The sequence below is a fragment of the Vigna unguiculata genome, chromosome 7 (genome assembly GCF_004118075.2).
Source record: "Vigna unguiculata cultivar IT97K-499-35 chromosome 7, ASM411807v1, whole genome shotgun sequence".
Taxonomy (NCBI): Eukaryota; Viridiplantae; Streptophyta; class Magnoliopsida; order Fabales; family Fabaceae; genus Vigna; species Vigna unguiculata.
The window spans coordinates 36224842-36296930 of record NC_040285.1 but is presented as its reverse complement, the minus strand read 5'-3'; the positions used below and the strand labels follow the sequence as shown (position 1 = coordinate 36296930).

Below are 72089 nucleotides of genomic sequence, written 5' to 3'. Positions count from 1 at the left end.
TGGATCGACCTGTCTTAATTATGGGTCTAGGCTTGTTTGTCTTGTCCATTGGTCTAAACTGGTCCATCTCTTCTATCACCATGACCATGACTGAGCCTTTTTTGGCTGTTTGTCCAAACTGTTTCGGCTCGTCTCGATTATTGATCTAGGACAACCCATTTCAACTTTTGGCCTAGTGTAACGTGGGTCTTACACCTAGTCGGTCAGCCTTGGTCTTTTGTCCAGCTTGGTCTGATTCTTTAGTATCAACCTTTGGTCCGAGTCAATTTGAAACGACTTGACTCTATTTTTGACTCAAGCTCAAATATTATTTCTAAGAATTAATTACAATATTTTAATGAGTCAAATATACATTAACCCTAATCATAATCGACTTGAAAGAAGACTTTAGGACCGAATTGCTTTTCGACTTCTTATTTGGAAACTCAAAAGGAACTTAACAAGCACCGACTAGGCTGACCCATGTGTCATTTGCCACAATATTGTACTCCACATTTAATGTTTTTACACCAATAATTCACATCTCATCCAACCATTTACACATCTAATATAGAAACTATACTTCAACATGTAATCCCATCTCACACCGATATATTTTGCATATTTTAACTAATTCTCAATTGATTTAGGCATCATAATTAATTTTCTTTAGTTGAATGTAACGTGCTTACTATCCAAATTGTTTCTCTTTCTACTTTGAGAAATCCAACTAAGTTTTTTTAGAAAGTTTTAAATATCAAATAATGTATCAACAACATCTCTCTTTTACAAACATTAATAAAGAATAATAAAAGAGGGTAAATCCTTAATTAACAAGGAGGGAGAGAGACTCTTATGACCTTGACATAAGATTCACATTGCTAATTCTCCATATATATGTGAACATCACAATACTAATATTACCATATAATCTTAGATAAAATAAAGACCTATAATTATTTACATATATTTTTTCTTTATTTTTATAAAAATTATGTTTTCGAAATCTCATATCTTACACATTATTTTCTAAAACTATTTTATTTAGACCTTACATATTACTTTTTCAAACAATTTATCATGGGATAATTATATTGAGACAAATGGTTATGTTTTGAATGAACATAATCCAACCATAATCAATTCAATGACCCGTAAATTAGAACGTGTCCCCCTTAAGTTGGGTTGGTCATAAAAACACTTTCAAATGAAAGTAGGGGGAAGGGTAAAAAATAAGGAGTCATGAGATGCGCGAGGGAATAAAAGGGTAGGGCACAAACCTTACCAATACTTTTTTTTTTTCTGGCTTTCTACACTGGTGTGTGAAGAAATTCCTGTCCCATAATACCTTTGCTGATTTTTGTGTAAATTCCTTGCAACCAAACACATTCTTTCACACACCTTTTCATTTATTTCCTTTTTTTTTTTAGAAAAAAAAAGAAGGCAAAAAGCTTATTCTTCCGTTTCTTTCATTTTTATTAGCAATTCACTTGTTAAAACATCATAATTTATTGTTAATTGAATTTCATAAAATCTTTGTTTCAGATGCATTCAGGCGTGACTTGGTATCTTTCAATATCCTTTTGAAGAATGAAATAATGTATGTATCTGGAAAACTATTGTCATAATTTCCAGTTATATTTTTCAGTTATTATTTGTTTGCATTATGATAATAGCCAAGCATGTGGCAACATATATATGTACACAAGACTTTTTGAATGGAAAAGGTTGTGGTCTTCTTGGATGCTGGAATTGACGGTGATGCTGACCTCAAACTACTCTGTTCATATAACTTTTTTTTCCTTTAACGTTTTTTCCGTTTCACGTTGATACCTTCCATACTCAACAAGAAAAGAAGGTACATCAAACATAGATAGATATTGGTAAGCTCCGTTTTGTCCAAAAAAAAAAAAAAATCGCTCTATTTTTTCTTTTGTTATATTTATGGGTATGTATACATATTTACGATTACTTTTTTATTTTATTTTTAAAATTTGAATTAAATTGTTTTAAAAAAGTTTTTAAATATAAATAAAAAAATGATTTCAAAATACAACTCAGATAAAACTACACATTAAAGTAAGTAAATTTATCTTTCTAAAAATTAAATTTAAATAAATTATACCAATGTATAAATTTTAAAAAATTACTCTTTTAAAAAATAAATTCTATATTATATGTCTAAATAAAAAATATATGAAAATTTAAAATTAAATTCAAAATTGTTCTTCGATCATTAATATTTCTCTGTATAACAATTTTATTTGTGTTATTTGATTTGTTTAGAAAATATTAAAATGAAATTTAGTAACAATAATTAACAATAATGACCATAATTTAAAATCAATTTATAATATATAAGTGATGCAAATCTAAATTCATTCTCAACATATTATTAGAATTAGAATTATAGACCAGAATTTTCTTGGTAAAGTTTGATATTTTATTGGATTTATTGTTTTACCACTGTCGAACCATAAAATCATAGAAGAATTTGTGAAGTTCTAACTTATTATTAGGAAACCTACTTCAAAAACCAAATATTTACCATACAAAAATTACATTTAGAATGGAGAATATAAAATTTAAGATATTAAGAAAAAAAGAAGTAAAACTTACTATCAAAATTTTGGTCATAGAGATTTGATCTATTTGTTTCTATTTTCTATGTTAAAATTGAAGAATAAATCAAGCTTTTCTAAAAAAAATTGATGTCTTTAATAACACAGATTTGATGGACTAAAATTGTTAAAAACTCTTATTTAATAATTCAGTATACTAAAATAATATCTTAGGATTTAGAGTTTAGATTCTGTTTTAGCTCACCAAAAACGATTTTTAATTGGCTAAAACCATGAGTACAACAAAACAAGGTTTATACAACAAAAAATACAAATTGAATCTATCTTCAAAATAATTGAGAGATTTGAAAACAGTTTTACAAGAGGTCTGCAAAAGAGATAAACTCATGTGCATTTAATATAAGCCTCTCAGCTGTTATGTCCAAGGTGAACATTTTTATTGTTAGAAGTTTGTCAAATATCACGCTTTAAATAAAGAAATGTTTTTTCGAAAATAGTCTTCACATTTAATATAAAAGATTTTTCAAGTTTAAAAATGTTTATAATAATGACTTTTAAAGGTCATAGTAGTGTGATTTTTAATTAATTAACTATGTAATCTATTTACATTGACAATACATAACATGATATTTAATAAACATACAATTCATTTAACAAACGTAAATTATATTTTTGACATAATTTTTTTAATAAACATATAACATTTTAGAAATGATAAATTTTATTGCTTTCGTTTTTATATTTCCATATTATAATTTTATTTGAAATTTATTAAATTTCTCATTTTTTAAAAGGGAGATAAAATTAACTTTGATATAATTAAAAGTGAAAGTTGAATTTTAGTTGACACTAAAAAAGTGTTGATTGTCGTTAGGTAAAGACAAAACTGATCGATTGTTACTAAGATATATTAAAATATAATTTTATTAATAAGGAAATTATAAAAGTATCTTCCACTTAAATACCTATTAAAGTTATGTTTAGATTGATTTTCTTCTTATGTGCATATAAATATTTGTAGGGCAATCTTCAGCATATCTAATGGCGTCAGTGGACCTTGTATGATAACTAGTGTCGTTACCTCACAAATTAGTTTATTGCCAACATATTTTACTAAAATACTGCTTTCAACAATCAAACAAAATGATATTATTGTCACTATACACACACACACACATATATATATATATATATATATATATATATATATATATATATATATATATATATATATATATATATATATATATATATAAAATTCCTGTACTATTAACTTTCTGCAATTTTATTTTGATATTAATTATCTTAAGTAATATTTTTTTTGATGTTTGGTATTTAACTTAGACTGGTGTTCACTTAAGTAGATATATACGAGGAAAAGGGAGTAAATGAGTTTGAGTGGATTTAGGAGTGAATTGTGTGTTAACTTTTTTAAGGTATTTAGAAGTCATAGTAAGTAGATTTAGAAGTAAAATTTGTGAGATTTTCTGAGTGATTTGAGTGATGTCACAAATTAAAAAAGAATATTTTAATAGAAATAATAGATAGATTACCATATTACTCTTTCTATAATAAGTAATATAAATTAGTATTTGTATAAATTATAATTATTTTGATATTTTTTACTATTAAAATTGAAAAAATAAATTATGAAAATTAATAAAAGAATATTTTTTTATAATATATTTTAATAATGTTTCGAAACAATGGGAATCGAATCTGCATAAAAATGGGATCAAATCCCTCTCCAATTTACACACATGGATCGATTCTAACAAATATGGGATTGGATCCCTTCTAATGATAACATACCCTATGGATTATCAACTTTGCAATACACACTACTCTTCAAACATTCCCTTTTGGATTCCGTAATCTTTTGTACTACCCATACTAAGTAAAGCGAGGAATATAAAGAAAAGGTAAATGTTATAATTTAGTAAATGCAAGATGTTTCTCTTCAAATATGTTCAACCAAGAGGGATGAAAATTTGGATCTCTCCCCCAAATTCATCGCAACACATCAACAATAATATGTAGAAACGAACATAAGTGTCACTCGCTCTCCCAATTGCGTTTATAGTAAATATGTATAAACGAACAAAGTCTTAAGGAAGACCAATATTTTTAATCTTTTAGTATTTATCTTTAATCGACAACCTCAATTGTTGGTCTCTGGTGAAAACATGTATAGAAATATTTTGATGTTTAAGTTAGTATTGTATGAATGATTTGTCTTAAACATGATAATCTCTCTTTAAAAAAACTTATTTCCTTTACCTTGAGTATTTTTCTATTTATAGCATTTCTTTTATCCTTGGGATAATTAAGAAATACCCCATAATAGTTTAATCACAATTTACACTTCCTTTGTGTATAATCCCTAATTAGTTATATTAAACATTGATTGATTTTTCGGTCAGGTGATGTGGGTTGAGAGTGCAAGAGTAGTACATGTTTTCCAGTTATCAAGTGACCCTATAGAATACTGTTTTCCAGCAACGCCAAATACTAAGGTACTGAATGGTTATGTAAATTTTATTTTATGCCAAATCGTCAGAAACTGACTAGTCATATAGTACAATTATAATAAAATTGTAAATTTTGAACAACAAAATTACATTGTTTTAATTTATTAATTATTTTTTTATATATCAGTAATTGAAATTTTAAATTAAGTCAAATTTGTTAAATTTGGTTAGATATATAATATGTTTTTTATTGTCTTAGTGTACATTATGTTAATCAGTAATATGTTACGATTGACCTTGACCTGGTGCTTAGAAGGGGTTAATGGTAATAGGCCTGTTATTTTATCAATGGTAGGTAGGTTTAGTAAATGTATCAATATTCAACCTAAAAATAATCTTGCGTGCGAATTGTATTCATAGCAACTACCATGATACCCGTGCCTACGCACGCGTCTATATTTTATATTTTTTTATTTTGTATTTGTATATGACTATTTGTGTTATATTATAAAATTGATATAATAATTAATATACAAAAGAATAATAATATTATAAAGTTAAAATTTGTTGTTGTGAATTTTGGTCCCGTATAAAATAAATACTAAAATTGTTAATAAGACTACTAATACTAATAATAAAAGATATTGTTATCACACATTGACTCTCAATTAATTGTTTGGTACAATATACATGTTTTATGATTAGAGTTGTTAGTTATATGTTATATTAAAATAAAAAAAAATATATATATATATATATATATGTACTTATAATTGTTAAAATAAAATATAGGTATATTGTGAACTTTGGTCTTGTGCAAAATATTGTACACACATGAATAATCAACCTAAAAAAATAGAGAAATACAAATATATTTTGAGATGATATGGTCCCTATTAAAAAAAAGTTAGAGAAACTTGAAATTGATGTTAAAAGTTTTAAACAAAAATACATGCAGATGTTGTTATCAACATTGACATTGAATGTATAATAAAAGTTAAACATAATATAACAAATATGAAAGTATTATAGTAATTAATTTTGTTTTTAATATTCAACAAATAATTAATTTTGTTTTTAGAATTTTCTTCACAATATATATATATATATATATATATATATATATATATATATATATATATATATATATATATAAAGGTTACTTAGAAATTTAGAACTTTAAAAAAACAATTTTAAGGATATATGTATATAAACAATAATTAATACTTTAGAGAATATATAAAAGGTAAAAGTTACTTTTATTACAATTATAAAATTATAAAATATAGTTTTAATTTGAAAGAAAACTTATCACCTTTTTTTTTGCAAACTATTCAAAATAATTAGTAATCTGGTCTTTTGTGATTCAGATTTATTTTTGAAAAACTTATATAAAACATTCTAAAATAAAATTATAAATGTCTTTTTTATGTAAAGCAAAAGTGATTTTTAATGAAAAAGAAATAACTAAAACAAACCGAACACTTAATTTTGCTGACGAGCAATAACTTACAAAATTCATTTACATTTAAGCATATGAGCAAAGTTGTTTTTACTATCGAAATCTAAAATTTATGAAGTTTTATGTATTTGTTTCATGGCAATTTATGGCAATTTCTAATATTCCTTGCTGCCATCTTTATCTTATTCTTATGTCCTTGCAAGTATTCTGTTTTTTCTATAAATGTAATCACAAAAACCACGGCTAAAAGAATCACTTAAGGAAATTATATCTTCCTTGCTCAATATTCTAATGTCTTCTACCTTTTAGAGAAACAACATGAAAATTTTTAGCATTGTCAAATTAAATCATATTAGTGGTTTATACTAAATAATTCTCAAATCTACAATTCAATTTCTTCAACAATAGAAAAAGAGAAGAGGGACAAGAATATAAATGAAAGTTATAGTTTTCTCTCGTCCAATTCTTGAAATGTATATCATTTCTTTAACTAATTCATTCATTTTGTCCATATCATTGGTAGCCTGAGAAAATAGTAAGGCAAAATAGGGAGAGAAGTTATGGAAGGCTTCCAAACTGTTCAGAAAAAAATTATGATTAAACAACACTATATTTTTATTAATAGACAACACTATATTGGAAATAAATTAATAAAAATGATAAAAGTCCACCTTTGGAACTCTTTGTGATTTCATCTAAGATCTTCTCCTCATCAAACAATAACTTTTGCAGTTTTGGAATATTGTTCTCAAGTTTTGGTATCAAATAAGTGGATTCCTCACCCTCTTTCATAAGGGCTTCAATTTTGGATGAATCCTAACATACAAAGTAGAAACAAAAGAATTAGATGTCTCGTTGCAATGAACTATGACTTGCTTCTCTACCTTTTCTAGTTTTTCCTCTAGCTTTTTGATCTTCCGGTAGTTAACATGAAAATTGATTCAATTACAAAACTCATAAAATCTTTCCGTTAGTTAACAATATGATATCTACATAAATTACTCTAATTTTAGTTGCAGTTAAGGAAAAAAGTTGTAGTAATTTTAGCTGATAACTCATCTCAAAAAGTGAAGCCAAGGTTAAACAATGTTTGTCCTTCATTGAAAGACACAAAGTTCCTCACATTCTCCAACAAAAAAAAATACTTGGCTAGAAATAATCAGCAAATGATAAGAAACGTCAGTATCATCTCACACTGGACTTTACTCCATCTGCTCTAACTAAACCTATTCATCCCAAAGAAACCCTGGAGCAAAAGCAACACATTATTGAAATATTACCCAATAATATATTCATCAACAAAATAAATAAAAAAGCCAACAGTTACGGAGACCTGCATGGAGGACCCCATCAATGAAATCAACTTGTCTAAGCATTGGTAAACTATTTCTTTCCTTTTCATCAAGCTTTGCAACCAATTTTGTAGCCTCAATAAGGATCAAGCTTTTATAAGATAACAATAAGGATCAATTAATAATTGAAGCATTAATTTAAAAGGATTAAGTTAAACTATCTAAATGGATCAGGCCTTCAACATATGCACGAGGAAGTTGCTTACTATGTAGACCCACATGTGGATGTTGTCATCCTTTGGACTCCATGCATATCCTATATGTGCAGGTGTTTATTTGAATTGTTGCAACATTTCACTTGAAATCATCAACAACATTTCACAACAAAAAAAGAACCTTACAAAAATTCCCATCAACAAAAAGAAAATTTACTTCGACATCCCCTCTGTTAATAGCGACTACAAAAGTTCAGAAAAAGAAAAAATGAGAAGCATTTGAAGCATAAAAAAAAGACTAAAAATCAAATTTTTTTAATCCTCTTTTGCAAACTACCTTAAATCCTTGCCTCCAATCCTTGTTTCTCCAAACCTAAAAAATTCAAAATAAAAAGTTCTCAAAAAAATTAACGCAAAATTGCATTAAAGATTTAACCTTTCTTCAACTTTCTTTAAAAGGGAATAAAACCATGACATGAGGAACTCGTAAAACATAATATTGATTAAAATTTAGAAAACAACCAATAACATGTTTGGAGCCAACACCTGTTCTTGTCTTCGTCCTCGATATCACAATTTTCCTTGATATGTAGAACTTCTAAAAAAAAACCCAATGAACCATGAAATAAAATCAAATAAAGAAACAAAACCTATAAAACCTAAAAATAAAATCAAGCTTACCAGGAAGAACAAAACCTATATGTGGAGGTGTTTATTTGAATTGCTGCAACATTTCACTTGAAATCACCACCAAGATTTTACCAAAAAAAAAAATCACCTTACAAAAATTCTCATCAACAGAAACAAAATATTTACTTCAACAATCCCCTTTGTCAACAATGACTACAAAAGTTTAGAAAAAGGAAAAGATGAGAAGCATTTGAAGCATACAAATAAAAAAAAAAGACTAAAAATTGAATCTTTTTTAATTCCCTTTTACAAACCACCTTAAATCCTTACCTCCAAGTCTTTTTTCTCCAAACCTGCAAAATTCAAAACCAAAAGTTCGCAAAAAATTAACACAAAAATTTTAACGGTTGAATCTGGGAAAAAAAAACAAAAGTTCTAAAAAAATAACTCAAAAATTTCAATAGTTGAATCTGGAAAAAAACAAAAGTTGAATCTCGGAACCAAAAAATGGAGGAGCAGGGAGTTTAGGAGGGAGGAGACAACGAAAGATTTAAATTCCTCGTAAGCCAGAATCCCAAAAGATGGATCTGTAACTGAGTGGGAAGAGTTAAAAGGGTCAAAAGAGAAGAATGACAAAAAACCTCGTTTTTTTTCTTGGAACCGAAAAAATGGAGGAGGAGCAGAAAGAGTTTTTTAGGAGGGAGGAGGAGCAGAAAGGGTGTTTATGAGGGAGAGAGGACGAAAGGGTGTGTAGGAGGGAGAGAAGACGAAAGAACTTTGAAATTTGTAAAATTAAAAACCTAAAAGTTAAAAAAGATGAGCGGGAAGGGAAGCGCAAAGGTTAAAAAAGTTAAAAGACAAGAATGACAAAAAAACTAAAAAATTGGACAAATGTCATAAAATTAGATATGGATATAAGGGTAACTTTCAGAGGTATTTGTTTTCATATATTTTAGATAGTTAAGTTTATATAAAAAAAAAAAACAGCATGTCACCCTCACCAAGCACTATCTTATCCCATTTCTTAGTGTGTGTTAAATTAAAAAAAAAAAAACAGTTACATTTTTTTTCAAATTTTATTTTCAAATTTTTAAATTAATAGTGTCTGAATTTTTAAAATACGAAAAATTTAGTTATTTTCATATTTAAATTTTATATTCAATTTAAATTTCTGTAAATCGAAAACTAACTTATAAATTTAAAAGCATAGGAACTAAGTTCAACAAAAATACAGAATAAGAAGATGCTTTTTAGAATATTTTACACAAAAAAAAATATAAGATTTAATTTACGTGTGGATGTAATATTAACATGGGCAAATTTAATTTTTATTTTATGTTTTTTTTTTTAATTTACAGTTTCAGCTTTATGTTTTTCGTCGTTTTAGTTTGATTTTCAATATCAAACATTATTTCGATTATTCATTTCTGCACAGGCGAACGTAAATTTAGCATATCCATTTAAAATAAAATTTAAACATTTAATGAATTAAAATATATTTATATAAAACTAAAGGGTAGAATTATAAAAAAAATCAGGAAACCAAAATCACTATAAGAACTAAAATCCGAAAATTAAAATTTGGAGTATAAATTAGTGATAAAACAGGGAATTTGGGAAGGAAGTTGTTTATGGCATAGTTGGCTTGGCATGGTGGAATCAGATGCCTTGATTATGAATTGGTCAAGAGACAATGATGAAAACTCCATGTGGGCCCAACTGCCAAGAAGGCTTCTTTATATTTTCATTCTCTTCCTCTTCATTTTATTCCAAACACCACCTCAATAACCTAACTCTGATCAATACCACAGTTTCCTCATAGCTTCAACCAAACCAGTGCCAATTCCTCATAGCCGGCAAAACTGAGGTCACATGTGTGCCTGTGTCTATGCGTAATGTATGGATCTAAGCTTTCATCTCTTTTTTTCTTTTTTCTTTTCTCTTTACAATAGAGTCAAGTGTTCATTATTAATGCAATAGTAGCATAATTTATATTATTACTATACCAATATTATTAATTTATTTTACTAAATTGTTATTATTACTGTCAGAATAGTGGTATAATTTATATTTATATTGTGCAGTTTTTGGTGTGGAGAAAGATTGTGTGTTTGAGAGTTGAGAGAGAGAGCAAGAAGAATAATGGAGGTTAAGGAGATGGAGGAGATAAGCAAGAGGGTAAAAGGGAGAGTGGTTTTGATGAAGAAGGGTTTGTTGGATTTCCATGACATCAAAGCCAACGTTCTTGATCGAGTTCACGAGTTACTGGGCAAGGGTGTCTCTATTCAGCTCGTCAGTGCTACTTCTCCTGACCCAGGTCATCTTTGCAATAAAACTCTTCTAACACAATGCTTGCACACAAAAAAGTTTCATTCTTTAATCACCACAAGTACAAGAGTACACACACAAGAAAGCAAAGGGTCTGAGTGAACTCAACCCATTCGCATACGAGTCAACTGCAAAAAGAAACACCAAGAAGTTTTCAAGATTTTTGCTTCTTGTATAATTTGACACTATTTTTTCTCTGTGTTTTGTGTTGTGTAGCTAAGGGGCTGCAAGGGAAGCAGGGGAAGGTGGCATATTTAGAGAAGTGGGTTTCCACCATTTCTTGTCTGACATCAGCATCTGACGCAGAATTTTGGGTTACATTCGATTGGGATCATGAGAAGATGGGTGTTCCTGGAGCTTTCATAATCAGAAACCATCACAAGAGTCAGTTCTACCTTAAGACAGTGACCATCGAAGGCATTCCTGGACATGATCCTGTTAATTTTGTCTGTAATTCGTGGGTCTACCCTGCTCATCGTTATACCCATGATCGTGTCTTCTTTTCCAATAAGGTAACCTCGTTCCATTCCACCACTTCTTCCTTCTTCAATATCACTACAATAGAAAAAGCATCGTTTGTTTCTGTTTGATAGAGACCAGGGAGGAAAAGAAGAGGAACAAATAATTGATGGGTTGATTGGTTTAAGAAAACGTATATTTTATTAAAAATAAAATTATAAATATATAAACTTATTTTCTTTATTTTTATATTTTTCTTTATTTCCTCATGGACTCACCTTTTACATTGTGAAAAGCATTTACACTGTGATGCATGCATGCATGTTTTACCCAAAAACTTATTTTCCACGTTTATTTTATGCGAAGTTTTATCAACAATGATTTCGATGAATATTTAATAATGTTAATTGGAAATTTAAATTTTATCTAAAATATTAAAAATTATTAAAAAAAAATATCAGAAACCATTCACGTGTTAAAAAAATATTACGATAACCATATCCCCATTAAACATCTCTTTTGTCAATACCGTCAAGAGAAACTTACTCTTGACGTGATTGAAAAATATTCTCCGAGGTTGGTTGTTAGGAATAGGAACACAAATCCAGGAATAGAATGTAGTCCATGATACTTTATTCATGTTTTATACTGTTTCCCCTTTATAAGGTTCAAATTAAAATTTTGATCTTCTTTATAAAATGATTCTTGCATTAATATTTTTCAAGATATTTTTTATTTTTAGTTATTTAATTTACACTTAATCTTAATCATTAAACTATTTGTGAATCTGATTCAGTTTTATTTAAAGAGTATTCTGATGATTTTATTTTGACTCTTTGTACGTATAGTTAGTAAAAACTAAAATAATGAAATATTAAGGATAACAGATATTTAAATAATTATTTTTAGATTAAAAATTCTGAAGAAATATTTTTATATTTACAGTAAAAATAATTTGAAATCTTCCAACTTTATTTCAAACATTTGCTAAATTAACTCATTTTTAAAATTTGTATTTATTTGCTTAAATAGATTTTATATTAATTTGGGTTTTCAACGGACCATTCTCTTATCTAACATTTATTAATAGTGGTATAAGCATAAAAAGTCAAAATATTCAATAAAAATTCCTTAGTTCAAATGATGTTTTTAAGTTTAATATATTCCTTCAATATTTTTATTCAAAGTATGACAAATCTAAACACTTTTTACATAAAAATTAAAATATATTTGTCCAATTTCGTAATCCATTTAGGCTAAACTTTGTAATTTTTTATTTATCTGTCGATTGCCAATTAAAATTGTTTGCATGTGTTTGGAATTTTTTTTTAAATAAAATTGATTTTATTTAATTTAAAAGTGGATTTATTAAAAACCAAATTTTATGTTTGCAATTTATTATTTGAAAATAGAATTATGTACGTAATAGTAAATATACTATTTAATAAGGATAAAATAATTCAACTAGATAATAAATTATGTACGTATTCAATAAATATACTATTTAATAAGGATAAAATAGTTCAACTAGATAATAAAAAACAAATGCTATTTTTCAATATTCCCAACCCAATTTTCTTCCTTAACAATAAAATGCTATTGTAAACATCCCCAACCCACTCTCATTGACTATTTTCAAAATCGGCCAGGTACAAGTTATGAAATGATTAAAACAAGGAAAATTACCTCTTGACAAAAAAACTTTTGACAAATTTAACAAAGTTTCTAAAAATAGAATTAAAACAGATTAAATTTTTATTTTTTAATTAAAATAAAATAATAAAATAATGTTTTTTTACCTGAATAGGAAACTTTGTCAAAAAAATTTGTTAACTTATCATAACTCTTAAAACAAATAAAATAATTCTGAATGTTACATCACGAGAGAGAGCCTTTTGTTGGATTTCTTTCTGTAATCAAAACCTGTGAGCAACAAAAACGTTCCTTCTACGGTTGGAGTTAGAAACCTCTGCAATCCAACAAAACATTAGCAGTTACACATCACGAAGGAAGAGAAATGAAATAATATCACTACAATAAAAAAGAGAAAAAGATGAAAAAAATAATGAAACGTAAAATAAGAAAGTACAGTTAGACAAAAAACAAGGAAGCACGGACACTGTTGGCAGACATGATTGGAGCTTGAACGTGACCATTGTTGTCGGTGGTTTACAGGAGTAATCGAATGTTTTAAATCGCAGTTTACATCTTAACATAACTCTTTCGTGTAACATAATTTTGATGATATTATATATGTCTGAACACTAAATCATGAAGGTATTGGAAAGTTGAAACATTGATTCTGGTATTGTGATTCAGGTTTATCTTCCATGTGAAACACCTGGGCCACTGCGTAAGTTGAGAGAACAAGAACTAGAAGTCCTTCGAGGAAAAGGTGTGGGAAAGCTTAATGAGTGGGACAGAGTATATGACTATGCATGCTACAATGATTTGGGAACTCCAGATGACGGTCCTCACTATGAACGCCCAGTTCTTGGAGGATCAAAGTTTCCATATCCACGCAGAGGGAGGACTGGTCGTCCACATACCAAAACAGGTTACCGACAAAACAATAGACTGACTTATATTAAACTGCCATATGATTATAATCAATTTTACTTCTATTCATGAATGTGTCAATTTTACAGACCCCAAAACCGAGTCAAGATTGCATCTGCTAAATCTAAACGTTTATGTGCCGAGGGATGAACAATTTGGCCACGTCAAGTTTTCAGATTTTCTAGCCTACGCACTGAAATCAGTTGCCCAGGTTTTGCTTCCAGAGATTAAATCTTTGTGTGACAAAACTATTAATGAGTTTGACACTTTTGAAGATGTATTTAGTATTTACGAGGGAAGTATCAAGATGCCAAGTGGACCTATTGCGTGTAAACTTCGAGAACTCGTTCCTTACGAGATAGTGAGAGAACTTATCAGGAATGATGGCGAGAGATTCCTTAAATTCCCTGTGCCCGATGTGATCAAAGGTATACTTTTACTTCACTTGGTCTGGATGGACTCATCTGTATGATGTTATCCACATTAATGTTTGTGTAATTGCAGCAAGCAAAACTGCATGGAGGACGGATGATGAATTTGGAAGGGAAATGCTTGCAGGGGTTAACCCTGTCATTATTCGTCGTCTCCAAGTACTATTTACAACAATTGCAGTTTCATTAAGAATTGTTTTTCGATAAAATTTAAAGTTTCGTCTTAGTAAACTTTGCAACAAAAAAAAAATGTTATTAAGGCCGGAATAAATTGCTGTGTGAAACTTCAATTCTAAATGCCTCGTGCAGGAATTTCCCCCAGCCAGCAAGTTAGATCCCAAACTCTATGGAGATCAAACTAGCTCCATCAGGGAAGCACACATAGAAAATAGTTTGGACGGTCTCACAATAGATGAGGTACTAATTGTGTATCACTTTTTTATGCCAACCCTTTTGAACTATGATGTGTTTAAATTATATGTAAAAACAACCAAACATCTTTATTTTGCAGGCAATTCAAAAAATGAGGTTATTTATATTAGATCATCACGATGCATTGATGCCATACATAAGTCGAATAAACTCTACCAACACAAAGACCTATGCCTCTAGAACGCTATTGTTTCTACAAGATGATGGTACACTAAAGCCACTGGCTATAGAGTTAAGTTTACCTCATCCACAGGGGGAACAATACGGAGCTGTGAGCAAAGTTTTTACTCCGGCACAAGAAGGAGTATCGGCTTCGGTGTGGCAGTTGGCAAAAGCTTATGCAGCCGTCAACGATTCAGGATATCATCAATTGGTTAGCCACTGGTATGACATCTCAAAAGAAATCTCAATAGTAACCAAAGTGTTTCAAACTTAACTCTGTTTCTTATTGGGCAGGTTATGCACTCATGCAGTAATTGAACCATTCATAATAGCCACACATAGACAACTAAGCATTCTTCATCCAATACACAAGCTCTTGAAGCCACATTTCAGGGACACAATGCATATAAATGCCTTGGCTCGACACACACTCATCAATGCCGGAGGGGTGCTTGAGAAAACAGTTTTCCCTGGTAAATTTGCCTTGGAAATGTCGGCCATTATATACAAAAGTTGGGTGTTCACCGACCAGGCACTTCCTGCTGATCTTCTCAAGAGGTTAGTGGAGTTAGAAAATGACTTCATGGAGTATTCATTTTAGTCTAATTTGTTAAGATAATGTTGGTAACAAATTATTGAGTGTATTAACATCTGTTAAGATTTATCTCCACAAGAACATTGGTAGCATACTAAATTTGTGTTTGACTAAATTTCAGGGGAATGGCAGTTCCTGATTCAAGTTGTCGCCATGGACTTAGGCTTGTGATAGAGGATTATCCGTTTGCCGTGGATGGGCTAGAAATTTGGGATGCAATTGAAACTTGGGTGACTGAGTATTGTAACGTCTATTACACATCTAATGAGATGGTTGAGGGTGACTACGAACTACAGAATTGGTGGAAAGAAATACGTAATGAGGGTCATGGAGACTTAAAAGATAGGAAGTGGTGGTCAGAGATGATGACCAAAGAGGAGTTGATTCAATCGTGCGCCATCATCATATGGTTGGCTTCTGCTTTCCATGCAGCTGTGAATTTTGGACAATACCCTTTTGCTGGCTACCTCCCCAACCGTCCAACAGTGAGTCGTAGGTTCATGCCGGAGCCAGGAACACCGGAGTACGAGGAGCTGAAGTCAGACCCTGACTTGGCATTCCTCAAAACAATCACTGCCCAGTTCCAAACCCTCCTTGGTGTCTCACTCATTGAAGTTCTGTCCAGACACTCTAGTGAAGAGGTTTACCTTGGACAATGTGAAAACCCTGAATGGACTTCAGATGCTGAAGCATTGGCAGCATTCGAGAGGTTCAGACAGAAGTTGTTGGAAATCGAAAACAATATCATGGAAAGGAACAAGAACAAGAAATTGAAGAACAGAAACGGGCCGGTGAAGATGCCTTACACGCTTCTCTATCCCAACACCTCAGATTATTCGAAGGAGGGTGGACTCACTGGGAAGGGAATCCCCAACAGTATATCCATCTAATACACCTTCTCATTTAATTCTCTTTCAAGCCATGTGTAAACAATTTGCATAGCTTATCGTGATTGCTTTTTATGTCAAGACTAGAATGTGTATAACTTATAATATTGTTTGTATTCAAATTATAAACGTTTTATATGCTTTGAAAGGTTCGGGCTTATTGTGTAACACCTTTGGAACTTGTTCCATGTGGAAAAACACATCGGAGCGTCACAAAATTTCTTAACTTGATGTAGTTTAGTTTAATAAATTCTATAAATAAATTATAAAATTTTATTGATATAATGATCACAACTTTAAACAATAACTTAAACAACAACTCTACTCAATATGCAAATTTCATCTTACAAATTGATTGATTGATTTTGTAACTGATTAATTTTGTAGAATTGAATTAAATTTAAAATAATTTTATAAGCTAATTTGGTGTGCTCTAAAATAAAAATGCTCTATTGGATTAATCAAATTGTTATCCAACCGGGAGACATCTGATCATCAATGCCACTCTTTTATTTTTTATTTTTTTGTTCTTTTTGTGTTTTTTTGTGCTGTTAACGCACATGACAACAGCCATGGCAAAAGGACAAAATTATTAACTTTTTTTTCACTTAGTTACATTTATGGGCGCTAATGAGGAAAATTTTGCTAAGAAATAAATTTTAGTGTTTGACAAAATTAGGTACAATTCAAGTTATTTTTTCTTGTTTAGAAATTTTTTTTTTGTGTGTGTGAAAGCCTGGTTAGTTTTTCTGTTACAATGGAATGCATAATTTAGCTCGAAGGAGTTATCGTGCACTATTTACAATCTTAAGTTTGAAAATGTAACCATCATAAAATTTATTATTAATAGTTACAATGAATTTGAGTATCATTCAATATTGACCTAACTTTAGTACAAAATTTATATTCATTCAATTTCTAAACTTGTACCTTAAACCTGTCCCTTTTAAATAGATGAAAATACTGGAGACTGAAAGGTATCCTTGTAAGAGAAGTTAGAAGTTAAATATAGTTTAATTTAAGAAGTTATTTTGAACTTAAAAGTACACAGAAAAAGCAAAGTCTTGGTGTTTTAATTACTAGAATAGTAGAGATTTGGGGTTTGGACACTCCTAGGCACCCTACCTAATAGAATTGAGTTAGAGGTGAGGTGAGGTGTAGCAGTATCTATAAGGTATAGCTTATCCAAATTAGAGTGCCAAACTTGCATAATATTGTGGTACCGAGGTCCCTATTTGTTGATACGTGGAGAAATAAGAATAAAAGGGTTAAAAGTGTTTTGGGTGAGATAGGAGAAAAAAGGACCACTAGGTGAAACATAGATAAATATACTTAAGTACCCTACTTTTTTTTTTTTTTTTTTGCATAAGTTTCTCATTTACTAAACTTAGCTGAGTAAATTAGCACGGCTATACATCGTACAAATCCCACGTTTTTCTTACATTTAAAAAGTAGGAATATCAGGATAAAATGGTGTGTATTTGGTTCTTAAAAAAAATTGAGTTTTACTCAAACAAACCTGATAATGGGAATTTTGAGTGTGATTCATTGAAAAAACACAATACCACTAAAATATTTAAAATATAATTTCAATCCAACAAATGATTGATATCATTTCCAGTTGATCAAAATTTTAAGATAACTAGTATGAGATACGCACAGGTCCTCTTTTTTGCTATTGTGTGATATTGTCAATTTTGTTTTTTGTAACATATAGTATAGATCAAATAGAATTATCTAATAATTATAATAATATTTAAACATTATTCGGTTTATTACGTATTTAGGCTGATCATATTTGATAATTACTATTATATGTTTTTTTTTTCCTTTTTAAATCAGTATGCTGGGAATGAATCTGAACCGTTTAATATTGTCACAGGTAATATTTTTTTTTTCTTTATCTTTTTGAAATGATTACGTTGGGCATCAATCTGAAACGTTTAATATTGGCGGCAAGGCAAATTTTTTATTTGTCTTTTCGATATCTTTGGAAAGAGATTTGGTTTTGTGCATCAGACGTTTTGCTTTTCCATAGTTGGAGTTGAAAATGTTCGTTCGTTTCATATGCATTTGCTGTAACCGGAAAGAAAAAACTTAGATTCTACATGGCATCCGGATCCAACGACAACAAAATGTCACTGAGTAAGCAGTTTAGCTTCAACAATTTTTTCCAGAGTTCAGTCATGTTCATGGATCCTTCCCATGTTAGTTAATGCGATTTCGACACTGTAACTCTGTTGTTGTTCTGAAATATCATGACTTTTTAAGAATTTGCTCATTTCGGGTGTAAAAATATTTGTCGTTGTTAGGGAGATGTTTTGTTTTGATTAAAAGTTAAGCCTTTTGGATGTTTGATTGTCTAGGACTTTTTACTTTTTGAAGAAGGTTTCTTTTTGGAATGGGGACACAGTATTTGTTAATGGAAACCAACTATTTCTCGAATCTTAGGGAAAACATACTAAACATTGAATTCGAAAAAAGTCTTATAGCCGAGAGGAAGTTTCGTGGTTCTGATGACATAGTAAACTTTTACGACATATATGACATTGCATTTTTTTTTCGTCTTACACTAAGTTATTATGATGAGTTCACTTTTACTAAGTTATGTTGTTTTTTGGTTTTCATGTATGAAGATATATGTCAGTTTTTGTGATTAATAAAAAATAAATTGTAATTAATGAAAACGGCATGTGTTTGCTTTCGAGAAATTAATGTTGATATAAGGGTGGATGAGGGAGTGGCGTGTTTACATCAAAGGGTTTGGGTGGATTTGCACAAATAGATTTTATGAAGAAAGATCAAGTAACATCCTTGGCATGAGAAGATTTGGGTGGATTATAAATATGTTTATCAAAGTGACTCTCATAATTTTGAATTTTCCGGAATCTATTACCATATTGGATTGTACTTTATAGAGAACTTGATGTTCTTATGAATATACTATTATATAATATAATATAATATAATAATAATAATAATAAATATTTCTATTAATTTTTTATTAAAAACTAATTATTCTAATTTTATTTTTAATTAATTTTAACTAATTAGATTTTATTTTAACATAAGGATAAAATTGAAATTTTACATTTTAATTCATTAAAAAATATTTATCACATCTATCAAACTATTTACAAACTTTCATAATTTTCTTTTTCAAATATTTTCGTTTTCACCTTTTCACCTCTTAAAACAAACAAAACAGAAGTCTATCACTAAGATAATTTAGAAAAAACAAAATCAAGTTAAGAGAAGTTATTAAGGATGAGAATAAATAATAATTGATTTAATCTAGTTAATTTTTTAGTCAAAATTATCGTTTTAATAGATCTATCATGAAAAATATTATAAATTTATTAATGGATAAATAATTATCTCTTACATAAGAATAAAGAAAAATACTAATTAAATAATAATAATAATAGTAAATAATAATAGTAATAATAATAATAATAATAATAATAAGCTTCAACAATCTGAATTGCTTAAAAACCACATGAGTAAATAAGAAATTTAATATAATGAATTAAATTAACTAAATTTCTAAATTTTAAATTTTCAGGTAAACTATTATTGTATATAAATTTAAGGGTTAAGTATGTTTTTGGTATCTCAAGTTTTAGTAAAATTTAGAATTAGTTTCTTTTCAAAATTTTCGATCAATTTAGTCATTCATATCTAAAAATGCGTGAATTTAGTCCTTTTAACCAAATTTTGTTAATTTTATATAACGTTTGAAACATATTTCATGATAATATTTGAATTGTTTATACCGTTTGACACATTTTTGCTTCAATGTTAATTCAAATATTATAATAAAAAATATTTAAAATGTCAAATAAATTATACTAAAATTATACTACAACATTGGTTTTATTTATACTATTTATACTATTCAAATATATTTATACTAATTATTTGATATTTATAAAATCATTACTTCATATTTATACTATTACAGTTTTATTTTTTATATTTGACAATAAAAAAAGATATATATATATATATATATATATATATATTAACATGAAATACTTCGTAATATATTATTTTTTTTAAATATTTACTTAATATTGAAATAGTTAATGGAGGAATATAGACACGCTAACCATTCTGTTACATAGAAGTAGAATAAAAATTCCATGTCATTAGATATAAGGATGAATCTTCTATATAAGGATGAAAATAAAATAATAAAACCCGCAGAAACAATACTACAACATTGGTTTCTTCAGACAAGAAAGAAAGATCCTAAAGTTAACATGGCATTGTCCTCAGAGCCATCATCATCATTACTGAAACCAATCCCAGGCAGCTATGGGATCCCCATCTTGGGAGCCATACGCGACAGACACGACTTCCTCTACCACCAAGGAAGGGACAAGTTCTTCGCCACAAGAATCCAAAAGTACCACTCCACCGTCATTCGAACCAACATGCCACCGGGTCCCTTCGTCTCCTCCGACCCTAGAGTCATAGCGCTCTTAGACGGCGTCTCCTTCCCGATCCTATTCGACAACAACAAGGTGGAGAAGCTCAACGTCTTCGAGGGTACCTTCATGCCTTCCACCGCCTTCACCGGTGGCCACCGCGTCTGCGCCTACCTCGACACTCGAGAATCCAAGCACGCCCTCCTCAAGCGCTTCTTCCTAAACGCTCTCGCCGCGCGGAAAGACGCCGTTGTGCCTCTTTTCCGCAACTGCCTCCACGAGTCCTTTTGTGAGATAGAGGACCAGTTGAACAAAAACCATGAGGCCGACTTCAACACTGTCTTCAACAATGCCTCCTTCAACTTCTTGTTCCGGTTGCTCTGTGATAACAAGGACCCTTCACACACCATCCTCGGTTCTAAGGTAAGTGCCGTTGTTTCTTTTCTTCATGTACTCATGCACTACATACCAAACTCGATTTTAGTTTTACGTTCACTGACATGAGTCGTCTCAGTATCAATTTATATATATAAAACCACTTTCTCTACAAGAAAGTGTAACATTTCAAACGGGTGAGAAATATTTTATACTGATTATGCCTTAGATCATTTTTTCAACTTAAAAATAAAATTAACTTCTATGTGTATATAGATTAGAAAAAAGAAGTTTTTGTAACAATAGTATAATAGAACTTGTGTTCCATATATACAGTTATGGATAAAATAATTATAATTTATAACAAAATTAATTTTATTTTTTCTTTTCAAAATTCTTATGAAAAATCTCATCCAAAGAAAATTATATTTATCTTAAGTAATTAAGAAAATCCTTTTAAATTTAACATATTGATTAAATAATATATTGATATATAATATATGAAATTAAATTTATCCACTTTTTTAATTATTATGTGTTAAATACTACACAAAAATAATCACATTATAAAGTTAACGATATATATATATATATATATATATATATATATATATATATATATATATATATATATATATCATCTAATTTAATGGATATATATATTTTTTTTATAAATTTGATAATTATGAGCTAATTTGAATTTGAATTATACTCTATTAATATGTTTATAAGAATTCATTTATCTCATTATTAAGCACTATTAAAAGTGAATTTATTTGAAAGGTTAGGTCGAGACGCATGAATATGCTTCAATTACATTTCCGGATGCTTATTAATTTGATTAGGAGAAGATGAAATTGACTTCCAAGCAGATTGAAATTATAAATAAGCAGAAAAGGAGTCATTAATTTATTTGTTTTCAATTTGAAGATAATTTAGGTGTGTGTGTTCAGGGACCGAAGCTGATCAGCACGTGGCTGCTTTTCCAGTTGGCGCCACTTGGGACTCTTGGTCTTCCGAAAATCTTCAACTACGTAGAAGACTTCTTGATTCGCACGTTTCCCCTCCCTGCGTTCTTCACCAAATCCAACTACCAAAAGCTCTACGAGGCCTTCAGAACCTCCGCGACGACAGTGTTAGACGAGGCAGAAAAAGTTGGGCTCAGGCGAGACGAAGCGTGCCACAACGTGGTTTTCATGGCGTGCTTCAACTCCTACGGCGGCTTGAAGAACCAGTTCCCGATGCTGATGAAGTGGGTGGGATTGGGCGGAGAGAAGCATCACGCGGATCTCAGGAGCGAGATAAGGCGCGTGGTGAAGGAGGAGGGTGGGGTCAGTGTGGGGGCGTTGGAGAAGATGAGTCTGTTGAAATCGGTGGTTTACGAGACGATGAGAATAGAGCCTCTGGTACCCTATCAGTACGGGAGAGCGAGAGAGGACTTGGTGGTGCAGAGCCACGATGCGTCGTTTAAGGTGAAGAAGGGGGAAATGTTGTTCGGGTATCAACCTTTTGCGACCAAGGATTCCAGAATCTTCGAGGATGCTGAGGTGTTCGTGCCGGGGAGGTTTGTGGGGGAGGGTGAGAAGATGTTGGCGCACGTGTTTTGGTCGAACGGTCGAGAAACGGAGGAACCAACCCCCGCTGATAAACAGTGTCCAGGGAAGAATCTGGTGGTACTGCTCTGTAGGTTGTTTCTGGCAGAGTTGTTCCTACGTTATGATACCTTTGAATTCGAATTTAAGGAATCTGGTTTTGGTCCCAGTATTACCATCACCTCCCTTACCAAAGCCTCCACCTTCTGAGACCTTCGTCTTTCTACCGCTTAATTCTCACATTACTCTCAATCTCAATTAAGAAGACAATAATATTGTATTTTTATTTTAAAATAATACGTATCTTTTGATCTTAAGTCGAATAGTTTGGAAATAAAATAAAATAAAATCTTTAGTACTATATGTCTCATATGTGGACCGTACTTTGAGGATTGAGAGTCTATTTGGATAAGTGAAGGGATTTGAAGAAGAGTGGGTGAATAAATTTAATGAGATAAAATGAGTAATGTGTTATTTAAATTAAGAGATAAATGGTACGATGTGAGGAAATTTAAGATGGAGGTTTTTGACACTTAGTGAATGATATGATAAATGTGGTAAATTAAAAAAAAAACTTTATAATAAATAAAAATAAGTAATTATCATTTTATCTTTGTTTACAAATGTGGTATAATTTTAAATTAAATGGTGAAAATGATATGAAAATTAAATAGATATTCATATTTCTAATTAAAACTAAAATTAAATTTGGGAAGATAAAATTTTAATTAGTGGAGAATCGTAGGAAAAAAAAATTAATTACATTTTTTAACCACGTAACTAAATAAAAGCACAAGAAATATGAATCCCACATCAACCATATGTATTCTCGTTTTTTACCCCGATGAGGTTGAAATCCGAAAGAAGATGGAATTTCTTACCTCGAAAAGAAATTTGGACTAGAATCCCACATCCGTATTTTAAAATAAAGCAAGGACGATTTGAACTTTAGTAAATAGTACACACTCAAACATCTCGTTTATTTGGAATTATCTGAACCTGATTTTGCCTGATTTTGTTAAAAACTTTATATCGTCTAAATATGCATGGATAAAAGTAATATACAATTTTTCAAATTAAATATGGAACGAGTATATATATATATATATATATATATATATATATATATATATATATATATATATATATATTAACATTAAATACTTCGTAATATATGATTTTGTTTTTTTAAAATATTTAATTAATATTGAAATAGTTAAATGGAGGGATATAGACACCATAACCATTCTGTTATAGAAGTAGAATAAAAATTCCATGTCATTAGATATAAGGATGAATCTTCTATATAAGGATGAAAATAAAATAATAAAACCCGCATCCACTGTTGAGTGAATAATAGGAAAAGAAAAAAAGAACTGAATTTTCACTAAGTTTCATTATTCAACATTGGATTTTGTTTGGTGACTGGATTAAATAAATTATTTTTATTGGTAAAGAAATTTAATTAAATTTACAATAATTTATTATTTTATTTTCATATAATGTTTACTAAACTATACTAGGAGAGATATGATAAGTTTACAAATTAGGTTACACATAAACTATTAGAACTATACAAGATAGTTATGAAATTATGTGATTCAACGATCTTATCTCCACTTTCTCTGCCAAGACAATTTAGCTTTCATAAATAAATATTGTTTCAATGTTTCCTAGCTTTTCATGGCAACAATGATATCTAATTTTAATGAACTAATATATTTGTTTTAAAACTTGTTCATATGACACTCACCTGAAGCTATCATTATGTTCAAGACATAAGAAACAAGATAAAAATTCAATACTAATTCATTATGTTGTCTTAGTAGCAATTCTTAAGAGAGAACTTTATCTTATTATGCTGAAAATAGTCTTGTTAAGAGAATAAAGGCATGTAAATATGGAAATAACACATTTTGTTTGGTGCATAAAAGAACTTGTCAACTAAAAGAATATCAACTCCTATAAAACAACACTAACACAACAACAAAAAATCAACATGTTATTTTTAAAGGTCTTGTTCAAAATGCACATAAATCGAAAGTTCATCAAATCAAACCTACAAATGTTTCTAAGTGAAATATCAATCTATTATGCATGTGCTTTTGTCATATTTATTCAAGTGTTTAGATAGTAATATGAATAGTAAAATATATCTAGATAAATTGTCTAGAAACACTAATATGCTTATTGAAATAAAATAAAAACTATTAAAAAAATTACCTTATCAAATAAATACATAAATAAAGTTGAATAGCTTATATGTTTGGTCGCAAATTAGAAAAAAAAAAATAGATAACAGATAAAAATTGAAAATAAAGAATGTTAATTTTTTTTCGGTGTGATTTTAAAATGGAGAGTTAAAATTTGAAAATGAAAAATGGACAGGGAAAATAAATTAAAAATATTGATAAATTAAAAATAAATACAAATGACAATAATTAACAAATAAAATATCAGGACAATTTTTTTTTTTTGTCTATTTGTAAAACACAATACTTGTCAAAGGGCAAATGCAAGGTATTATTAGGATTGGAAAATGATAGGTGTTTTCATATTCGATTCAGTTTATAAATATTGTTTAAATTCATCTAAATTGTTAATGTATTTTAATTAGTTTATATATATATATATATATATATATATATATATATATATATATAATTTGTATATGTGTGATTTATATATTTTTTTAACAAAAAATATTATACAGATAATTTGATTTTGGATAATAAAAAATAATATAAGTAGTTTATTGTTTTGTCTAGGATTATAAGCAGGGGCGGAACTAGGATAGGACAGGGGGAGCCACGGCTCCCCATTTTTTTTTAATTTTTTTATATGTATTTTATATATTTTTTAAAATTATATTATATATTATTTATATTAAAATTATATTATGGAAAATTATAATAAAAGATAAAATAAAAAATTTTAATAGAGACATTAATTTATAAAAGAGATTAGGGTTTTTTTTTCTGACTATAAGATATTTCTACCGTGTAAATTATCATGAAAGTGTATAAAGAAGAGATAAATATAAATAGATAGGTTGGAAACACATAGATTGAAATTCATGTATACATTCTTGCATGATCTCTCACAAATCAAGGTTAGTATCTTATTATGATTTATGTATGTTAGTTTATGATTCTTTTTAGGATGTTTCTTCCAAATTAAGTTTATCCCAAATTAATATAAACCATAATTATAATTTTAGGGATTCTTTTATGAAATTGGTATGAACCCTAATTATAATTTTTCCTAAATTATTATAACCTTTAATTATAAAATTTAGGGATTTTGTGTTTTTCGCTACCTATGGTAATTTTTTTTTTGAAGTTTTGAATTTATACAGTATTGCTTATTTAATTAAAGTAGTATGAGTTTTGTTATGTTTTGCATTGTGATAATTGTGATTTGTGAATGTAAATTTTATTTTTTCTAGATAGGTAAGATGTGATAAATTTATATTAGAAAGATTATGATAAAAAGTAAAAAAATTGATTCTTTTTTTTCAAAGAGAAAGGTTTGTGATGAAGATGAAAAAGAAATGTATTTACGTTAACTAAACTTGATAAATTTAATAAGAACCAAGAATTTAAGACAATATAAAGCAAATCTCTAAAGTTCTCAGAGTTACATATAATGAATTTAACAATTCATTAGAATGTGATCTGGGAAAAAGACATCAAATTTGACAATACCACCAAAATCAAATTGATGAGATACGAATGACTTGTCTAAAATGATATTCATGAATTGGTATCATGATATAATAGCATGATATAATAGCGAATGATAGTAATATTTTTTTGATTGAATTCTACTATTATGTGTGTTTGTTTTAAGAAGAGGAAATGAAAAGAAAAAAAATGAATAGTTTTTCTTCTAAAAAAGATTATATATAACAAATCTAATTTGGCCCCCCTATAATTTTACTCCAAGTTCCGCCACTGATTATAAGTTTTGACATTTTTATTATAGGTATCATTTGTCCATATTTCATGTTTTGTATTTTTTTGTTACATTTTAGTTCTTTTACAATTTTTTCGTATAATGATAAGTGATAGATATATTTTGCAGTGTCATCTTAACTGATATGTCAAGTTACACAATGATGTTTAATATGGGTTTATTATAATTAATATATAAAATTTTAAATATATTTGTAGTTTCTAAATTTAAACCCGAAATTAAAATTTGTCTCTCACAAATTTTGATATAATTTAGTCTCCAAACTTTAAAAATGGATATAGTCCTCTTATCACATCTTAAACTATTTTTTAAATTGTTATTTGAATTAAAACATGTCAAATAGCGTAAATAATTAAAACGTTAACCTAACCCACTGTTAAATACATTAAAAAACCAATTTATTTTTAAAGTTTAGTAATTTAACTATATAAAAGTTTAAGATAAAAACAATTTCAAGTTTGGATCAAAATTTTAAAGACCGTTTTAACCCATATAATATATATATATATATATATATATATATATATATATATATATATATATATATATATATATATATATATATATATATATATTGTTTTATTCATATATCCATATTTTATTTGTTTTAATTTTACTATGAAAAATATGTAATATACATTTAAGTAAATACGAGAATATTTAAAATGTAATAAAAATAGATATAACAAATTTTATGTGGGATGTTAGAAAATAAAATGTTTATAAAGTTGTAAGAGTGAGGAATACACTAAAACTGAATCTACATTTCTCGTAGGGGTCCCTCCCTTGTCTGCCTCATATCCAAGACAGTGCTAACACTTCTCTTATATCTCCACGTGCCATCTAGTGGGGACAAAAAAATAAAGGCTTAAACCTAAACATTAATGTGATACTTAATGTTATTAATACAACTTTCCAATATTATCATAAACTCATTCTTCGTCAACATATAAGTAGACTAGAATTTAATAGGTAATTAATTAAGTATTTATAAAACATTTAACATATGTACTATTTATTATATCTAGAGAATATAATTCTGTTGATAAAATAAATTGGGTGAGTCCGTAACTTAGTCCACCTAACAAAAAAAATATAGTAATGAGGTAGGTTTGCTGACTTGGCCCTCCAATTTGTCCACCTAATCTAATGCATGAACTTATAGCCAATAAATGAAGAAATAAGATAAATTAAATTATTTAGTCACTATCTTTTAAAATATATGTAGATGTTATATTATAGTAAGTGTTATTCTTAATATTTTCATTATATATATATATATATATATATATATATATATATATATATATATATATATATATATATATTAAATCATATATTTAATATGATTTATTTGTGCAAGATGAATTTATACGGAAAAAATTGTGATACAACACTAAAAATTATCAACTATTGGTACGTGGAATCATATCTTATTGGTCTCTATTTTAAAACTGAGGGTGTGTTAGTTTTTCGTTTTAAAGATTTAATTTATTTCAGAATTTTAACATAAAGCTGTAGACTTTTTTTTTCTTATTACATCTTTGTTTATAGTTGAGTAATAAATACTTTTTCTTAGAGAAATATTTGATAATTAGCGATGAAAACATATCAAATCAAGTTTTGGTATCTAGATTGATTTAAATAATTATTAGGAACTTAGTATGATTTATCTCCTTATTACAACTATTTCTTTTAAGCCTTAGTTACACTTTTTAAAGATTAAGTCTAGCCCAATTTTATCCAACTTGTTCTTTTACAAAAACTTATAAACAAACTAATAATTTTATTGTAACAAAGCATAAAAAAATAAATGAATTTTATTCATCACGTTTTTTTCCCTAAAAATATATGATAAGTCATTATACAAAAAAATATCAGAAACAAAATATACACATATCCTCATCTTACCGCATAATCAGAAAATGAATTTGTTTTACAAAAAATAATTAAATAATGAGAAAATATGTTATCCTAAAAGAAAATAAACAAAATTAATCAAAGTCATTCAACATTTAACTATTTTGGTGAATTATCATATTATTTAGTGACCTAATAAATGATGAAAATAAAACAATCAAAATTTACATATTTACTAATTATCATACAACAAAAATAAACTCATAATTTAATACGATTATAACTATCATTACACAAAAACTATTAAATATTGATAAATTTTAGAGACCAATTTAGTAACTAATTTTCTAATTAGTGATCAATATTAGAGACTAATTTATAATATAAATTATTTTAGTTACCAATTTAAAGACCAATTATAATTTGAAACTATTTTAGTTACCAATAATTTTTTATTAATAAATTTATATTTAAATTGGTCACTATAATAACTAATTATTTTTAGTCACTAAAATTATTCATTAATCAAATATTTTTTGTAGTATATAAAATAAATCACATAAGAAATGTATTTCGTTCTTTTAAATTTTTGAACTCATTAATAATGAAATCATAACTAGGATTATTTAGCTATTTCGTTTGCAATGTAAATAATTACATTATGTGCAAAAAAGTTTATTTTCTATTTTATTTAACAGTCTTGTTTTTATAATATTCATTACAAAAATTATATATTTTTGTTTTAGCAATAAAAAAATACATGAATAAGAATCACTTTAGACAATAACATAAAACTGTGGTTTAAATTATAAAAATTGTGGTCTAAAACTTTAAATTAAGTTATTTTATATATGATATAGGTAAACGTGATCATAGGTAATATATAACATTTTTTATTTAGTACAACAAAAGTTCTTAAATGGTTGCTTAAATCACATCTATATAAATGTTACCTTTTAGTTTAAATTACATTTATTAAATTGTCGCTCATCCAACAGTTGATAAAATAAAAAATTATCATAATCAAATTTTTTATTTATTATGATATTTAATTTTATATTTTATTATTTATTAATATTAAATAAATACTTAAAATAATATAAAAGTTAATCTAATTTATAATCATATTTTTTTCATTACATATACAAACAATTCTAAAAGGCTAATTCATCATAGTTCTAATAACATAACAATTTAATTTAAGGTTTAAATAGTTTTGGTCCTTGAATTTTAATGTGAAATTAAAAATTTTTCGTGTCTGAAATTTTGATACATTTTGGTTCATAAACTTTGAAAAATGAATGAATATAATCTTTTTAATCCAATTACGTTAACCTTTTTTTACATTTTAAAGGCGTTTTTCAGCTGATATCGAAGTGATAACGTGACAAACGATGTAAACAATTGAGATGTTAGTATGAAACATATTTGACATATAAAAGATATTAATGTAATCGAGTTAAAATTTATATATTTATTAATTTTTAAAGTTTAAGGACCATAATGTATCAAAATTTCAGATAAAGACAAATTTAAATTTTACTTCAAGATTCAAAGACTAAAATTATATTTAACCTTTCATTCAAAAAATTACTGATCTATTTGCTGTAAAATAAAAAATTAAATTAATTCAAATAAAACTAAATTTAAATTAACAAATACTATGTTAGATTCGAGTACTGTAAATTAAAAAAAAAAACTTGATTAAAAGTGGCAAAAATATCTATATAAATTATTTTTATTTATTGTATATAATAAATAAATCAAATTTTGGTTGTATTTGTTTTAAAATAATAAGTGATAATTGATAATTGATAATTGAATAATTTAAAAAACAACGTGTGTCGACTTAATTTACATTTTTTATTTCACTTCATTTTAGTTTGCGATTTATTTTAGCTATACAATTAGCTATTATATTTTTTTTTATAAATTAATAATTTTTTTATTAGTTCATAAACTATGGAGGTAAAATTATCAATTCATATATTCAATATTTTAATTTTCAATTAAATTATTATTCTTAGTATAAAACTTGTTATTCATATTAATAATTTTACATATATATATATATATAATATAAGATATATGTCATATATTATGTATAAGATATATAATACTATTGAGTATATATGTCAACCAACTAGACTTAACATTTTTTTTTCAAGCTTAAAATTTTGGTTTTAAGATAATTGGCGGCTAGCAGCCTGTTTTACCTATTTATACCCCTATTCATAGAGTTGTATACTTATAATGTAGCATTCATGCTAGTTTTAATGAAAACAGGACAACAATTTGTTTCATATAAGTGACTATAAATATTTCGAAAAAATAAAATGTTGAATATACCTTAATATGTTAAAAACGTTAAATACTAAAAATTAAAAAAATGGAGGTAATAATAAATAGATAAAGATGAAAAGTCCATTCCAAAGCCACTCTGGACAAGTGTCTCTTTTTTGTGGTTTCGCTTTTATTCCAAACCTAACGAGTTGGAAGATGCTTACTGTATCATAATACAATTAAACCACATCTTTCTCATTTGGCCTAACTTAATTCGTTGGTTTCTTATTAATTACATCCTCTGTATAATTCATATTTTCGTAATGTAGTAATTTTTTTAACTTATTATAGTTTACACTTTATTTTCCATGCAATTGACTAATAAACCAAAAATCTTTAATTATTTGACAGTTTTTAATTTAAATTTTTAACCATTTCTTAATGGACGTGCATTTAACTTTTATTATATAAAATTAATTACATGAATATAATTAATCTATTACTTTATCATCGTGTCAATCAATCTCTGCCCAGTATTCTCATGTTTTCAACCCAATTTTTAACCAAATATTTCGATAATATTCTCAATCTTTTGCGAGTTCAGTGCACCCAAATGTTCTTTTTACAATAACCTTTAAACTTCAAATTGTAACCACTTTATTGCAAATTCATACAACTAACTCAAAACAGTTAAGCTATTATTACAACAGCCAAGTATGACGAAAACGCTTAATTAAAAAATAAATAGAAAACCAATTGAAGAAAAAAGTAGTTCAAATAACCTAATTAAAAATTATAATTTAACATGTATAGATTCATGGAGTACAAACTTTAAGTTAACGAAGTTTGTTAGTTTTTTTTTTTCTTTTCATACATGTTATTCAAATTTATCATTTTTATTAACGTGAAACTTAGACGTATCTTAAGTTCAAAATGGTCACCACTACAATTTTGACTAAACAAAAAGTTGAGAACAAGAAGTTCAACTATGTATATCTCTTACTCTTACTACTCCACAACACATGCCATGCACCGAAGTACCTACATTATCATTGTACCTTTGTTGTGTTTTCTACTTAATCCTTTTGCAACAAAATCATTATCCTCTCCTCGATTACCACTCGAACTTGATGAACCTTCATAATGAGATTGAATGAAATTGATGAATCTCAAAGTTTAGAAGAGTTATTTATAACACATTCATTTGTTAAGGAGAACACATTATATATTTGTCTAATACAGATAATTATAAGAAATAAAGTTGTTAAAATGAATTCAAATCTATAAATCAACTCATATTACCCTCTTATCATTTTTTATTATAATTGTTTTTTATTTTTAATTATTTAGTTAACCACTTGGTCTTTTATAAAACCAAAATATGTTTTTAATAACATATTTATGTGATTTAGACCTTTAATTTAGTTATTTACTGAATTATATGAATTGACACACTTTGATTTTTGGTTAGTATATTTATAATATCACTTCTTAATTATAGTTAATGTTTAGTGAAATGGGTAAACATTTTAATTTTAGAACTATAATCAATCGATAAATATATGAAATAAGTTGAAAGAATAAAATATATTTAAGTGAAACAATTCATAGACTTAAAATAGCTGGATTACAAAATTTAAATTTACAACTAAATTGATTATTTTTTAATTTAGGTATAAATATACATTTGGTACCCAAACTTTTTCGGAAAGTTCAATGTGGTACCCGAACTTTAGGAATGTTCAATTTGGTATCCAAATTTTATAAAGAGGTTCAATTTGGTCCTCTCCGTTAAGTTGGAGTTAACACCGTGTCCGTACAGGACACGTGTCAAGCCATGAAATTTTTATTTTTTTTAATTTTTTTTCAAAACATTATTTTTTTTTTCAAAAAATTTAAAAAACTGCCACGTGTCAGTTTATCATCGTGCCACGTGGCAGCTTACAAGCATGACACGTGGCAGTGTAATAGTTGTTTTCAATTTAGTACCCTAATTTAAATTTTTGGTTCAATTTAGTACCCAATTTTTTAAAATCATTCAATTTCGTCATCTTCCATTTGAGACCAAATTAGTAAATAAGCTTAATTACAACCTATATATACATGTTACAATAACATTTTATATTATATATACATCAAATCATTTCACCTAAATACTTAAATTATTTTATTTTTTTCATTTTAACCTTTGTAATTTTTTACACTTGTAAAAAATAAAATAATTTGAATATTTAGGTGTAGTGATTTGATGTATAAATTCAAAACAATTATTTTAACATGTTTATATAAATTATAATTAAGCTTATTTACTAATTTGATCTCAAATAGGAAATGACGAAATTGGATCATTTTAAAAAATTTGGGTACTAAATTGAACCAAAAATTTAAATTGGGGTACTAAATTGAAAACAACTATTACACTACCACGTGTCATGCTTGTAAGCTACCACGTGGCACGATGATAAACTGACATGTAGCAGTTTTTTAAATTTTTTGAAAAAAAAAATTAATTTTTTGAAAAAAAATTAAAAAAAAAATAAAAATTTCATGGCTTGACATGTGTCCTGTACGGACACGGTGTTAACTCCAACTTAACGGAGAGGACCAAATTGAACCTCTTTAGAAAATTGGGGTACCAAATTGAACATTCCTAAAATTCGGGTACCACATTGAACTTTCCGAAAAAATTTGGGTACCAAATGTGTATTTATACCTTTAATTTAATATGTAGTAAGTCAACTAAATAATTTAGATCGACTAACTTTGAGACTACTTAAAATATATACAAAAATATATTTACATTTTATATAAATTAAAGTAATAAGAAAATTAGAGATGTTTTTATTAATTAGTTTCGCTGTTTTACATTAATTTAACAAACTTAAAAATATTAATAAGTTACTTTTCTGTTATATAAAGGAGGAGGCAATCCCAGTCTTATGAACATATTGTATCTAGAAGGGTGTTGTTTGAAGTGGAGAAACAGAAAGAAGATCGATGGAGGTGATCCAAAAGTTGGAGAGAAAGAGAGAGGTGAGAGGGAGAGTGACCCTAATGAAGAAGGGTTTTTTGGACTTCCACGACATAAAAGCGAACATTCTTGATCGAATTCACGAGTTGTTGGGAAGGGGTGTCTCTTTTCAGCTGATAAGTGCTACTTCTCCTAACCCAGGTCCTATAGGAGAGGTCGCATACTTGGAGAACTGGGTTTCAACCATTTCATCTCTAACAACTCCGGCAACAGACGTAGAATTTTCCGTGACATTTGAGTGGGATGAAAGCATGGGAGTTCCTGGGGCCTTCATCATCAAGAACCATCACCATAGCCAATTCTACCTCAAAACACTCACCATTGAACACATTCCTGGACACGGCCCTGTCAAATTTCTCTGCAATTCTTGGGTCTATCCCATTCATCGTTATGCTTATGATCGTGTCTTCTTTGCCAATAAGGTAACTTCATTTTTTATACTTAATACTACTTTTTCTTCGACTATCATATGTTTATATTCAAAAACTCACAAAATTTAACAATAAAACAACTTAAAACCATTGTCATTTATGTTATTTTTCTTCTTCTTATATTTGGCATTGTTAACCTGATATATTTCTTTTTGTTGTCTTGTCTTGTAGTTATCTTAGTACCACATATGTTTTTATTGTAATATTAACACATTAAAGCTTTCAATTTGTGAGAAATAATTATTAAATTATAGTTGTTATCTTTATTTTCATTCAGTTTTGTCAATTTAGTCTTAGTATTATTTTTTTTCCAATCATATCTTAATTTTTATCTATTTTATTTAATTTGATCATTTTATTTATCAATTATGTTTAAATAATTAATGAATAATGACATCCTATGTCATTTTGTAATTTATTTATTTTTAATTATTTTTTTAAGTTTTGAAACAATATTCAAATAACATCGTACTATAACATCATATTAAAACTAGTATTTTATATTCAATTTTATCTCTATTTTTGTTATTATTTTTTTCGATCTAATCTCAACAGCTTTTTTTTTTTCAATCACCAAATTGAGAATAAATTTTATTGTTAAAGTGAATTATTTTATAATTTTTATTATGTGTAATTGTCGTATAATATTATGTAATAAAGTATTTGTTATTTCAATTTATAATTGTAAACATTTTTGTTTTTAATTTGAACTGAGTTGGGTTTGTGGTTCAGGCTTATCTTCCATGTCAAACACCAGAGCCACTGCGCAGATTCAGGGAACAAGAACTAATAGTTCTTCGCGGAAAAGGGTTTGGAAGGCTTAAAGAGTGGGATAGAGTTTATGACTATGCATGCTATAATGATTTGGGATCTCCGGATAATGGCCCTAACACCGCACGCCCTGTACTTGGTGGAGGCTCGCAGTTTCCGTATCCCCGAAGAGGAAGAACTGGTCGGCCACACACCAAAACAGGTTCCCAAACACACACTTTGAATTCACTTTTTCAAAATAATAGGATAGAGTAACTTATACGGGATATTGAAAAAAAATTGTACAAAACTTATTTAGAAAACGATAAATATATAATTCGTATTGCGTAAATATAAATTAAAATTAAATTTATCAAAAGTTCTCAAAATAAAAATTATAAATTATTATACTTCTTCGTAAAGTGTCATACACATAAATTGAAGTGTCCGTGCATGGTAGATGCTAATCGATATTCTACTTGTGTCATGATTGCAGATCCCAAGACTGAGTCAAGATTGCATCTTCTATGTCTAAAAAAGGTTTATGTTCCAAGAGACGAGCAGTTTGGGCACGTAAAGTTTTCAGATTTTTTGGCTTACGCTTTAAAGTCTGTTAGTCAAGTTATGCTTCCAGAGATTACATCTTTGTGCGACAAAACTTTTAACGAGTTTGACACATTTGAAGATGTACTTAGAATTTATAAGGGATGTATTAAGTTGCCAAGTGACACTCTGGTAAAAAAACTCAGAGAACTTGTTCCCTATGAGGTGGTGAGAGAACTTATCAGAAATGATGGTGAGAGATTCCTCAAATTTCCGGTGCCTGACGTCATCAAAGGTATTGTAATGCTTTCACATTATTTCTTTCAGCTTGGATTATCCCATCAATAATAATGACTCTAGTTACATTAATATTGGTATTATTGCAGAGACTAAAAGGGCTTGGAGGACAGACGAGGAATTTGCAAGAGAAATGCTTGCTGGGGTTAACCCTGTCATCATCCAACGTCTCCAAGTACAGCAAAAAAACAATGCCAATTAATAATTAGACTAAACATAGACAAAGTGATTAAGTATTGATTTTCAATTCAATGATACATTCTTGATAAGCATAGATCATTAATGGGAAACTCTAATTCTTGAAAGAAAAAAGTAAATTACGAAATCTCATCTGTTTTGGACTTGATATTTCTGTTCTAAAGGGTTAAATCTAAATGAATATGCAGGAATTTCCTCCTGTCAGCAAGTTAGACCCCAAAGCTTACGGTGACCAAAATAGCTCCATCAGGGCAACACACATAGAAAATAGTTTAGATGGGCTCACAATAAATGAGGTACAAATCACTACTCATCTTTTCCATGAAAACACGTAATGAATTATGTTATATTTAATCTACATGTCCATAACCAAGTATCTTCATGTTGCAGGCAATTCAAGAAATGAGGCTATTTATATTAGATCATCATGATGCGTTGATGCCATACATAAGTCGAATAAACTCTACCAACACAAAGACTTATGCCAGTAGAACACTGTTGTTTCTACAAGATGACGGTACACTAAAGCCACTAGCTATAGAACTGAGCTTACCTCATCCACAAGGTGAACAAAATGGAGCTGTAAGCAGAGTTTTTGTTCCAGCTAAAGAAGGAATAGCAGCTTCAGTGTGGCAGCTAGCTAAAGCTTATGTAGCTGTGAATGATTCAGGATATCATCAATTGGTTAGCCACTGGTATGACCAATCTAGCACCTCAACTCTTTCAAACTTCATTATATTTCTGATCTTAAATATATTACAAGAAAATTATGACTCTTGCGTAGGTTGCACTCCCACGCAGTAATTGAACCATTCATAATTGCCACACATAGACAGTTGAGCATTCTTCATCCCATATACAAGCTCTTGAAGCCACACTTCAAGGACACAATGCATATAAATGCCTTGGCTCGACACACACTCATCAATGCTGGAGGGGTGTTAGAGAAAACAGTTTTCCCTGGCAAATTTTCCATGGAAATGTCAGCTGTTATATACAAAAGTTGGGTTTTTCCTGAACAGGCACTACCTGCAGATTTGCTTAAGAGGTGAGTTCAGTAAAAAAAAAAACGACTTGAATTGATTCTAGTCCAATTTATCAGGAGGGTTATAACAAAACATTCTTTTTACTCCTTATTATTGTATTGATTAAAATTTAACAAAAACTTAGAGAGCGAGGTTTTATTAAGTAAGAAACAAAACCAGACAATTTTGTTATTTCTAATGAATTTCTGGTGTTAGCAATCTATATATAATAACATAATATGTTACCATTGTATTTGGATTGAATTTCAGGGGAATGGCAGTTCCAGATTCAAGTTATCCTCATGGACTTAAGCTTGTGATAGAGGACTACCCATATGCTGTGGATGGGTTAGAAATTTGGGAAGCAATTGAAACTTGGGTGACTGAATATTGTAACTTGTATTACACGTCCAGTGAGATGGTTGAGGAAGATGATGAACTTCAGAATTGGTGGAAAGAAGTACGCAACGAGGGTCACGGTGACTTAAAAGACAGGTCATGGTGGGGAGAGATGAAAACTAGAGAGGAACTCATTCAATCATGCACCATTATCATTTGGCTAGCTTCTGCTTTTCATGCAGCTGTGAATTTTGGACAATACCCTTATGCTGGGTACCTTCCCAATCGTCCAACAGTGAGTCGTAGGTTCATGCCCGAGTTAGGTACCCCAGAGTATGAAGAGCTTAGGTCAAACCCTGACTTGGCATTCCTGAAAACAATCACTGCCCAGTTCCAGACACTCCTTGGTGTGTCACTGATTGAAGTTTTGTCGAGGCACTCAACGGAAGAGGTGTATCTTGGGCAGAGTGAGAACACCGAATGGACTTTGGATGCTGAACCATTGAAAGCATTTGATAGATTCTCAGAGAAACTGTTGGAAATTGAGAGTAAAATTACGAAAAGAAACAAGGACGAAAGACTGAAAAATCGAAATGGACCAGTGAAGGTGCCCTATACACTTCTCTATCCCAACACCTCAGATTATTCAAAGGAGGGTGGACTCACTGGCAAGGGAATCCCCAACAGCATATCCATCTGAAACTCCTTTTGCAGCTTCACTATGACTAAGCAAGGAGTTTGGGTATTAAATAAACAATTTGTGTGACTACTTTTCCATGCATTTATTTATGATTGTGTTGTGTTTTTAAAGTATTTCAAGAGGCTCTTGAGCTACCTTCTTGTTTGATTTAGTAAGTTGGTTTCAAGTAAACTATAAACGATGCTTTGTATGGAATTTAAACAAACAGGTGATAGACGTGGACTTCCACACATGAATTTGGGCCAAGTATATTCAATGTAGTACAAATTATTCAATTTCAGCAGTGTCTCAACTAATTTAACTTTTGCTTTCCATTTTAGTAAATCATTTTCATAGATTAATATGAATTTTGTTTTTAGCTTAAAACTCATCTAATAACCTACGTTTTTCACGTGATTTTTTTTACTTGGCCTTTCATTTGAAAGCTTGGGTCAGTGAGACTACCCGATCATCATAATTTTATGCTTTTATTTTTCATAGGTATATCTTAAAAGTTGATGTTTATTCTTTTTATTTTATTTTTGTATATACTTTTATTTGAGAACTGGTTTGTCTTTTCTAAGTACTTAGAAATCCGGTGGCGGAGCACAGTTAGGCAGGGAGGGGCCACGGCCCTCCCAAACTTTTTCATTCTTTTAATTTTTTAAATTTTTTTATAATTATATATATGTTTAAAATTTATTAAATTATTTATTTTTAAAAATTTTTAAATATATATATTTAAAAATTAGATAATAGTATATTGAAAAGTTAATAAAAATAAAATTAGATATTTTTTATTTCTATTATAGAGTATAATATTTAATGTTAATAAATTTAAAATATAAAATCAAATATAATAAAGAAAATAAATTATTAAGATAATTTTTATTTTTTATTCTAATTGTCTTTTTAGTTTTTCACATGTTGTATTTATTTCTCACATTTATTTAATTTCATTTTGTTATGTTACGAAGAAAAAAAGAAAGTTAAGAAAAAAACTTATTTCCTTTTGTCCTCATTTTTTATATCTTCTCCTTCCATTCTTAAAAAAGAAAAAAAGTAATTTTCTCCTATCTCACTTGGTAGTCAAATACGTTTAATATTTATTACTATCTTTTTATCTCATGATCCTTTTATATATATATATATATTTTTTTATAGACAAATTTTTAATTGTGACTTGTTTATCATAATTTTTTAGTAATTATGTCTCTCAATTATTGGTTATATTATGATAAAATATATTTTAGTCTTAAACTTGTTTTTTAAATATGTATATTATGAAAAAAAAGAATAAATTCATTTTTTAAAATTGATAAAAAAAGAGTGAAGATTAAAACATGACAACATAGTTACTCATCACATTCGATAGACAATCCGTCAGATAGTGTAATTTGTTTTATAGTTATAACTATACTAAAATATTATTCATTTCCATTAAATGATTGACAATAATATTAAATATATAAATTTTAAATATATTATTTTGACTCCTAACAAATCTTGATCAAGTTGAAATCACCTTTCTTTTTCTCCATCTTTAATTACTTCTAATTTCTAATCCCTCAATTTTCATCGAGAAACACCTCTTATATCTCAGAAAAATCGTGCATATGACACATATAAGCTCTTTAAGATAGTATGAAGTTAAATTATTCGTTATCTTTACTTTTACATATTAACTAAAAAATGTACGGTTAAATACACAAATCTGCATCGTTATGAACATGTAGTTCTATTTTCTATTAACTTTAAAATATTGAAATAAATAGGCTTCGATTAAAAAGCTAGAAGATGAAAGTTTAAACCCAATATTCTAAAATATTTCAGCCTCATTGCCTATAAGATAAAGCTTAAATTGTATATAGTTTAAAACATTCAAAAAAAAATTTATATCACAAAAAAATTTAAATCAATTTTTTTTAATATTCGAGTAGTCTTAGGTATTTATAGCTTTTACGTAAAAATTAAGATATCTATCCTTAATTTTTTTTGTCTTGCATTTCTTATTTATTTATTTAATGATTATTTGATATTTATTCATATTATTTGATAGATTTGTTTCAAATTATGTACTTGTTTAATTAAGATGAAATCTTTCTATATTCACATAACATAATATATTTATAATTTATTTGTTATTTATTCTTAATTTAATCTTATGTGGTAAATACTTACTTTGAAAGGTTGAAGTCGTATCTATCATTACATAGTCTCTAGGTCTTTGAACAATAAAAACTTATTTTAAGATATTTTGTTAACTTAATGACATAGTAAACCGCAGAAAAACGTTATGTCAAATAGATATTTGTTCTATCAATAAAAATCAATGTGCAAAAAATTGATGAAGTGACTACCTTATCCAACAAAACACTTTAACCAAACAAAATAGTTTTAAACTCACGAAAATTAAAATAAAAACAAAAATTCAATTAGCAATTAGCAACTAGCAATGAAATTTTATTTTAACCTGAATATTTTATTTTCTTGGCTGTATATGCAAATAGAGATATATTTCGATGTCCGATTTATTTATTTATTTGAAGTACAATAGGGGAATAAGAGGTGTGAGGTGTGGGTAAGAGGCTGAATCAAAAACTTTGATTGTAATTGGTCCAAGCCATATCCACTTATCCATATCCAAATCCACACCACCCATCGAAAATCTCCTCCATCCTATACTTCTTTACTCTCTTTTCTTTTGTTTCTCACTGATCTCTCACAACACAACAACTTCTCAAACCTTCTGCTGCACTTACCCATGGCCATGGCAACCCAAGCCTCCCTCTTCACCCCACCCTTCTCCGCTCTCAAACCCACCGACCGTGTCTCCGTGCCATGGAAGCAATCCCCCACCTTCTCCTTCCCCTCTGCGAAGCCCCTCAAGTTGTCGAAGACAGTCAGAGCTGCAGCGGGCGATGAAACCGCCGCAGAGGCCGTAACAAAAGAGGCACCGGTTGGGTTCACCCCACCGGAACTGGACCCAAACACGCCTTCCCCGATCTTCGGAGGCAGCACCGGTGGGCTTTTGAGGAAGGCCCAGGTGGAGGAGTTCTATGTGATCACATGGCAATCCCCCAAAGAACAGATCTTTGAAATGCCCACCGGAGGTGCTGCCATCATGAGGGAGGGTCCCAACCTGTTGAAGTTGGCCAGGAAGGAACAGTGTTTGGCTCTTGGAACTAGACTCAGGTCAAAGTACAAGATCAATTACCAGTTCTACAGGGTCTTCCCCAATGGAGAAGTTCAGTACTTGCATCCCAAGGATGGTGTCTACCCTGAGAAGGTCAACCCGGGACGCCAAGGGGTTGGTCAAAACTTCAGGTCTATTGGTAAGAATGTTAGTCCTATTGAGGTCAAGTTCACCGGCAAGCAGCCATATGATTTGTAAGCACCGCGTGCTTCCTTCCTGCTATATGCTCTGTACTTATTGTCAAATTTATGTCACAAATGCTAAACTCTGTGCCTTAATTTTATAGCTATTTTCTGTTTAGTATTGTTTTATTATTACTGTCAGCAACATGTTTTGGAATTTTGATTTGCTTCAACTTCATCAAACCTGTAACAGAGTAATGACACCACAAATATCTGATTTCAGAATTCTGTGATCAATAATTCACCAGTTGTGAGTGAATTGCATGTTACATTTTTTATCGATCCTCCAACTTTATCGTGTTCAACGAGGCTTAAATGTACACAACAACTTGTTTTTTCTGTGTGTTTCTCATTATAAGCCTTAGCAACTCTACATGACACCATGAGTCGATGACGAACATAACGAAAAATACCATTTGTTTTTCCATAATTGGCCAATAGGTAGCTCTACAGTTTTCAGTTACAGCAAGAGTTTACTGCAGTCCTGATCAATCTAAATTTGATGCGACCTAAACTTAAACTACTTCATCTGGTCTATACAGTTCAATTGTATATAATAAAAGAAATACAAAATTATAATTATGATGATTTTGGTTCATTTTAAAATATCACATTATTTAGGCTGAGGCGAAATTTGTTTATAAACATCTCCACAAAAACTTGACCGTTTAAATATCACATCATAACTCTTGTTTAAAATGGCAGCAACACAACCACCTGACAGTCCAAATGTTCAGAACTCACTCTGCACAAAGTTTGGGCTTGAAGAAACATAATTGAAGTGTGAAAAAAGTTTTACATTATTTGATATAGATTTGTTTTTTATCCGAACTTAAAAACTCTATTCACTAACTATGACAATGAAAATCATATCGTTATTTAACCATAAGATTAATATGCATCCTCCTGGTAGAGGTTGGGTTAGTAATTCGAAGGTTGTCCAAACCTGTCTTAATCTAAAACTGGGCCAATATGTATGGTTTATCGTGACTTGTTAGGGACGTAACAAAGGTTATTGTCCTGCACCCCCAACAATTATTTACTGCATTTTCATAATTGGAGGAAAAGATTCAAACACTCTTCATCGCTGTACCACACCACCACTCTTCATCAATCCTTATTACGGACACATACACAGATACGACATCAACACTAACACAGACACGGATATGATTAAATTGAAAAACATAGAACATGGAACATGACATATATAATATTTTTAAATTTTCAACTAACACACTGCAAACTAACATATAAATAAATCTAATTTATTTATCTAATATAAAAAAAATGAAAAGTAGTGATCATATAATACGTTTTTCTTATTTTTATAATTATAATAGAAATTTATGTGATAAATTTATAAATTTATGGATTTTTTAGAATATCATTGAATTTGTGATTATTAATATTGTGCTAGAGTCATGTCAAAATCATGCTAAAAACAAAAAAATTATCTTTTAAATCGAATACTTTATTGATACGTGTCGTAGAAGTGTCATGCGAATATCGTGTTCGATAGGTGTCGACACTTCCATTTGATAAGGTGTGTCTGGGCTTCATATATGTAAGTGAATGTAGAAGAGTGGGAGAACACTGTAACGGAAGAAGAGAGAAAATGCGAAAAAAAATTCATTACGGAAAGCTCTTTCAGAATGTATGTCATAAATTTCAAAACGTCTTTTCGAAATACATTTCCCATAGGGCTGTTGTAGAAAACTCATTCAGAAAGACACGGGGGTTTCTTCCTGCACCCCAAATATTTCTTCTGCACCTCCAAATATTCATGCTCTTTCATTTATGTCCTTGAAAAATTAAATAAATAAAAAAAATTTAATTAGGTAGACGCAATAATTATAACAATTATGAATGGCAGAGTTAGTTGGCTGCCTGAATTAATTACCAGGCACGTTTATATACCCTGCACCCCTCTTCAGTTTCACTTACAATTACTTTCACTTTCACTGTACAAAATTTCGTTCGTGGTTGAGATGTGAAATTTTCAGGGTCCACTCCTATTTTACCATTTGCTTCATTTCTTCTCAGCAAAAGATGTACGCGCATTTAGAATATAAGTTTATATTTGATAAGTTTATGTATGAGATTTCATTCTTACATTTTACAGAAATCATTTTTATCTACGAAAGTGTCAAAGTTATTATTTTCATATACGGAAGTCGACTTCCGAAAGTGTATATGTAAAACGGAAGTCGACTTCCGGAAGACAAGTGAAATTTTACGGAAATCAAATTATTTTTTTTCCTCCTACGGAAGTCGACTTCCGAAAATGTATGTGTGAAACGGAAGTCGACTTCCGAAAATGTATGTGTGAAACGGAAGTCGACTTTCGGAAGTGTATAATTAAATCGGAAGTAGACTTCCGCTGAAGTAAAACTTTCATAGTGTTACGGAAGTGGACTTCCGGTCTTTTAAGTAAATTTTTCGTCCGGAAGTCAAGTATTTGTTTGGTAAATAGTGTGATGAGTAAATTTTTTTCACTTCCATAGTTAGTGGTTTATCTTGTTTTTCTTTTTTTCCACTTCCGATGCTTTCTATGTTCTACCAAGCTTCTTTTTTTTTTTTTTCACTTTTCCACTCCACTTCCGTAGATGGCTAAGCTTTGTTTTTTCTTTTTTCTTTTTTTCAGTTTTCCACTTCGCTACACTAAGTTTTCTTTTTTCTTTCACTTTTCTACTTGCATGCTTTTAGACTTAGTGATATTTTAATTTATTTTATTTTATATTTATTTTTTTTTATATTTTTGTGTGTTTTAATTATTATTTGTTTAAGTTTACTATTTATTTATTGTGTGTTTGTTTTATATTTTTGAATGAATATTTTTATTTTTTATTGATTTAATTTTATTTATTTTGATTTTTTTTATGGTTGAGTGTTTATCTATATTTTATTTTTTTATATTTATTTAATTGTTTAAAATTACATTTACTCAATAATAAAATTAATTAAAATTAAAATTATTCAAAAATCATAAATAACCAAAATTTTAATTATTCAAAATTTTAATTATTTAAAATTATAATTATTTAAATTTATATTTACTCAATAATAAAATTAATTAAAATTTAAATTATTCAAAATCGTAAATAACTAAAATTTTAATTATTCAAAATTATAATTATTTAAAATTATATTTACTCAATAATAAAAATAATTAAAATTAAAATTATTCAAAAATCATAAATAACAAAAATTTTAATTATTCAAAATTATAATTATTTAAATTTATATTTACTCAATAATAAAATTAATTAAAATTTAAATTATTCAAAATCGTAAATAACTAAAATTTTAATTATTCAAAATCATAATTATTTAAAATTATATTTACTCAATAATAAAATTAATTAAAATTAAAATTATTCAATATCGTAAATAACTAAATTTTTAATTATTCAAAATTATAATTATTTAAATTTATAATTATTTAAATTTATATTTACTCAATAATAAAATTAATTAAAATTAAAATTTATCAAAATCATAAATAACTAAAATTTTAATTATTCTAAATTATAATTATTTAAAATTATAATTATTTAAATTTATATTTGCTCAATAATAAAATTAATTAAAATTAAAATTATTCTAAATCGTTAATACCTAAAATTTTAATTATTCTAAATTATAATTATTTAAAATTATATTTACTCAATAATAAATTAATTAAAATTTAAATTATTGAAAATCGTAAATAACTATAATTTTAATTATTTTAAATTCTAATTATGTATAATTATAATTTTTTAAAATTATATTTACTCAATAATAAAATTAAGTAAAATAAAAATTATTCAAAATCGTAAATAACTAATATTTTAATCATTCTAAATTTTACTTATTTAAAATTATAATTAATTAAAATTAATAATAATTAAAATTAATAATAATTAAAATTAATTAATATCAAAATTATTTACATTAAAATTAAAATTAAGTAAACAAAATTACGGAACACCTCGGAAGTGGAAGTCGCCTGTCGCCTGCGGAAGTCGTCTTCGTGTACGGAAGTCGCGCCACACTCTACAGAAGTCACTGATGTTCACGGAAATCGGAACTTAGTTTTAACTACGGAAGTGGACTTCCGGTATTGATGGCTTACGGAAGTCGACTTCAGTAAGTGCCCATTTTTTTTTTGGGTGATCTACATTTCCGAAACTGGTTTTATGGAAGTTCACTTCCGTAATCGGGGGTTTGTGTAATAACTACATACAGCAAACAACAGAAACAATCAAAAATTAAAATATACAACATTTACTTACCTGTTGGAGAAGAATGGTGAAGGATTTACTTACCTGTTGGAGATGAATGGTGAAAGGAAGAGGGAGAGCGGCCAAAAAAATAAACAGGAGTGGGGACGAGTGTGGCACGTTAGAGAAGAGTAGTGGGGCAGATGAGAGATCGATGGGGTGTGCGGCGGCTAGGGTTGAGTGAAAAGAAAGTGAGGCATTAAATAGGAGAGAGAAATAGAGATGAATTAATTTAAAATTTTAAAATACTAAAAGGGTAGTTTTGGAATTTATTAAAAGTTTAGAGGTGCAGAAGAAATATTGGGAGTGCAGGAAGAAAACCCTGAAAGACATTTGTACATAGAAAAGTTTATTCCTGAGCATTCCGAAAAAACTTATTCCAAAATACATTTCATGCATTTAAAAATTATATTATGAAAATTATAAATTCGGTTTCAAAAATTTTGTCCTAAAAATTTATTTTAAAAATTGTAAAAAGTTTTGAAACATGTAAACAAGTAAACTTTATTTTTGAGGGACTGCACGGAAAAATTGTAGTGTGCAAGAAGTAAAAGCCCATAATCAAAATCCATCATAAGCAGTTTGAGATGAGCTCACTTAGCAAGATAAAGCCTCTCATCCACTATTATCATTATTACTAGTTGCACGGTTATAATTGATGAAAAAGAATTATAGTGTGTTGAAACTTTCAATATAGATTTCAAATCTTGGATAAAAAAAAGAGATTCATTTCTTTTTGAGATTTTTGTGAAAAATAATTACCACCAAGACACGTGAAAAAAAAATGCTTTAATTATAGAGCTATTATCTAAGAGTGTGTCTGGAAACACTATGAAGAAATTGATTCTATTTGATGTGAAAAAATTAATTTTGGTTGATGGAGAAATTAAAAAGAGATATTTTTTTTTAATGTGAATTTTTCATTTACAATTGATTTTACAAATTGATTTTAGATGTCTCCAAATAATTTATTAACGAATTAATTTTAGGAATTGATTTTTAATGTTTCCATCCACTAAATGTATCAAGAGTTTATCAGCGATTTAGAAAAAAGCAGTCATCAGCAACAGGGTTACCATCGCTCTCTTTCTTTGATATATTCAATTTACTTGTATTTAAAATTTAGACCCGTATTTTTTTAGTAATCTTACTAACATGTTACTTTTGTGAATATTTATATATATAGTAAGTGAGTGTATCTCATCGAAAATTTATCTTATTTAGATGTAAATGGATCTGAAGGTTATGATGGCCGCTTCTTGATGAGTAGGATCCATGTTAGTTACTATTCATTACCTTTATACCGTTTAATTACTTATTATATGTTAAATTTAGTCTTAACGAAATTATTCCGTCACTTCTCTTGCATTAAATTTGTGTAAACAAAATTCAAAATAACCTTTAGAAGAAAAAATCTCCATGAGTTAAAATTAATTTATATACATGTAAATGAATAGAAATTCTCTCCTATCTATCCATCCGAGAGATTTTTTTTTTTTCACAATTACTTATACCTAATTTATCATTTCTAATATAATTATTTATTTATTTTTCTTAAAACAAACAATTACTTTTACATAATTATTGTAAAACTATTCTAACACTTTTTTATTCAATAACAATTATTTTCTCTTCTTTTTTTCATTTATTTTATTTTATTTTTAATAAATATCAATTTATTTTATATTTTATTTAATAATAGTACAATATCATCACTTATTAATATAACATTCATATATTTAAAAAATTATATACACATATGCGATGGCACATGTTTTTACCCTGATAAATATAAATTGTCTAAATTTTTATTCTTTATTGAGTATAAAATAATATTAATTTACTAAGAAATTAATTTTATTATTATTTTTTCCCTAAAAATCATAATTGAAAAATCCGTTGTAACATATATTTAGTAGATTACAGTTACGTATATAGCATCAGCTAAATATCATTATGATACACAACAAATAACTGTCTTCAGTTATTTAATAAAACTATGTTAAAATTGTTTATGGTTATGCATAATTTGTTGTGGATAAGTTCAAAACTATAGATGTAAAGACAAAAAACTGTACATTACCCAACAAAATGGTACGAGTATTAAATGCGAGTCTTTATTCTTAAAAAATAATGGTCCTTGGTCCATGTTTTTGTTGAAAAATCTTAAATAGGTCCTAAGATTTTTTTTAATCTCAATTAGGTCCATATTTTTGAAAATGTGTAACAATTAGGCCCATTCCGTTAGTATGGAATTAACGGTGTTAAAAGATGTGCCACGTGTCAGCTCCACATTTTTTTGAATTTTTTGAATTTTTTTTGAATTTTTTTTGAATTTTTTTTTGAATTTTTTTTGAATTTTTTGAATTTTTTTTTTGAAAATTATTCATGCCACGTGTCAAATCATTGTTTGAATCTCAATTTGGTCCATATATTTGTTATTTTTATTACATTTCAGTCCAATTTTTTAAAATTTTTTAAATATATTTATTTTAACTTTTTACAAAATTGTTTTAAAATTTTATATTTAAATTTATAAAATTGTTAATTTTAAATCAACTTTAACATTTGTATATAAATTATTTAAAACAATTTTGTAACAAGTTAAAATAAATATTTTAAAATTTTAAAACAAAATATAAAATAAACTTAATATTATTAAAATGTTTAATAAAAATATCATTATAAAATTTATATAAAAGTTAAATTTGATCTCCATTTGGAGAGGATGAAATTGAAAATTAAAAAAAAATGGACTGAAATGTAATAAAAATAACAAATATATGGATCAAATTGAGATTCAAACAATGATTTGACACGTGTCACCTCACTGACTTGACACGTGGCACAATACTGATGTGACACGTGGCATGAATAATTTTCAAAAAAAAATTAAAAAAAAAATTAAAAAAAAATTAAAAAAATTCAAAAAAATGTGGAGCTGACACGTGGCACATCTTTTAACACCGTTAACTCCATACTAACGGAATGGACCTAATTGTTACACATCTTCAAAAATATGGACCTAATTGAGACTAAAAAAAATCTTAGAACCTATTTGAAATTTTTCAACAAAAACATGGACCAAGGGAGTATTTTAACCAAAATGAATTTGGAAAGACAATTTGCAAAGCTTGAGAAAGACTTACCCTTATTTAAAGCGTTAATGTTGTTCTCTCTGACGTGTGCTCAACCATTTAGCACTGGATAAATTAATATATAATTAATTAATTAATTAAAAGGTAGGATGTATATAACGAAAACTCGCATAAAATTCTACTAACTAGGAGAAGAGATGTATTAAAAAAATGTGTTAGAAAAAACATTAATCTGATAGGAATAGTTAGATAATTAGTCCAACAATATTGTCATGTCCAATGCTAAATTCTTGATTAATTAATTGAGGTGAAGTGATGTAACATGTTTCTTGCATTTGGCGAAATAGCCAACGAGCTTTTGCAAAAGTTACGGTTCATACGGTAAGTGGCCTTTGTTCTCCACGAAAAAAGTATGAAAAGAAACATTTTGGAAGGCATGGTAGTTCAGACGACGTGAAACGGTTCTGGAATATTCTGGTACACTCTAAAAAAAGATAATGAAAACCAGGAGAGAGAGAGAAATAGATTTTATTGATGAGAGGACGCGTAGACAATATGCTACAATATTCACACGATTAACACGCAAATAATTGTCTGGGCCATGTAACTTATTGTTATTGTCTTCTTGTTTGTTATTTCACTATTATTTTAATTGTTTGGATAGTTGGTTTGTTGGGAATGTACAACGTCAAGCCTTATCCCATATCCAAACAAAGGGTCAGTTTTCAAGCTCCAACCACAGCAATGGCCAACGCAGACTCCAACTCACTTTTCGTACGTGTCATCGTTTCATCTTCACCGTCCATTTCGTTTGCCCAAATCTCCGGAATCGCTTGCGCCACGTTATTCACAAACTCCACTGCATAATCCGCTTCCTTGCTTTTCACTGTCTTCCCAACCTACACAAACATTCCAAACACACCACTTATCATCACAATCAACGTTATACTACTTATATTATGTAGATATATACGACGTCGTCTATGAAATTACCAGAACTGTATGCAGACCCATTTCTTTACCCGCGGCAATATTCCGAACGCTGTCATCCAGAAACAGCTGCAATATGTATTTTAACAAACCATTATTGGTTATTCATCTCAATAATTTCTAATAAAAAATTAAACTCACTTATTCTGACTTTTCCTTAAATAATAATTCCATTAACTTTTCACTGTCAAAAAACGACATCGCGAAACAAGAAGTGACGACCCGTTTCGCTTCTTGACTTTTGTCCCCTTGTATTGTGTGTGTAAACACCCTTCATTATATTATTTCGATTAACATTTTGAAAGTGATTTTCCTCAAAACTAATTGAAGACTTTATCGCATGCCTAAAATAACCCTGCGATCAACTAACTATTTTAGAATTCCTTGGTTTAGGTTTTGAGACCGTTGATTATTGTTGCTTCTTGTTTAAATATTTTAACGTGATTTTACAGTAAAGGCAGTTCCCGGCGCCCTTACCGTACGACGAGGATCCACGTTGGCAGCGTGGAGCGCGATCTTGAAGGCGTCCAGCGATGGTTTGAGGAGGACGGGAAATTCGTCGGGTCGGGTCGCGTTGGGGAGATTCGGGTTAATAGTCTCGAAGCAAATAATTTGCTCGAAACAGTCCTTGATCCCAAGCCTATCCAACGCCCTCATCGCGTGAATCCTATCCGAATTGGTGAAAACCTTAAAAGAAGATAAGAAAATCAGAATAAAATAATAATAAAAAAAGAGGAAAGAAAAATTCCACTGAGAAGTAACATACAATTTTTCTTTGTTTGATAGTGCAGAGGAGGTTCCGTAACTGAGCATCAGGCTTGATCGAGTCGTAAGGTAGCCTTCCGTGCACGAAACTGGTTGAAAGTCAAGAGAACGAAATGTTTAGGCGTAGGCCACGTTTATTTAGTGTTAATAAAGAAAATCTGTTTGGTGTAGTTTTTATTCGAGATTTTATTCTGACCTGTGGTATTCATCTGCGGTGATATCATAGCCAAGTGCCTGTAGAGCAAGGAAAGAGAGATTGTTGTAATGAGTATAATTATTACTATTATTGTGAGTTATGGAAGGGACATTGATGGAAGTTTTGTTATACTGACTCGCAAACCGGCGAGGGTGCTTCCGTAGGTTTTGAACAGTTCAACTCGGAGAGTGAGCGCTTTGGATTCTGAGAATCCGCATTTCTCTATGAGAAAGAGTTCGATGTTCCTCTTGACGCAGCGGTCGATTCCGGTGGTGGAGGGGTACAAGGTGTCGTCCAAATCTGTTTAATTATTAAGAATTAAGAACTAAGAAAGAGTGATTTGGAAGGAAGAAGAAAGAGAGGAAGCATGCGTTGGCCTGTACTCACCAAAGATGATGGCGTCGAAAGGGGAAGCGATGGAGGTGATACCCATGGTAGGAGAAGAAGAAGAAGAAAGAGATGTAAAACGGTATGGGAAATGAAGAGAAGGAAGCGAGCTTGGAACGCAGGGAAGGGAGGGGAATTTATAGAGAGGAGATGAGGTGGAACATGTGGGTTGGATAGACATTGGTGATGATGGTAGGATCGCTACGTCACCGTTTCGAATTTGCAAGCCGAGTAGACTGGGGTCCACACGATAAGCGCATTTCGCTAACTACTATACAGGGATGGCAACGGGGCGGGGCGGGTACGGGTATCATGATCCCATCCCCATCCCCATAATAAAAATTCATTTCCATCCCCATCCCCAAACCCAACGGGTATACAACTTTTGACCCATCCCCATCCCCACCGGGTAACGGGTATTTTCTTATACCCATACCCATACCCATTTTTTTATTGTTCCATATATCAATTAAATATTTTTGATAAAAAAAATTTAAAAATCACACCAACGGAATCATGATACTATCAAAATATTCAATATTAAAATAACATACTCTTTTTGATTTTCATGATGTCAAATATTAAGAAAAATATTATAATAGTATAAATCTCAAATTAAAGTATCAAATAACAACTAAATAAAATTCAAATAATTATATAAAAGCTAAAAAATTACACATTACTAAAATTTTATAATAACCAAAATATTTATTAATTTTACAAATGATCAGTGGTTTCATTTGCATTCGATCCACCTACACATAGAAAAAAAATGAAAAATTAGATATGATATAATAATTGAAATTGAAAATTTTAATTACTAGAATATAATGTACCTTCTTCATCACATTCATTATCATAAAGGAGTAAAGATAATTAAATGTGTGACCCAAATTTGAGAATATGCATTTGAACATAACATAACGGAAAAAAAATGTATAATTAAGATTATGATAAAAGGAAAAGTACCTTGAAGATCTGCTTAAACCTTAAAGAACAAGCCAAACAATTAAAAGAGAGTAAAAAAGTGTATAACCAAAGTAACAAAAAGAAGAGCTACAAAATAAGAGTCAAACATTTTCATGAAAATAAATAAATAAATAAAGATAATCAAATGTGTAACCTAAAAATTATTTCATAGAATGAAATTGAAGAACACCTATTTGAACATAACCATGTACAGAGTAAAAATTATGTAATAAGAAGAAGAAAAATTACCTTCAAAATTAAATCTTGAAAAACAAACCAGACAATTGAGAGAGTAAACAAAGTGTATAACAAAAAACAAAGAGAATGAGAAATATGTTATATATATATATATATATATATATATATATATATATATATATATATATTATATTATATTATATTATATTATATATTATATTACTATATATATATATATATATATATATATATATATATATATATATATATATATATATATATATATATATATATATATATAATTATTTATATATATTATATTATATTATATATTATATTATTATTACTATGTATATATATTATATGTGTGGATATCTTATGTTTATATATATATATATATATATATATATATATATATATATATTTATTTATTTTTATAGATATATATTTATTTTAAGTATATATTATATTATATTATATAATAATATAAATATAATAATATATATTATATTATTATGTATATATATTATATGTATATGCGTAGATATTTTATGCTTTTATATATATATATATATATATATATATATATATATATATATATATATATATATTTCTTTTAAATTTTTATAAATTTGTAATGTTATAAATTTGTTTATAAAAGATCTCACTAGTTAAATGATTAATTTGTTTTATACGTATATATTATATATATTATATTATATTATTATGTATATATATTATATGTATATTATATTATATTATATTATATTACATGTATATGTATATGTGTAAATATATATATATATATATATATATATATATATATATAAAAGTATATTTTATTTATATGTATATATACTATATTATATTATATTATATTATATTATATTATATTTTATGTGTAAATATATTATTTATTTATATATATTTTTTAGATTATTTAATAAATTATAAATAGTTTAGTAATTTAAGCGGGGACGGGTATTTGGGCGGGTATATATATATCCCCATCCCCATCCCCATCCCCAGTTGAAAATTTCGGGTATTACCCATACCCATACCCATACCCAGTCAAAGCGGGGATTCCCCGTCAAAACGGGGACGAATTCGGGTGATACCCACGGGCACGGATTTATTTGCCATCTCTACGCTGTATCCGCGCTAAATCTTTCCATGGACGATAATACCCCTGCGCGGTGCTGCCCAATATTCATTAATAATAATAAGGTTATTTTAATACCAACAACAACCCTGCTTCATTCACACACACATCAACCTGTCTATTTATAATCTTTGTATATATTTTTTAGTTTATTCCATATTCTCAACTTATTCCTATCACCGATGACACAAAGTTCTTGCTGCTCCAAAATATCAATTTATGCTCTTTACTTTTTTTATTCATTCTACATTCTTAAAGGATTGTTGGTTCATATTTAATTTCGTGTTAATCATGTTCAATATAAATTTGCTTTGAATAAATTTTATTCTACTTTTTATGGATATACAAGACTTCAAATTTAAAAACATACATACACTTAAACTTCAGCTCACACTTCAATTTTTTTTTTACAAGGCTAAAAGATAAATTCCGTTAATTCTGCAACAAAAGTTAATGTTGGTGATGAAATAACTTGATTTCTGTCTGTACTTTTTAATTAGTTTTTTAGCTAACTTTTAAATTAAGATTCTCATGTTAGTATTTATCTTTTAGTTGGGCTTTCTTCATTGATATTTTTAACAAAAATAATGATAGGGAGTAGTTTAAAAATTACGAAATTAGTGATCCTTAACAAAACTGTCTGGAGATTTGATTTCAAAATTCCGGAGAACTTTTCAAAAGAGTGGACATTATTAATTTTGTCCAAAAAGTTATAATTTTGTTTAACATAATTCATATGTTTACGTAGGTGTAGTATGTGATACTGAGTCGTGTTAAATTTTTTTATATGTTTTTGAGTATATTAAATTTGCATTAAACTAATACAAGGTAATTCCACAATTCAATCAAAATATATTAATTATGCAAATCCAACCCACCTTCACATCTTCATTCTATTTTAAGTTATGTTTTTTTTTTCCAACACTCATCGAAGTGGTAACTTTAGAATCTCATTTTTTATTTATGCACTTTAATTAAATGAGATAATTTTTAAAGTAATACTAACTAGTTTTTCAAGAGTGATAATAGACTCCGTTTCTATTTAAAATTCATCTAATACCGATAAAATATTTTTTTTTATTTTTAAATATAAAAAAATACTTTAGAATGAATCAACCTAGAAAGTGAAAAAACTATTTTTTTTTATTAAGTGCTGGAAAAGAATATAAAAATTAAGAGGTGTACATAAATTTTTTTTCCCTTTTTTTAATTAAGAAGTGTACATAAACGGGAGACTTAATATTATAATTCTTAAGGCAATGTTTATAATTGTCAACAACATCCATAAAAAGGCAACATGATACCACACCATATAATAACACAAAATTTATATCAATTTAATATCAACATTTATGTGTGTGTATATATAATATACACCTTCATTTGTGCTAAAGTATAATGTCAACTTTTCTTTATACTACGTAAAATCTTTATTAAATGAAATTCATGTCATCTACCTCTATATATAAATATAATATTTCCTCAAAAAATTTACGAATCATAATAGACAATGCATTATATACAGTTCTAATGACATATTATTGCTTGAAGAAAACTAGAGAGACGACATCTCTTTATTTTTTGTTTGAATTATATTGTCTCTCGTGAAAGAAAATTAAGTAGAGGATATTCCTTAATTTTTATTCAAACGAGATTACTTTGTCAGAACCAATTAAAAAAAAAAATCAAATTTCAACAATATTCAATTTACAAGATTTTAACACAATCCGTGTCTTTCAAACAGTTTATCATACTGAATGTTATCGAAATCAAACTAGAATATTTTCTATTACACAATCCGTGTAATAGAAAACGGGGTATTATTATTATTATAATAGTTGCCTCAACATAAAATGTTCATTTGTGGAATTGTTAAAAACGGGGTTCTCTCGGTTTGAAAGGTTTCAGTTCAGTTATACTTTTAATGGAATATAATTTTTGGGTGAAGCTAAATCTAGATTGAATTACCATACCAACTAACTATCTTGGTTTACTTAAAAAAGTTAAATTCAAAACTTAAAAAACAAGATGTTATATTAATAAACAAAGTTTGTTGTTTTTAAATTACATTATATAATATATGGATCACAACACATATGTTTTAATAAGTAATATTTTTATTATGTTAAAAATAGACCACTTCATAAATCTACTTAAAATCGATTCAGTATAAGTTCATCTAATCCACAGATTAAATAGACTTAAAAAACTTAAATTAAGTTCGTTGATTCTTTTTTAATTAACCCAATTTGTCACATAGATTTTTCTGAATAAATCTATTTGGCAATAGCTAAAATAATCTATAAATTCGGCCGAATATACCTTGAGAAAACCGTTTTTTATTATATTTTACAGTAAACATATTTTTGTTTGGGAGCCATGAAACAATTATTCTAATATAATATGCAAGGGTGTATTGTGATACCGAGGTGAAACAATTATTTAAAAAAGAATATAAAACAAATCTCTACGAACTTAATTGAATAAATAACATTTTATTACACTATTTTCTTCCGCTTATTTTTCTTGCATATTATAAAAACGATTTATATTTGAAAACGTAAAGCAAAATAAATGTAACACCGTATGCTTTTCTTTAATAGTAACATTTTTAGTGTAAAATTATTATACAAAGAAAGTAAAAAAAAATCCCCTCTCACATTAATGATAAAAAGTTAATATTATTTTATCGTACTTTTTGCTCCATTGCCTATCTTACCCACAAACGAACAACAGAGTTATGGAATCATAATTGACTCCAATACGACGACATGCATGGATTACAGAAATCGTGAGAAGATGGGAACTTCACATTATCTTACCAATCATGTCACAGCTTTGTGTTACAACTCAGATATGCAAATTTAATAATTTATTTCCTACTTTTCAAAAAGTTATTCAATAAAATACTCCCAATAACACTCTGGAGGTAACGTCTTCTCATCAAAACGGTATTCCTCATACTTATAAATATATTATTTTTTCTTCTTTCTTTCTTAGAGATCATTTTTGCAAAATTTAGACATTATAACTGTGATGTGATCACCAACTTGAATATGTAATTTATATTTATTTCTTTGTATATTTTTCCACACACTTTATTAGAATTTTAATAATCTGTAAAGAAAAATTGAATAAAATAGTAGACATGTGTAAGAGGAAAAAAGTCTATGAAATCTGTTGAAAGATCACCTATATCTGAATTTTCATTAGTGCAAAACACAATCACTGCACAATAATATTTAATCAAGAATATGTGAAACCCTTAAAAAGGGTCTATATTGGTTAGAGTGTATCTTTAATATTACTATTTTTAAAACAACTTTCACATTAGATTGTTTTAGTTGATTTTATTCACATTTCTCCATATATAATACTATAAAAGTGCACCATATAATATTGTTCATATATTTGTAGAAGAAGCGCATCGATTGGAACTTATAATTTATCTTGTAGTTTCATTTTAGCAATTGTTGCATAAGTTTTCATTAAAAAATCAATATGCACAAGATTCGGGACATCAAGAATTTTAACTGCAACAGTGTAAAAAAAAATAAAATCAGATGTTCACTCCTTAATTACAATCATTCGAAGAAGAACAATAAGATATAGAAATTAGAATATGCACCATGAACTATCTTAAGACCAAGTATTTGATTCTTTGGAAAAATATTTTTTGTCCATGAAATTTTAGGTAAAATTAAAAATAGTCCATGTTCAAAATTTATAAAATTGAACTCTAACAAAAATTGAAAATAATCCATAGATGCTTGTAAAAATTGAACTCTAACAAAATTGAGTTGTCGTTAACCATTTAATATACGGAATAATAGGTCATTCCAATGCGCCCCGTCAGAGATAGAAATAGGGACAAACTGATAAATTGGCATTGTCTTACCCATCATGTCACGTCTATGTGTTACACCTCTCATCGGCATATTAAATTTTTGTAGCCATTTATTAAAAGGGGAAAAAAACATGGAAATTTGAACTTTTGATCAAAGTTAGTCTATGTTCATCTACATTATAATTGATATATTTTATTTATTTTTTATTTACAATCAGGAATGGTGATAACGTTGTTTGGTACACGACAAAATATAAATAGCGAAAAGAACTTATTCCCCTAATTATACATCTATAAAACATTTTGTTATAGTTATTATTTGTATGTCCAGAGTACCCATTTCTCTCCGTATGCATAATTTTTTGGTCGACTTTGTGAACAACTATATTGTGTTTGGATTATAATGATAATGAAAAAAAAGTAAAGAAAAGAAGAGGAAAAAATTCCGAGTTTATTTATAAATGGAAAGAAGGTGAGTAGAATGTGAGAAAAGATAAATAAAAAGTTTGTAAGCGATGTGAATTGTGTAAATATTTCAAGACTTGAAATCATATAATCAGTAATCGTTATTTGCATATAATTAATAGTGTGTTTCTTTAAAATTAACAAATAAATCTAAATCTTCTTCTGCTATAATTTTTCTTCTTATCTTTGTTGGTTATTTAATAAGTTAAAAAAAAACTAAGTATCAGATGGTATGACAAATAATATTATTTTATTAAAATATTAATTTTCCGTAAATATTAATTTCATTAAATTTAATATTCAAATTTAAATATCTCTAAGATATTTATGATTAATATCTTAATATTTTTTTAATATAATAATAATTTTTATCATATATCTTCAACATATTTGGTAAATGATTTATTATATAATATAGTCAAGATATCATAATATAATAAAACTTATATTTTTTTCTTCCCTTTTTCTTCGGAAAATCTAATCTCATTTCTTATCTTTTTGAAAATCTAAGGTCATAAAATTGATTCTTGCGAAAGTTCTACCAAATACACTGATAATTTAATCTTTAGGTAAGTTTAAATTTTTGTCATTTGTTTTGTTGAACAAATATGTTTTTCTCATACATGCAGTTTTTTTTTTTGGATTGCATGTAATGTCTTTGTTTTCTAGATGAAATCAAATTTAGTTGTAGTTCTAAAATCATGTATTGATCATTGATGAGACTTTTTTGTTGTGTAGTTAGAATAATTATAAGTGGGAGAGCTATGTAGGGGAATAACAGTGTTAAGCATATTCTTTAAGGTAAGAAAGCTAATATTTTTTGAAAAAATTAATGTTTTATAGTTAAATTCAAAAATTGTGGTAAGTTTTATAGTTAAAGTTGAGAATATTTGTGAGAAAAGTGAGTTTGATGAAAAATGTTAGTAGTATGATATTTTATGAATAGAGAATGTTGTGAAAATTTGAGTAAACATGTTTGATTTGAACTCCGAAACTATAAATATATGATGGTGGGGTACTGTTGATATACAAAATTTAGTTTTGAAAGAAATATTCACAATATGACATTGTATAAAGGGTTAAAGAAGAGCTGACCTATAAAAAAAAGTGAGGAATGAGTGTGACTTTGATGATGCTATAGTGAAGTTATTACTGGTATTTGAAAGATGGAATGTATTTGATGTGGTATAGTGATTCTTATAGAATTGATGAATTAATTAGAAACATGCTTAAATTGGTAATCCTTATGGTGTGTAAAGAGTAGAGATGGGAAGATGCTTTGAATAATGTAGTATTGAATGTGGCACAATGTTTATATTTTTAAGAAAGTAATAAGTTCATGTGATTGTTATAATGCGTGAAATTCTTTTTTAATTTGAAATGGTTTATAAGTTACTAAATAGTTTCTTTGTATGCCACCAATTATGTTGAGTTATGCTTGATATTGTATGAGCAATTGTGAAAATTTAGTGTGTTTGAGTTGTCAAATTAGTTATTTCCAAGAGAAAATGCTAATCTAAGGTAAGTTCAAGTGTATTGAAGGAGATTTTCTATGTGGGACTATCTTAACTTTACTAGTGTCTAACTCACATAAAGGAAGACAATTAGGTGGTGAGAGTCGAAAGAGGTTTCAATTGGCAGGTATGATATGAAAGAAAATTATACTTATGGAGCTAATGAAATTAACCCTGTAAATATTAAGTGAAATGTATGAGTTATCCGTGATGATAAAAAGTTGTAAAGAAGGAAGAAAGGAGGGTAGTATGACAGGTGTAAAATCTCATGAATCCATTTAATACACTAGTCTTTGGGAAGAATGAGTCTAGATATTACTCTTTAATTTGATGTTTGGCTTATTTTTATTTTATACATCTCAAGGATTTATTTTGACAATTTTTCATGAAAATTATAGAATTTTCAAATTGGGTTTTATTTTTTGTGATAATTAGCTTACCCTTACAATTTTGTGTGTCTTTGATTTCTTTTTTCGTTGCGATAATCCTATTTTAAATATGGGAGCAGATATAGGAATTGATGACAATAGTAGAATCAAAGCTAGAACAAGTCACTAAAGGAATAGTATAAAAATATGTTAGATTTTTTTTTAATAACCTTTTAAAAGATTGTGTTAAGTTCTTAATTCACATTTTTTTCAATTTTGAGTTATGTTGTTTTTAGAATGTAATGTTTTTTAGTTTAAGAACGATAATAAAACTAAAATTTAATTATAATTACTCATATTACTAGAGTGTTAAAATGTTAAAATATGATATATATATATATATATAACTAGTAAGTGAATGTTTAGAGAAATAGGATTGATAGAGAGTCTTATCATCTATTAACATATTGAATTGACTATTCATGTTTTGAGTGAAGATATAGTCTATTAATTTTGAAACTTCATAATTGAGAATTATTTGCAAGTCATACATCATGTTCTAGAAATACAGTTTTATATATTTAATGAGTCTTTTAATTAAGAGGAGATTGTACTGATGAAACAATACTAATGAAACCTTAATCAAATTCACATAAAGAAGTTACATCATTTTCAGTAAAAAATCTTAAAACAATAAATTTAAATTTATTAAAAAATTGGATTCTCACTTATATTCTTAACAATATTCAAATTTGAATGATAAATTTTTAATCCATTCAATGCTAAGTAAATAAATTTAGTTTGCATATAAAAACAAAATTAGAATAATTTACAAATATATATGAAGAAATTAAATATATCTATATAAAATTAAATTGATGCTTTATTTGACGTCTTTCAAAAATAATTATTATAGTTAAAATATAGATATTTTACTTGGAAGTTTTATAACATTCTAATTTTTCATCTTTACTTTACATGAGACTTACTTTACATGAGACTGAGACTTTTATTTTTTCTATATCTTGAAACATGGTATTAGAGTAAAAATTGAAATATATTACAAAAGAGGGTAAAGACTAATTTTGTAATCACAAAATAATGATTGAAATAGAAAATAAAACTAATAAATAATATAAATTCTATAAGATGTTACGTTGGAATGCAAAATATATTGTAGAAAGGAAACTGGGTTCAGAAAATAAGTGGAACACATCATATGTCACTTTATCCGTTGTCGTCCTTATTCTATAGTTGTGAATGTGTCATCCAATGTTCCAATTGATTGATCATGTGGACCTATTTACTCTCGATCTACTTCTTAACAGGAAAACCACCCACCCACAAATATTTTGTCTCAATTTATACAAACTAAAATTTACCGCGAGAGTTTATTTAAACTCAAGTCCACTTCTAAATATTAACTATTATTTTTACATTATAGATGTATTCCTTAGATTTTTTATATGAAAGAAATAAAAAGAATAAATTAATATTTATATCATGTTACAAATAGTCAAATATTATTTTACATAACATTTCTAAGTGATTTCATGATTTTAAGAAAGTCTTTAATATTACAAAAAAAAAAATCTATCTATCTATCTAAATAAATTCCACTATTTATACATGAAACAAACATATAAGTGAGATTTAGGAACAAAATTAATTAAAACAATGTTCACCATTATATGTTGTTGAGTAATTATTCATTTTACATCTCACTTTTAAAGACTTATGTATACAAAAGTTAATCTGCATTTTTTTTTAATAAATAGAAATATGAAAAAATATGTCATATTAAACCCACTACCTAAAGCGGGCCTTTTACTTTGTCTCATAGTAAATTATTTAAATAATACAAATATGTCATATTATTTCATTCACTTCCGAAGCTGATTTTTATTGTGTCTCAAAATAAAATATCTAAAAAATAGAAATGATATTATTTTATCATGATATCGGTACAAAATAGTGGTTTTACAATCTCTTATAAAAAATTTGACTAGCCATATTTATCGTTGTAATTGTAATCATACTTTTTATCCGTGGGTCTTGAGTTTAGCATTTTACACGAGGGATGCTAGCTACTTTTACTTGCTAAAATTAACTTTTTATTTCATTTATTCTATTCTATTACATTCGTCTTATTCAGCATATTCATAATACAATAATTATAAAAGATTTCACTAGTTTTCGATTTTTTTTCATAACACAATAATCATAAAAGATTTCACTAGTTTTCGATTTTTTTTTCATCTAAAAATATTAAATTGGTCATACAATTCTTTTAAGTCTCAATTTAATTTTAATTTTTAAAAAATTATACAATTTAATCATTTTTATTAAATTTTTTAAAACAAATCAAAGATTTTTTTTTTAAAATTGACATCATAATTATGTTGATTACATCAACCCATCAAATTATCTTTATTAACAATTTTAATTTTAATAAAAAAATTATTGATTCGTTTAAAAATTTAACAAAAAAGTTAAATTATATATTTTTTAAAAAAACTTTAAATCAAATTAAAACTAGAAAAAGTTGAAGAAATTGACATTTTTAGACAAAAAAAGTGACTAGAAAAATAAATAAACCATTATAAAAATAAGTTGCTTTTAATTTATTTTTTTCTAAAGAATTTCGAAGTCAAAATTTTGACACGCGTCTTTGCATGATTAGAATTCATTAAATACATTATTAGGTTCATCACCGAAAACACCATCTGAATAGCCAAGCCAAAGATGATATATTTGCTAGCTAAGCAAGATTCTAATCCTTTGATTAAGATAAGATACATAAATGTCCCATATAAGTGCTGGAATTACACACTGGATCCACGTGGTTTTAAGCTGTATGAACCTTGTAGTGAGTTTAATAGTGACATGTGAATGTGAAGAGTGTTTGTTGTTTGTAGAATACATTCTCTGATCCACTAACATCTATAAATAAAGCTTTAAAACAGAGGTTTAATTCTTTAAAGTTGAAGCAGATAAGGTTTTTGGGTAAGAACAAATACTCGATTCTCGTGCTGTAGTACCATTTGGACTACATAAAGTAGTACTCATGCCCATGCATGTTTCATGTTTGATAAATTAACAGCCAACATCTGGCACCTTCCTTCACTTCTAATCTTACTCTTCATTTATGGCCGAATGAGTAAAGTCAAGGAATCATTATTTAAGTTTAGTTTTCATCGTTCTCACTTTTCACAAACCGAAAGTTGTAAATCTCATCTAAGTTAAGGCTATATCATAGCTCCTTCAGGATATGATCCAAAATTTAACAATAGAGATCATCAATTAGACAGAGACATTAAACTCAACTAAGGCCGTTGGGATGAATAATGACATTTTTTACCCCTAAAATATTCCCAATTCGAACCTCTTTACTTTTCACAAATTCATAATTTAGTTACTCAAGAATCAAATTATTTAGGGCGAATGATATCATTACATATTTTCTATTTTTTAATTTAAGGAAAAAATGGGAGATTATTTCATGTGAAAAATTCAATTTTTGGGAAATAAAATTCTCAATACGTATAAACTAATCTAATTTGATAATTAAAGTATATTGCTTATGTAATTTTTTTAATATACTTATTTTGAAAAAAAAGTCAAATTTATAGCTTAGAATTTTTAAAATATTTAATTTAATTATTTTCTAATCTGTATTTAACTCTCACGTATTAAAAAAAAAGGAATTTCTTTTCTAAGCGGCCTTGTTTTGGATTTCATGCGGCTTGTTTAAAATCAATCACCTGTGACAAAACTCATTTGAACAAAGAGACAATCGCTGACATAAACTTTGGTCATTTGCATCACACGGGTAAGAATCGCCACTTATTTCAGTTAGATTTTTTTTTTTTTTTATAACACTTATATATGATACTTATTTGGTACAAATATATACCGTCCGAAATCCAAGGAATTACGTATACATATTCCATTGGTTATTTAGAAAAAAAATAGTTAATTTCTCAGAAATTGCACAATATAGTTTTCGTACGACAGTGCATAAGAAAATGTTTTGTGGTCTTCTGAAAGTCAGAGTCATTTTCATATTACTCATAGATAATCTCAACTTTATCAGATTCGTCTTGATTTGAGCAATAATCGAGATTAAGATTGTGTCTTACAATTATACATGCTTAATCCATCTAAAATAGAAAATTGACTTAACTTCAACGTGCTAATTATATTAATTAGGAAACTAATAAGATTGAGATACAAAATATATTTAGTCTTTTTAGCAGTAAAAGACTATTTGCCATGGATTAATCATTAGTCTGATTTAAAAAATCATTAAATCAAGTTATTTAGGAGAAGTTTATCTATAAATTTTCATAATTAAACATATAAAATTCTATTTAGAAAAAAATAAATGCCTAAAAATATTAATTATGTCACCGAAAAAGTAGATTAGATTAACAAGGAACACTAAGCATGATTGTTAGGTGATGACGAAAGTTTGTATTGAATTATGTAGCAAAGAACGTGATGGGCAATAATATAACGAAACATGACAGCCAAGATATATTTTTCTTTTGGTATTTGATAATCGAGTTTGATCAGCACCAAAAAATAATGGGTTTGATAACGCAAGGATAGGACGTGTTTTTTGTCGGAAACAGCAAAGAAATTAGTTAATTAAACAACATCGTTCTTTCTTATGCAAACGTGATTGTCATTGATGACTCAACCACTATGAGAAGACAGAGGACACTAATAAAATCTCCTTAAATGATTCAAATTCTTGGTCCGTTGGTTGTAAACTAGTGGTGCCGGAAGTGCACACATGATAGAAATATGCTTTGTGAATTTTGTTTGTTTTAGTCGTGAAAACGGGGCTACGCGTCCACGAAGGAGAAACATAATAAATTATGGGTTTGAATATTTTTGCCGCAAGGGGGAGAAACACAAGGGTTTCGTGTTACAAAATTTACGCCTAGTTTTTGTCCCAATATCTAACTAGTGAAAAGGCTCTTTGAGTTTATTTTCGGAGGAGGATTTTCAATGGTTATGGGAAGAAGGAAAGGGCAGAACATGATCAGATTCAAACTACTAAACGTATGAATACAATATATGATATTACTTTTTATGATTAAGTGCTCAAATTTGTAAAACCTAATAAAAAAAAAACAATCGAAACAATCTTGTATTAATTGTCTTTCTTTCTTAGTTATAATATGATACTAATGACCTTGATTCAACTTTTACGCAATTTGACATTTTTGTTTTAACGGTCATTGTAATTATTGAAACATGCTTATATAGAATTTTTAGCTACCAAAAAGTTAAAGAATTCAAAATTCAATAGCAACGTCAATTATTGTCACAAAAACTATACAAAGTAGAATTTAAGTAAAGAAAACCCAAATTTAAAAATAAAATGATATCATCTCAAGATTATTTGATTAGATGAATTGATGGGTCTTTTGAGAAAAAAATTTATACACAAGGAACTCACATAATTTTTATAAAAAACCTTAAGACAATAAGTTTATAGGTCATTATTCACACTTCAATTTTTAACAACCTTCCTCAAGTGTGATTTTCTTTCACATTGGTACACTCTCTTGAGTGAAAACATTCTCAACCACAAATATCCATTTTGTATCTTCGTTCATCCTAACATGGCACACTTACTTAAACCTTTTACTAGGAAGAATTTCGATTGGAATCATGTCAAATCCTAGAACATGATATTTTAGAAGTCACAATGGTTTAAAAATAGTGAGACTCGATTATTTTAATATTAAAAGCTTTTAGTATAAATAACTTTGTTATAAACAAATTTCATTATTCTAAAACACATTATTTCTATATGAACTACCATTCTAGAGTTCTCTAACTTTTGTCTAGGAGTTTTCAATTCGTGGTGTGATAACTTGAATGCTAAGGCACTGGCATCCAATTTAGTGATGTATGCTCGATCTAAACATATTGAGATAGATGTTCACTATATTCGTGATAAAGTGCTTCAGAATCAAGTCACAATAGCCTATGTGCCAATAGCAGATCAAATTGCAGATTGTTTAACCAAACCTCTCACACACACAAGGTTCAATATTTTGAGAGACAAACTTGGAATGACTAAGTCACCTTAATTTGAGTGAGGGAGTTAGAGAAAATTACAATTCTAATTATCAATGATCATAATGATATTAATCATTATTGTGTTGTTTTTTGATATAGATAATGTTGGGTCATATATATTTTCATATGGTGGTTATAGTCACTGAGAGATTGTGGGTCTATATATATGAAATTAGTCTTATACATATAGAACATTTGACATCACTTTTAATCTAAAACCTTAAGGCAATGAGGTTATGAGTCTTTTATCTTATATAGTGTTTAACTTTGTCTATTCTATCAAATGTGAGACTTTGACTCATACATGGACTATTCCCAACAAATAGAAAATCTTGTAAAGTTAAAGGTGTTTTGGTGTTCCTAGAGCTGTTTGAGTATGTAGAGCCACGTTGTCAATAAGAAAAACTAGGTTTTTGTCGAAATTTTGAAAAGAATTACTCATCTTATATTTAATTGTGATTTGGCGTGTTGAATGAATGGGTGCATGTGGAATTGTTGTGGTATGTGTTTCTGAATGTTGGGTGTTAAGAATATGGTGAAAATTTGTTATTTTCGCCCAAGCGAGAGAAATTTAGCTTAAACAAGAATAACTAAGATTCCACCTTCCTCTCTGTTCGAGTTGTCACTCGCTTAAGCGACAAAATGTGTCACTTGACAAAATGTGTCACTTAAGTGAGAGGCTTCTCACTCAAATGAGAAAATTACTGTAACTCTTTTTTGTCTATGTAAATTATCGCTCAGACAATAACTCTATTGTTCAAACGAGAGTCAGTGTCGCTCAGACAAAAATCTCTCACTCAAATGAGAATGTTCTAATAATTTATTTTAGTTCCCGTAAAAATGTCATTCAAGTGACAAAAATTTCACCCAAACAAAATCTTAAACGATTTTAATGAGAGGTAAAGTAAATATTTCAAAAAGAATAAGAACCAAAATAATAAAATTTACAAAAATTGGGACAAATAATATATTTAAATTTTTTATTTTATTTTTATGACCTTATTATTGTTGCATTTGACGTTGACAAATAATTTTGGATAACTCAAATTATGGAGTTTCTAGAAATTTCAAGATACTCTTACGACGTATATTTATTTTTGATTACGTATATTTAAATTAGGTAATAGAAACATAAAATAAATATATTATAGATTTATATATATATTTGACAACACTTAAAAGCTTAGACTCAGCGTCTTTGCTTACAACTTCAATTCAGGAAATTTTGAGAGACTCCAAGAAATGCCCCAAGAATTGCTCAGTTCTTCTTATTTCTTCCCCACGGAGAACACAAGTGTTCGCCGTTTGCCATTTTCACATCACTTTTTCTTCTTAGTTCTCTTAACTTAAACCATTTTTCTTATTATTGGCAGGGGAACAAAGATACATGGAAATGGAATGGTGAAGAGAACACTCACTTACATATTCCAAAGGGATCTAAAAGAAGAAAAATCAACACAACAATTGAGTAAATAACAGTAGAAAAATAATTCGCAAGAGTTCCCGCGCTTCGTCTTTCGTCTCCTCAATCTTTCGCTGCTTCGCCGTCTTCTTTTCAAGTTCCTAAATGGAAGAGGAAGAGGGGTTTCCACCACAGCGTGTAAATGAAACAAATATGTTCTCTTTATCCCAAGGGATATTTTTCTGACAACTGGTTCTTCTGTGTCAAAGATATTGGATAAAAATCGAAGTTATGGATAAATCTGACACTGCAACATTTGTCATATTTGATCATTATGCAGATGAATAATGATAGAATGACACCCCAAAGTTACCACTATCATGACCACCTTACGTGACAGCAGGAATTAGATTTAAATTATTATTTTTTTAATTGAAAAATTAAATTGGCATCAGGAAGCGTTATTTTCCGCACACGCGCGTGTAGTCCAGTTGCCACATTTCCCACACAGCAGTCCGCGCATTTGTGTTTTTGTTTTTGAAAAATCCTCCACCGCTCCACCGCTCCACCGCTTCTCCATTTCTCATCTTTCTTTCTCCAAAGCGCCCACACACACACAGAACCCTCTCCTTGCCTTCTTCCCGCACACACACCGCCCAAATAACCCTTCCCGAATCCCTCTCCCTCTCCCTCTCCCGCTCTGTCTCCACCAACAGTTCGAACCCCTCCCTGCGAGAAACCCTAACCCTCTCCCTCTCCCTCTCCCTCTCCGTCTCCACCAACAGTTCGAGGCAACTTTTTCTGCTGTCGTTGTTCAATCCCCGAACCCCTCCACACTCCCAATTTCATAACCTAACCTATACTTTTCCCCAATGTCGACGCTCACCACCGCTGCTCCCACCGCTTATCCTCACCTGCCATTTTCTTGTTCACTCACTCACGCACTGATCTTCATCAACACCTCAACCTCCCTTCACTCAAAAATTGGTGGACGTTCTTCAGGAGCAGCTTGCAACCCATACAAAAGTAACATGTAACCCAGGACATAGTTTTTGGACAAATTAATTGTAAGGTATTTAAATAAATATACTATCCAACATGAATGGTGGGCCCCACTCTGTTCTCCTTAGGAATACAAACAATATTTCATTTCTTTCAATAAATTTGCACTTGATACTTGACAACAAAAATTGGTGGACGTTCTTCAGCAGCAGCAGCTTGCAACCCATACACAAGAAACATGTAACCCACGACATAGTTTTTGGACAAATTAATTGTAAGGTATTTAAATAAATATACTATCCAACATGAATGGTGGGCCCCACTCTGTTCCCCCAAGGAAGACAAACAATATTTCATTTCTTTCAATAAATTTGCACTTGATACTTGACAACAAAAATTGGTGGACGTTCTTCAGCAGCAGCAGCTTGCAACCCATACACAAGAAACATGTAACCCACGACATAGTTTTTGGACAAATTAATTGTAAGGTATTTAAATAAATATACTATCCAACATGAATGGTGGGCCCCACTCTGTTCCCCCCTAGGAAGACAAACAATATTTCATTTCTTTCATGTTGGATAGTATATTTATTTAAATACCTTACAATTAATTTGTCCAAAAACTATGTCGTGGGTTACATGTTTCTTGTGTATGGGTTGCAAGCTGCTGCTGCTGAAGAACGTCCACCAATTTTTGTTGTCAAGTATCAAGTGCAAATTTATTGAAAGAAATGAAATATTGTTTGTCTTCCTAGGGGGGGAACAGAGTAGGGCCCACCATTCATGTTGGATAGTATATTTATTTAAATACCTTACAATTAATTTGTCCAAAAACTATGTCGTGGGTTACATGTTTCTTGTGTATGGGTTGCAAGTTGTTGCTGCTGAAGAACGTCCACCAATTTTTGTTGTCAAGTATCAAGTGCAAATTTATTGAAAGAAATGAAATATTGTTTGTCTTCCTAAGGGGAACAGAGTGGGGCCCACCATTCATGTTGGATAGTATATTTATTTAAATACCTTACAATTAATTTGTCCAAAAACTATGTCCTGGGTTACATGTTACTTTTGTATGGGTTGCAAGCTGCTCCTGAAGAACGTCCACCAATTTTTGAGTGAAGGGAGGTTGAGGTGTTGATGAAGATCAGTGCGTGAGTGAGTGAACAAGAAAATGGCAGGTGAGGATAAGCGGTGGTGAGCGTCGACATTGGGGAAAAGTATAGGTTAGGTTATGAAATTGGGAGTGTGGAGGGGTTCGGGGATTGAGCAACGACAGCAGAAAAAGTTGCCTCGAACTGTTGGTGGAGACGGAGACGGAGAGGGAGAGGGAAAGGGTTAGGGTTTCTCGCAGGGAGGGGTTCGAACTGTTGGTGGAGACAGAGCGGGAGAGGGATTCGGGAAGGGTTATTTGGGCGGTGTGTGTGCGGGAAGAAGGCAAGGAAAGGGTTCTGTGTGTGTGCGGGCGCTTTGGAGAAAGAAAAATGAGAAATGGAGAAGCGGTGGAGCGGTGGAGGATTTTTCAAAAACGAAAACACAAATGCGCGGACTGCTGTGTGGGAAATGTGGCAACTGGACTACACGCGCGTGTGCGGGAAATAACGCTTCCTGATGCCAATTTAATTTTTTAATTAAAAAAATAATAATTTAAATCTAATTTCTGCTGTCACGTAAGGTGGTCATGAAAGTGGTAACTTTGGGGTGTCATTCTATCATTATTCTATGCAGATATATGCTGAAAAAAAAGTGTTGTCATAACATCATTGGAGCATGTCATAAGATTTTTTTCTTAACTTTTTTTACAAATTTATTTTTTTGTGAAACAAAATCTTGGTTGGATTTTTATGATTGTGAATTTTCTCGGATTCCAGATAAGTCACATTCCCTGTAGAGACTTAAATTATTTTCTCCCTGTAGAAAGGAGTCAAATCATGGACCCTGCAATTGTGAGGCTATAGAAAAGTGGACATCCATAATTCTCTAGCAAAAAAGGGTATACAAAGTTCATGTCGTTCTACTTGCTCTTTTATTTTTTATCTACGTAATAAGGAAAATATAAATATGTTACACCCTTACAATAACAGTTTACTACAAAATGCATGTTTCAAGTCAATAAATTTAAATAGAAATACATGTTCTATACACTCATTGATGTCACTGCAACTATGCAATGACTATTACTCTCAATAAAATTGACTTTTTATTTTGCCTTTCCTTACTACATATTAATTTTAACTCATTGTTTATATTCAATTTTCATTGTTAAAGTTTTCATGAATTGTATAATGTAAGTTGTTTTAACCTTATATTTTGCAACATGTTTTTCTTGATGATCATTTCTTATATATATATATATATATAAAATACACGCTATTGCGACATGTTTTTCTTCATTATCATTTCTTACATATTATATTATAATAGCGTGTTATGTAACAAAGGCGTGTCTTTAAGTAGAAGGACCACCCATTAGTGTTGAAACTCAACATTCGATGGAACTTTTCTGACTTTGTTCAAAACCATAGAATTATATGATTTCCTTCATAAATTAAGCAACTGAATGCAAAAATAAAATAAAAAATGGAGTCCTCGATGAACCATTCAGCATCTTGATATTAAGAGTCATGTCTTAGTCAACAAGTTCTTAGTTCTATTGAGAATAAAATTTCTTCAAATAGCTTATGTTGTCTTTCAACATCTCATATGGGAAACAATTGTCCAAGTACGCTGATAAAAATATAAACTACTTTTCGTTACTTATTACTAGAATGAAATGGGTAGGAGAGATTTTATTGATAGTTTGTTTATTATAATGTTTATGATCATTTGCTCTTAGAATTATTATACTTCGAAGAATTTTCTTTTACTTTAGTTTTCACAATACAGTTATTAGAAATTCAAATGAATGTGAGTTTAAGTCTTACATTTGTTAAGAATGAGAAGGTATAGCGTGATATAAGGGTGAAGACTAGACTCATAAACTCATTGTCTAACTATTTTTTGTTGAGAGTTATATCTGTTAGAAAATAACAGATTGTAAATTTAACATGGTTCGACACCTCAAGACCTATATTCACAAATACTCAACAAGAAACATTATCACTCAACTACAATTTTTTATGCAAAAATTACAAACCTTCATATTACTCGATGTGGGACTTTGGTGAATACCCACTTGAGAACCAATATAGATTGTTGCAGGTGACATCAATTGTCCCATGACAGACACCAAGGTGGGCCGGGTTACAATCGAATCGTGGTGCTTGAGCTGTTACACTCTTAAATAAAAAGAGTTGCGCCTTGATTAATGACTATAACTTTTGGCTTAGTGGTAAGCGCTCGATAGACAATTGTTGCGGGTTGCACAATTATCTCGTGACAAAGGTCAGATGGGCAAGTCACAATCCAAGTGAGATTCCTGGTAGACAATATTGTTAAGGAAGAGATGATTGAGGTGACATTAATTGTCCCATGACAGATACCAAGTGGACCAAATCATAATCGATTGGTATTGTATTTTCGTATGAACTTTCTCCTCCTAAACCTACCAACAATGATGATGTGGCATAAAGAAATAAATGTCAAACAAATTAAAGTTTACACGGGATGAAATTTACCTTTTCTTAATAAAATTATGTTGGTACTATGAAATTTATTAGTGGAGAATGATTTAATATTGAA

The 72089-nt window shown here is 28.6% G+C and overlaps 5 protein-coding genes and 1 long non-coding RNA gene across 6 annotated transcripts; 4 read left to right on the top strand and 2 right to left on the bottom strand.

The window, feature by feature from the left end:
• Nucleotides 1-10252: 10252 nt before the first annotated feature.
• LOC114191794 (linoleate 9S-lipoxygenase 5-like) lies at nt 10253-16632 on the top strand. Its single transcript, XM_028081188.1, has 10 exons — nt 10253-10528; nt 10716-10948; nt 11176-11471; nt 13738-13975; nt 14067-14405; nt 14482-14567; nt 14718-14825; nt 14920-15224; nt 15297-15560; nt 15719-16632. Exons 2-10 carry the CDS (start codon nt 10774-10776, stop codon nt 16485-16487), a joined length of 2580 nt encoding a protein of 859 aa, XP_027936989.1. The 5' UTR covers nt 10253-10528; nt 10716-10773; the 3' UTR covers nt 16488-16632.
• A 4070-nt stretch (nt 16633-20702) lies between these two features.
• Nucleotides 20703-23247, top strand: LOC114190934 (allene oxide synthase 3-like). The gene is made up of 2 exons (XM_028080012.1): nt 20703-21340; nt 22246-23247. The coding sequence occupies exons 1-2, from the start codon at nt 20750-20752 to the stop codon at nt 23092-23094; spliced, it is 1440 nt and encodes a 479-aa protein (XP_027935813.1). The 5' UTR covers nt 20703-20749; the 3' UTR covers nt 23095-23247.
• A 10721-nt stretch (nt 23248-33968) lies between these two features.
• On the top strand, nt 33969-38429 carry LOC114190244 (linoleate 9S-lipoxygenase 5-like). Its single transcript, XM_028079051.1, has 8 exons — nt 33969-34458; nt 35200-35440; nt 35714-36055; nt 36147-36232; nt 36444-36551; nt 36646-36950; nt 37040-37303; nt 37551-38429. Exons 1-8 carry the CDS (start codon nt 34003-34005, stop codon nt 38317-38319), a joined length of 2571 nt encoding a protein of 856 aa, XP_027934852.1. The 5' UTR covers nt 33969-34002; the 3' UTR covers nt 38320-38429.
• A 2492-nt stretch (nt 38430-40921) lies between these two features.
• On the top strand, nt 40922-41916 carry LOC114192008 (photosystem I reaction center subunit II, chloroplastic-like). Its single transcript, XM_028081514.1, has one exon. The coding sequence runs from the start codon at nt 41063-41065 to the stop codon at nt 41690-41692; it is 630 nt and encodes a 209-aa protein (XP_027937315.1). The 5' UTR covers nt 40922-41062; the 3' UTR covers nt 41693-41916.
• Nucleotides 41917-43153: 1237 nt separating this feature from the next.
• On the bottom strand, nt 43154-46113 carry LOC114192366. Its single transcript, XR_003606098.1, has 3 exons — nt 45990-46113; nt 45653-45899; nt 43154-43481 (listed from the first exon to the last, which is right to left on the bottom strand). It is a non-coding gene; the product is annotated as an uncharacterized LOC114192366 (long non-coding RNA).
• Nucleotides 46114-49552: 3439 nt separating this feature from the next.
• Nucleotides 49553-51536, bottom strand: LOC114192365 (uncharacterized protein C24B11.05). Its single transcript, XM_028082066.1, has 7 exons — nt 51381-51536; nt 51130-51293; nt 50994-51031; nt 50799-50886; nt 50510-50719; nt 50036-50101; nt 49553-49941 (listed from the first exon to the last, which is right to left on the bottom strand). Exons 1-7 carry the CDS (start codon nt 51424-51426, stop codon nt 49768-49770), a joined length of 786 nt encoding a protein of 261 aa, XP_027937867.1. The 5' UTR covers nt 51427-51536; the 3' UTR covers nt 49553-49767.
• Between the last annotated feature and the right edge of the window lie 20553 nt (nt 51537-72089).

What these genes read in the sequence shown, in the direction of transcription:
- LOC114192008 (XM_028081514.1), top strand. Translation starts at nt 41,063, where the DNA reads ATGGCCATGGCAACCCAAGCCTCCCTCTTCACCCCACCCTTCTCCGCT.
- LOC114190934 (XM_028080012.1), top strand. Translation starts at nt 20,750, where the DNA reads ATGGCATTGTCCTCAGAGCCATCATCATCATTACTGAAACCAATCCCA. An exon ending in ACACCATCCTCGGTTCTAAG is followed by an intron (nt 21,341 to 22,245) that starts GTAAGTGCCGTT and finishes GTGTGTGTTCAG; the next exon opens with GGACCGAAGCTGATCAGCAC.
- LOC114191794 (XM_028081188.1), top strand. Translation starts at nt 10,774, where the DNA reads ATGGAGGTTAAGGAGATGGAGGAGATAAGCAAGAGGGTAAAAGGGAGA. An exon ending in TGTGCCCGATGTGATCAAAG is followed by an intron (nt 14,406 to 14,481) that starts GTATACTTTTAC and finishes GTGTAATTGCAG; the next exon opens with CAAGCAAAACTGCATGGAGG. An exon ending in CATCAATTGGTTAGCCACTG is followed by an intron (nt 15,225 to 15,296) that starts GTATGACATCTC and finishes CTTATTGGGCAG; the next exon opens with GTTATGCACTCATGCAGTAA.
- LOC114192365 (XM_028082066.1), bottom strand. Translation starts at nt 51,426, where the DNA reads ATGGGTATCACCTCCATCGCTTCCCCTTTCGACGCCATCATCTTTG. An exon ending in GCACCCTCGCCGGTTTGCGA is followed by an intron (nt 51,032 to 51,129) that starts GTCAGTATAACA and finishes CTTGCTCTACAG; the next exon opens with GCACTTGGCTATGATATCAC. An exon ending in ACCGCAGATGAATACCACAG is followed by an intron (nt 50,887 to 50,993) that starts GTCAGAATAAAA and finishes ACTTTCAACCAG; the next exon opens with TTTCGTGCACGGAAGGCTAC.
- LOC114190244 (XM_028079051.1), top strand. Translation starts at nt 34,003, where the DNA reads ATGGAGGTGATCCAAAAGTTGGAGAGAAAGAGAGAGGTGAGAGGGAGA. An exon ending in ATGGGCTCACAATAAATGAG is followed by an intron (nt 36,552 to 36,645) that starts GTACAAATCACT and finishes TTCATGTTGCAG; the next exon opens with GCAATTCAAGAAATGAGGCT. An exon ending in CATCAATTGGTTAGCCACTG is followed by an intron (nt 36,951 to 37,039) that starts GTATGACCAATC and finishes ACTCTTGCGTAG; the next exon opens with GTTGCACTCCCACGCAGTAA.